General features: G+C 39.1%; 4 protein-coding genes across 4 annotated transcripts in view; all 4 read left to right on the top strand.

The window, feature by feature from the left end:
• Nucleotides 1–815, top strand: part of LOC121382887 (serine-rich adhesin for platelets-like) — a 16,033-nt gene extending 15,218 nt beyond the window's left edge. The window contains exon 11 of the mRNA XM_041512565.1: nucleotides 213–815. Coding sequence (XP_041368499.1) covers nucleotides 213–361 — 149 coding nt within the window. The 3' untranslated portion in view covers nucleotides 362–815. The remainder of the gene's footprint in view (nucleotides 1–212) is intronic.
• A 7,686-nt stretch (nucleotides 816–8,501) lies between these two features.
• On the top strand, nucleotides 8,502–21,555 carry LOC121382884. The gene is made up of 7 exons (XM_041512559.1): nucleotides 8,502–8,553; nucleotides 12,492–12,624; nucleotides 14,647–14,777; nucleotides 16,368–16,482; nucleotides 17,223–17,434; nucleotides 18,981–19,122; nucleotides 21,432–21,555. Exons 1-7 carry the CDS (start codon nucleotides 8,502–8,504, stop codon nucleotides 21,553–21,555), a joined length of 909 nt encoding a protein of 302 aa, XP_041368493.1.
• Nucleotides 21,556–28,791: 7,236 nt separating this feature from the next.
• On the top strand, nucleotides 28,792–34,727 carry LOC121384500. The gene is made up of 5 exons (XM_041514908.1): nucleotides 28,792–29,035; nucleotides 29,347–29,458; nucleotides 31,199–31,392; nucleotides 32,388–32,549; nucleotides 34,381–34,727. The coding sequence occupies exons 1-5, from the start codon at nucleotides 28,882–28,884 to the stop codon at nucleotides 34,530–34,532; spliced, it is 774 nt and encodes a 257-aa protein (XP_041370842.1). The 5' UTR covers nucleotides 28,792–28,881; the 3' UTR covers nucleotides 34,533–34,727.
• Nucleotides 34,728–39,201: 4,474 nt separating this feature from the next.
• On the top strand, nucleotides 39,202–66,022 carry LOC121384268 (sodium/glucose cotransporter 4-like). The gene is made up of 14 exons (XM_041514585.1): nucleotides 39,202–39,706; nucleotides 50,947–51,018; nucleotides 51,452–51,556; nucleotides 54,298–54,357; nucleotides 55,295–55,399; nucleotides 56,296–56,401; nucleotides 56,966–57,046; nucleotides 57,969–58,313; nucleotides 59,005–59,112; nucleotides 60,197–60,347; nucleotides 60,836–61,004; nucleotides 62,224–62,439; nucleotides 63,185–63,317; nucleotides 64,330–66,022. The coding sequence occupies exons 1-14, from the start codon at nucleotides 39,632–39,634 to the stop codon at nucleotides 64,536–64,538; spliced, it is 1,935 nt and encodes a 644-aa protein (XP_041370519.1). The 5' UTR covers nucleotides 39,202–39,631; the 3' UTR covers nucleotides 64,539–66,022.
• The last annotated feature ends 6,067 nt before the right edge of the window (nucleotides 66,023–72,089 follow it).

Genomic DNA, 72,089 nt, shown 5'->3' with positions numbered 1-72,089 from the left:
TTTAAAGTAGGGAGACTATGATTCGGGTACATCCCGCTCTACTGAATGTTTATTGATATAAAGGAAGGCGTGATAACTGTCATGTTTACCGTATTATTTTCTAAATATCACCTGTGGTTGCTAAAGAAACTATCATCTGCTTTTTAATGTAATTGTATATCAAAAACGAAAGGCGAGGAATACTAATGTGTGGTTATGTTTTGTTGCTTCAGATATCTTCCGCGGTTGCTCGAGAAACTATTACCTGTCCGAGCCAGTTCCCCGGTCAGGTTGTGAGGAGATTGGCGGGGAGATGTGGTGTTTCTGCGATACGGACAGATGTAACTCTGACGCAATGGAGGAGTTTGTTGATCGAGACTAGAGCGCAGTCACGTGGTAGTCCGTGTCCAGACAATCTAATGAACACTCAGCAAGAGTAGAATCCATCTTCTATTTATTAAACCACATCCATCATTAATTTTAATGTGTATTATTGTATATTTATATATGATCAGTCATGGTCAAACTAGAAGCAAATAAAAGACTTGAAATTGAACTAGACGTAACTGAAGTGACCAACACTACGAACGGTACACGCGTTGGCGATAAGAAAATTATTTCATCAAATTCACCATGCATATACCTATCCATACATCTACTTAAGGTCCACGCACGGCTATCATAGGCCCAGCTTCTGACATCGCCAGCCACTTGATCCGCGGCGAAGGGACTCATGTACTAGTATAATTTACAGTTCGACAATCAAGAATAAACAGTTTTGTAAATGTTACAAATGTTTAAAACTATAATGTACATATTTCGAAGAACATATTTTGAATATTAAATAATTTTTATAATATTATTTTTGGTTTGTGTTGTTGTTTTCCTCGCTATTGAACGATGTTGTTGTTGGGTGTGGGTTTTTTTTTTTTTTTGGGGGGGGGGTGTGTGGGGGGGATGCGGGAGGGTTTACGCAATGTTACGTAAACAATATCTAAAATTATTATCTATCATGACATACGAGGCATTTTCTGGAGAGTGATGTTAAACTTAAAGGTGATGTATCATGGTTACAAGTGTCATCATTCGCTATTGCTTCCTTTATTTGTCATAAATAATTCCATATCAATGATGGATCCTACCATACTCTTTACATAACTCGGGAATAGTGAAACTGTGCGCCGTGTGGCCAGTCGCGTTCATTACGACAAGATTCTTGTCTTATCAAGTCTTGTCATCTCTTGTTATGGTTTCTGTCGGCAAACAGATAGGGCCGTCAAAATGAGATATGTTTGAAAAACCGCAAACTTGCCAGCAATATAGCTTGGCTTCGCGTTATGAAGTGTTCGCCTTTTACTGAGCGTTACCAAACCCAAAGGTCATCCACAAAATATTATCTTCTGTTTTCTACTAGTAAAATAATTATTTGGTTGTAACTTTATATGGGAATATTGCTGAAATGTTTACATTTTAAAGCGAAACTTAATAAATAATATTGGCGGAAATCCGCCATTATGAAAGTTTGATATATAGCACCTTTACGTGAATATGTTTGCGAACGCTCGCGCTCCTGAACACGCCAATAGTATATAATGTTTAAACTTGTTTCCGACACCATTATTAAAGAACATGGTGTGCCGATTCTGATGATCGCGTGATAATAGTAGAGTAACTGTACGTCCCAAGTAGACCTGTCGAAGAAATAAAGACCGAGTTCGTCTCATATCAGAGGATATCGGAGTCATTTTTTAAATTCCTGTACCGTCTTGAAACCCAGAGTAAGTACAGCATTGGGCTAACAAAAAAGAAGTTTGTTTTGAATAACAACACCACTACTAAAGTACATTGATTTACAATGTATTAATCATCGGATATCGGATGTCAAACGTTTGGTCATTTTGACATTTTTGTTTTTCTATTAGTAGCAAGGGATCTTTTATAGGCACCATTCCACAGACAGGACAGAACATACCACAGCCTTCGGCATACCAGTCGTGGTGAAGTGGTTGTGATGAGAAATAGCCCAGTGGGCACACTCACAGGGATCAATTCCACCCCGACCACGCATCAAGCGAGCGATGTATCGCTGGCCTACGTCCCGCCCCAGATCCAATGTTATAGTCCTGTATCTGAAAGACAAACACTGCGGCTTTACCACTGGCCTACGTCCCGCCCCAGATCCAATGTTATAGTCCTGTGTCTGAAAGACAAACACTGCGGCTTTACGACTGGCCTACGTCCCACCCCAGATCCAATGTTATAGTCCTGTATCTGAAAGACAAACACTGCGGCTTTACGACTGGCCTACGTCCCGCCCCAGATCCAATGTTATAGTCCTGTGTCTGAAAGACAAACACTGCGGCTTTACCACTGGCCTACGTCCCACCCCAGATCCAATGTTATAGTCCTGTGTCTGAAAGACAAACACTGCGGCTTTACCACTGGCCTACGTCCCACCCCAGATCCAATGTTATAGTCCTGTGTCTGAAAGACAAACACTGCGGCTTTACGACTGGCCTACGTCCCACCCCAGATCCAATGTTATAGTCCTGTCTCTGAAAGACAAACACTGCGGCTTTACCACTGGCCTACGTCCCACCCCAGATCCAATGTTATAGTCCTGTGTCTGAAAGACAAACACTGCGGCTTTACCACTGGCCTACGTCCCACCCCAGATCCAATGTTATAGTCCTGTCTCTGAAAGACAAACACTGCGGCTTTACCACTGGCCTACGTCCCACCCCAGATCCAATGTTATAGTCCTGTGTCTGAAAGACAAACACTGCGGCTTTACCACTGGCCTACGTCCCACCCCAGATCCAATGTTATAGTCCTGTCTCTGAAAGACAAACACTGCGGCTTTACCACTGGCCTACGTCCCACCCCAGATCCAATGTTATAGTCCTGTCTCTGAAAGACAAACACTGCGGCTTTACCACTGGCCTACGTCCCACCCCAGATCCAATGTTATAGTCCTGTGTCTGAAAGACAAACACTGCGGCTTTACCACTGGCCTACGTCCCACCCCAGATCCAATGTTATAGTCCTGTCTCTGAAAGACAAACACTGCGGCTTTACCACTGGCCTACGTCCCACCCCAGATCCAATGTTATAGTCCTGTGTCTGAAAGACAAACACTGCGGCTTTACCACTGGCCTACGTCCCACCCCAGATCCAATGTTATAGTCCTGTCTCTGAAAGACAAACACTGCGGCTTTACCACTGGCCTACGTCCCACCCCAGATCCAATGTTATAGTCCTGTGTCTGAAAGACAAACACTGCGGCTTTACGACTGGCCTACGTCCCACCCCAGATCCAATGTTATAGTCCTGTATCTGAAAGACAAACACTGCGGCTTTACGACTGGCCTACGTCCCACCCCAGATCCAATGTTATAGTCCTGTATCTGAAAGACAAACACTGCGGCTTTACGACTGGCCTACGTCCCGCCCCAGATCCAATGTTATAGTCCTGTATCTGAAAGACAAACACTGCGGCTTTACCACTGGCCTACGTCCCACCCCAGATCCAATGTTATAGTCCTGTGTCTGAAAGACAAACACTGCGGCTTTACCACTGGCCTACGTCCCACCCCAGATCCAATGTTATAGTCCTGTGTCTGAAAGACAAACACTGCGGCTTTACCACTGGACTACGTCTCGCCCTACTGCGGCTTTACCATTCACCTCATCATCCTCATGGGGCGGTGTTTAGGTCAGTCCATGGGGTGCTCGCCTGAGGTGCTTGGTCGTAGGATCGAACCCTCTAAGTGGACCCATTATAGGGGATTACCCATCCCAACCAGTGCCATACGACTGGTATATCAAAGGCTGTGGTATGTGCTACCATTTCTGTGGGGAAGGACAACCGATCCCTGGCTGATTATAAATATACTGTATCGAGCTTCTTTTGAAGACTACATGTCAAAATTATCATTTAGTGTTTAGCATCCAGTAGCCAATAATTAATTATTCATTATAGTGGTGTCGTTAAACAAAACATTTTAAAATGAAAACTATATATCAGTATTATAAATGGTTTGACATTCTGTAGCCGATGATTATTTAATGAATGTGTTCTAGTGGTGTCGTTAAACAAAGCAATTTTTAAACTGAAAACTATTATATTCTAAACAAGAAAATATATTTAATATGCAAGTTTAATCGTAGAAATATTTTATTGGTCGGAAAACATCTTACAATGCAGGAAACTCGGGAATGTCCCTTTAAACGTAAAAAAAAGAAGTCTGGATCACGTTTTTCCTTTACTTATATCTTACATAAACACATTAACAATAACCTGGGGGGGGGGGGAGGGAGGTCATTAAATATTCCGTTTATCCGGGTCGATCCTGAGGATCCACCTGTTTGCAAAACACCCGTAATGAGTCACCTCAAACCGACCAGGTAGTGTTTCATCGACAGCCATTATAGGTACTCTATTTTTAAACTTTTAATACAACAACGCCCAGACGAACAACTGAGTTGGGATGTACTTCTCTCAAATTGCCGAATATAAATGACTTATACAGAGTGACACCCGCTGGTGTAATTGTAGGCTGGGTGTCATTAAATTATTTATTATTCATCCTCCACCCTGTTTTAAATCCGGCTTCGGCTGTTTGCACGATATGTACCGGGTATACACAAATATAGAATGTGTTGTACGATGTGCACCGGGTATACACAAATATAGAATGTGTTGTACGATGTGCACCGGGTATACACAAATATAGAATGTGTTGTACGATGTGCACCGGGTATACACAAATATAGAATGTGTTGTACGATGTGCACCGGGTATACACAAATATAGAATGTGTTGTACGATGTGCACCGGGTATACACAAATATAGAATGTGTTGTACGATGTGCACCGGGTATACACAAATATAGAATGTGTTGTACGATGTGTACCGGGTATACACAAATATAGAATGTGCTGTACGATGTGCACCGGGTATACACAAATATAGAATGTGTTGCATACTTCTGTAATGATACACATGTGTATATTCTTCTAAAGCGACTTTAGGCCAAACCTGAATTCTTTTTTTTTTCTTTTTTTTATGTTTATGTTTTTTAACAACACCACATTGATATATTAATCATTGGCTATTGGATGTCAAACATATGGCCATTTTGAGACAGTCTTAGAGAGGAAACCCGCTACATTTTTCCATTTGTAGCAAGGGGTCTTTTATATGCACTATCCCTCAGACACATACCACATATCACGGCCTTTGATATATCAGTCGTGGGTCACTGGCTGTAACGAGAAATAGCTCGAATGAGCCCACCGGCGAGGATCGATCCTAGACAGACCGCGCACCAGGCGTGTGGTTTACCACTGGGTTATAATAATAGAAACAATAATAGTAATAGTAATAAATAAATAAATAAATAAATAAATAATAATAATAATTTTTAAAAATGAATAGTAACAACAATAATAATAACAAAAACAATATCAATAATAATAATATCAATAATAATAATAATAATAACAACAACAACAACAACAACAACCATAATAATAATAATAATAATAACAACAACAATAATAATAATAGGCTACTCCTAAACATAAAACAGCAAGTGATCTATTATATGCACTTTCCATAGACATAATAATAATATATACCTCGGCCTTTGATGTACGAGTCAATAGTTCAACGAGGGGATCGATCCTGCGTTCCATCGCACGTCATCTGAGTGGTCCTCCTTTGAACTACATCCAACCCCTCCACACTGATGAACTACATCCAACCCCTCCACACTGATGAACTACATCCAACCACTCCACACTGATGAACTACATCCAACCCCTCCACACTGATGAACCACATCCAACCACTCCACACTGATGAACTACATCCAACCCCTCCACACTGATGAACCACATCCAACCCCTCCACACTGATGAACTACATCCAACCACTCCACACTGATGAACTACATCCAACCCCTCCACACTGATGAACTACATCCAACCCCTCCACACTGATGAACTACATCCAACCCCTCCACACTGATGAACTACATCCAACCCCTCCACACTGATGAACTACATCCAACCCCTCCACACTGATGAACTACATCCAACCACTCCACACTGATGAACTACATCCAACCCCTCCACACTGATGAACTACATCCAACCCCTCCACACTGATGAACTACATCCAACCCCTCCACACTGATGAACCACATCCAACCCCTCCACACGGATGAACCACATCCAACCCTCCACACTGATGAACCACATCCAACCTCTCCACACTGATGAACTACATCCAACCCCTCCACACTGATGAACTACATCCAACACCTCCACACTGATGAACTACATCCAACCCCTCCACACTGATGAACTACATCCAACCCCTCCACACTGATGAACTACATCCAACCCCTCCACACTGATGAACTACATCCAACCCCTCCACACTGATGAACTACATCCAACCCCTCCACACTGATGAACTACATCCAACCTCTCCACACTGATGAACTACATCCAACCCCTCCACACTGATGAACTACATCCAACCCCTCCACACTGATGAACTACATCCAACCCCTCCACACTGATGAACTACATCCAACCCCTCCACACTGATGAACTACATCCAACCTCTCCACACTGATGAACTACATCCAACCTCTCCACACTGATGAACTACATCCAACCCCTCCACACTGATGAACTACATCCAACCCCTCCACACTGATGAACTACATCCAACCCCTCCACACTGATGAACTACATCCAACCCCTCCACACTGACCTGTTTGAGTTGTATCTGGGATGGAGAACCTCTCCACACTGATGAACTACACCCAACCCCTCCACACTGATGAATTACATCCAACCCCTCCACACTGACCTGTTTGAGTTGTATCTGGGATGGAGAACCTCTCCACACTGATGAACTACACCCAACCCCTCCACACTGACCTGTTTGAGTTGTCTCTGGGTTGGAGAACTCTCCACCACTACATCCAACCCCTCCACACTGACCTGTTTGAGTTGTCTCTGGGATGGAGAACCTCTCCACACTGATGAACTACATCCAACCCCTCCACACTGACCTGTTTGAGTTGTCTCTGGGTTGGAGAACCTCTCCACACTGATGAACTACATCCAACCCCTCCACACTGACCTGTTTGAGTTGTCTCTGGGTTGGAGAACCTCTCCACACTGACCTGTTTGAGTTGTCTCTGGGATGGAGAACCTCTCCACACTGACCTGTTCGAGTTGTCTCTGGGTTGGAGAACCTCTCAGTCTTAAAAAAGTTTTTTTTTTAACGAGACCACTAGAGAACAATGATTAATTATTTATCGGCTATAGGATGTCAAACATTTTGGAAAAAATAAGGTTTTTTGTTTAACGACACCACTAGAGTATATTGATTTATTATTCATCGGCTATTGGATGTCAAACATTTTGTAAAAAAAGAAGTTTGTTTTGTTTAACGACATCACTAGAGTACATTGATTCATTATTCTTCGTCTTTAACCGCCCCCACCCATAGGCCTACGAGCTCCCATTTTGTGTGTGTGTGTGTGGGGGGGGGGGGGGGGGGCAGGCCGAATTAAACGAAAATGCCCAAATCTGGATAACAACATTTATTCACATTACCATTACTATCAAACAGCTACAGAGGGTTGCAACGAATTATTACGCATTTTTACATGGATTATAACTAATTTTGAGGGTAGAATGATGGAAATACATGGTAAAAAGGTCTCAGTTTAACACATTTTGCCCGAATACCTGTAACATTTTTGCCCGAATTTAAGGTTTCGCTCCAGTACTGGGGGAGGGGGGCAGTTGGCCACTGCTTCCCTGTCTCGTACGTATATGCCCCCACCCCCTGCATAAATTTCTAAATACACGTCTGAGTGGCTGGGGTGGCAATCATCGATTATTTGAACTATGATATATACCTGACTGCGGGTAACTAGGAAGTGGCAGTAGTCTGGTTCGGGCATTAAAACGCATTTTGATTTATTTTCGGTAATGTACAAATCCCATTACCATGTTGCGCATTAAAGCAGATCTTATTTATTTCGAAATACTCCTGAATAGTTGCTTTTCTCAGAAAAACGATCACCATCGCTAGAACAGTATGAGGGGCCCAGAGAAGGTGCGGCGACAACACGCATTGTTATTGCGCATAATAACATTTGCTCCCTCACCCTAAACGGACCTAGTCATGGGCGTACATAGGATTTTGAAAAGGGGGGTTCCAAAATAGATTGCAGAGATATTGGGCATATATTTCTATGTTGAGTAAATATAATAATGTCAGATATCAATGTCAGATATATTAAATTATAAAAAAAGCGATTTCAGGGGGGGTTCGGTCGAACCCATCGACCCCCCCCCCCCCCCCCCCCATGTACGCCCATGCTAGTGACTAAGTTATGATATCAACAGGATACATCAGGGAAGGAGCGTCACCTATATAAATACTCATTGAACAGAGCTCTTTTATGACACTTACTTCGTAAACATGATTGCGTACAGATGTATTACGTTTCTTCTCCTTCTTTTTGTAACAAATGGTAAGTTTTTATATTAATATAAAAATTATTTTAAATTTTTTAATTTAGTTTAAATTTGTTTATCAATTAATTCATTCATTCATTCACTCATACATTAATTCATTTATGCATTAATTCATTTATTTATTTAGTTAGTTAGTTAGTTAGTTAGTTAGTTAGTTAGTTAGTTAGTTAGTTAGTTATTTAGTTATAAATTTATTTTATTTATACATTTATTTATTTATTTATTGAAATAAAATATATTATTAAGAAATAAATCTCAAACGAAGATTATGGTAACTAAATATTGCAAGGGACTGCTTTCCACTTAGAACTGGCGTTGTTCTTGGAGTTTTCAATAGTGGGGCTCGTAAAGTTAGTATAATGTAGCTGGGATGTGTCGGTAAACAAGACAAAAGTAAAATTAATCACATGACCAGAAAAATCCTCAATCCGTCAAAGTAAAACTAAACTTTTCTCTTATTTGTAGTTCATAAAAATTTGAAAAAATACATTCATTTATCAAATAATAGCTATCATATTCAATTTAATAAAAACAAAAACATTCAGATCACATACTTTCAGAAAGTGATAACTTTGCAAATTAAATGTAAATTAATCAGCTCACAGCGCTACGTTTAAGCAAGCGTACTACGGCGACACTCCACAATTGATGTATGCATCAACATTCGTACAACAAAAACATGTCAGTAGCAAATTTACACTGAAAGTTGTACAGCGTTCTGAAAAATAACAAATCCGTCATACACTATAGTACTGTCGGCAATAGAATAAAACTGATTTTCATCCATTATTTCTTACATATTAAACTGACAAGTAAATATTTTGTAAATATCTATTTAATGATAGTCTACCTAATTTAGCAGTTACTTGTTTGGGCGCTCACTGATGTTCAAGGTGGTGTTTACTCTTAAAATTAAAAGAAAAAATGTCAGTAAACAGGTGATTTGTGCACTTTATTGGAACAGACTATAACAAATTTTGGTCAATGTGTGTCAATTTCATGGCTGTTACAATATGTGAGGGACTGTTTCTGATGATGGTTTGCCCCCGGTGGCTGGAAAAAAACTCACAGGAAAAAAAGTCACGGAAAAAAAGTCACAATTTAGTATAGGAAAAAAAATCACAGGAAAAAAGTCACAATTTTTATATAACAAAATGTATGGGTTTGTAGAGTAGTGAATGTGGCATCATACTCATAGTATGCATGGGGTAATTGTTAAGTAGGTCAATTAGGCTAGATTAAAGAAAGAGGCCTCATATTGTGCATGGGTGGTGACTAATTGTTACACTTATTAATTAGGGTCAATTAGGCAGGATTAAAGAAAGAGTCTTCATATTGTGCAATGCACCTGGCGTAAGATTCAGGACTTGGGCTTGGGTCCACACTACATGGCCGATGCTGACTTTCGCCTGTTCTGTGGTATGATGGATGCTCTTGCCTTTTTGTCATTAGATGAAGTTGAGGAGGGTATGGAACACCTAAAAGCTGTCATGCCGCAAGATCCACCTGACGTCGAGGACTTACTTACGTACTTTGATCGTACATACGTCAATGGTTCTTTCCGACAGATTCAGCAGCCAACAGACAGGCCCGGTGCTCAGCTCAGGTTGCGCCGTGTTCCACCAATGTTTGCTCCTGTCCTGTGGAACGTTCATGATGCCACCATGAACAATAATCCGCGTACAAACAACTTGTGCGTAGGTTGGAACAACATGTTCCTCAACCTTGTAGTCTACTACCACCCATCAATCTAGCGAGTTATCGAATGGTTTCAACGTGAGCAGGCTACAGTGGGCACCATCATCCAGCAGGATGCGATTGGTAACCCACCTCGACGCCAGGTTCGTCGACGCTACGTCCAACTGCAAGAGCGTCTTCGCAACTTGTGTGTTGATCGCCTTGAGGACCGCAAGAATGTGGCAGAATTTCTTCATGGTATTGGGTGGAACATCCGCCTAAACCACCAACATTAAAATCACAGAACATTTAACAAAAATCTCTTAATTAAAAATTGTGACTTTTTTTCCTGTGACTTTTTTTCCTGTGTTTTGTTTTATGTGACTTTTTTTCCTGTGACTTTTTTTCCTAGATTCTTGCCCCCATCCCTCTCCAAAACAAAATATTTGTAGTCATTTATAAGTAACTTTTGAGCAAAACTGTCAAGAACCATATTATGAGTGATCCATTATACCGGTATTAAAGGTGCTATCTCAGTGTTGCCCAATGACAGCTATTGCAAATCATTATTTTTTTTTTTAAATAAAATTTTGATTTAACATTGAAAGAAGACACCTTTAACAAAATGCCCATAAATGATTACAGGAAATAATTTTATCTACTGGTAGAAAATACATTTTTATTGGAGAATCTTTATCACAGTTCGCATTCTATATATAGCACCTTTAAATTGTTGCAAGATTGTGTAAATTTCTAATGTACTTATATTGAATTTATATTCAATAAATATGCTTGTCATAATTAATAATTTATGCTGCAATTCAAAATAATCAGTTAACTTGCAGTTTTAAATTAAAAGTTTATTTAAGGGTAAATGAAATTGACACATATCAATCAAAATGTGTTATAGTCTGTTCCAATAAAGGTCACAAATCACCTGTTTACTCACATATTTAGTTTAATTTCAAGAGTAAACACTACCTTGTACATCAATGAGAGCCCAAACAAGTAAATGCTAAATTAGGTAAAGTATCATTGAATAGGTATTTGCAAAATATTTACTTGTCAGTTTAATATGAAAGAAATAATCGACGAAAATCATTTTTATTCTATTTCCGACAGTACTTTAGTTTATTTTTGTGTAAGGATATATCCGGCGTCGTTCCCATTCAAAACGACACAGCATCATATCTTCATATTACGTGGTTTGAATATTGATCGATGGCTGACTGGAATTATAGTTGAATACTAGTATACAGTTTACAAAAACACGTTGTATTAAGTTTGAGGTTATATGATAAAGAGATTATTACCATCATGTGTTTCGGTATCGTCAATATCATATATTAGGAATAAAAAATAACGTACGGCTCGCATATTACAACTTTTATTCCTAATACATATGATATTGACGATACGGAAACATACTCTGGTAATAACCTCTGTATATTAATTTTAATTCTTACAGAATACTTAGTCGAATGTATGAAATAATCATTCGTATGTACGATTAAATAACTAGTAAGTCCGACTAAATAACTTCTTATTCAAATGTTATTTATATTATGTATAACTGTTAAAAAGATAATAGTTTTAATGTGTTTTAAAAATTGAAATATTGGACGTATATCTTTCTACAACACCCTCAGTTGTAGTATATTTATGTCCATATTTGCCCATTTCTTTGACGTCCACTAGACGATGACTAGTAAATCAATGTCCGCTAGTGATATCGTTAAACAAACCAAACTTTAACTGGATCTCCATTACACTACATTAAAATTGCAGCTAGAATGTTCTAATTTATTGCTAATAAAAATAATGTTCATTTCACGTTTTAGGTAGTACTGTACAGCGTTTTTATTTACATTATGTATCACTGTAACAAAAGAAAACAAAAACATACAAAAAATGGGTTTATAAAATACAAATATTCGACGTAGATATTTCTGCAACACCCCTGGTAATATTATATTTATATACATGTATACCAGGGCCGTAGCTAGCGGGGGGGGGGGGCAAGGGGGCAATTGCCCCCCCCCCAAGAAAAAAATCCGGATAGCATTATAGAAACTTAAAGAAAATTCTTTTCTTAACTGTTTAAGGAGTTTTAGACTATTAACTACTCAGTCCCCCCCCCCCCCCCCAAACAAAAAATCCTAGCTACGGCCCTGTATACCCATTTCAATACATTTATATAGCAACTAGAATCGGCTATTTCATTGCTAATAAAACAACTGTTATCTCCACGTTTTAGGTAATAGTACTGTCCAGCACGCTGGCTGCGATATTCTTTCTATCGCCAAATGTATGCGAGACAATCTGCTGGAACTATTCAATACTACGGATTTGATCTCGGGGACACCGGAACAGTTTTCAAGAACTTGCAGGTAAATACATGCATTTCATTGGCGGAACGAGGGCGTGTGTGTGGGGGGGGGGGGGGGGTCCCGTGACACACACGCACGTGCGCGCACACACACAACCATCAACAATACACTACTCTCCATTTCCATGATAACGCGTTTCTGTCATCTTTATTTCAGACTTTTCCTGCATGTCTGCCTGAACCCTCTACAGAAATCTCTCTCGTTTGGAGCTCGGTTCATTTGCCTTCAACAATCTCGAATATGATTTTTTTTAAGTTTGTTACTTCGACCAACCCACCCCATACAAAATCTTAGTTCCGCCTAATATCTAAGTTTGAACTAATCTGGTTATTGCGTTTGAAAATGTTAGATAAGTTATTCTGTGGATGTTTGTAAACGATATCCATTAGAACACCATTGTGAAACATTATCTATTTAATATGTGTTAGAAGAAACTGACTTCTTTTCCAAAGACGATATTGCACTATAATATGGCGGTGTTTGTTTATAATATTGTTACACACTCGTTTTATAATACATCGCAGAGTTTGTTTATAATATTGTTACACACTCGTTTTATAATACATCGCAGAGTTTCTTTATAATATTGTTACACACTCGTTTTATAATACATCTCTGAGTTTTTTCATAATGTTGTTACACACTCGTTTTATAATACATCTCTGAGTTTCTTTATAATGTTGTTACACACTCGTTTTATAATACATCGCAGAGTTTCTTTATAATGTTGTTACACACTCGTTTTATAATACATCTCTGAGTTTCTTTATAATATTGTTACACACTCGTTTTATAATATATGCACATACAAGGTTAAAGACTCGTTTTATAAACACTGAGTTTCTTCATAATGTTGTTACACACTCGTTTTATAAGCTGTTTCTTTATAATATTGAACACTCGTTTTATAATACATCGCTGAGTTTCTTTATAATGTTGTTACACACTCGTTTTATAATACATCTCTGAGTTTCTTTATAATATTGTTACACACTCGTTTTATAATACATCTCTGAGTTTCTTTATAATATTGTTACACACTCGTTTTATAATACATCGCAGAGTTTCTTTATAATGTTGTTACACACGTTTTATAATACACGAGTTATAATATTGTTACACACTCGTTTTGGTAATACATCTCTTAAGTTTCTTTATAGAGCTTGTTACACACTCGTTTTATAATACATCACTGAGTTTCTTTATAATGTTGTTACACACTCGTTTTATAATACATCGCAGAGTTTCTTTATAATGTTGTTACACACTCGTTTTATAATACATCTCTGAGTTTCTTTATAATATTGTTACACACTCGTTTTATAATACATCTCTGAGTTTCTTTATAATGTTGTTACACACTCGTTTTATAATACATCTCACATGTTGTTACACACTCGTTTTATAATACATCGCAGAGTTAGAACAACACACTCGTTAAAGAGAATACATCTCTGTTTCTTTATAATATTGTTACACACTCGTTTTATAATACATCTCAGTTTCTTTATAATGTTGTTACACACTCGTTTTATAATACATCGCAGAGTTTCTTTATAATGTTGTTACACACTCGTTTTATAATATATCTCTGATTTTCTTTATAATATTGTTACACACTCGTTTTATAATATATCGCGGGGTTTCTTTATAATATTGTTACACACTCGTTTTATAATATATCGCAGAGTTTCTTTATAATGTTGTTACACACTCGTTTTATAATATATCGCAGGGTTTCTTTATAATGTTGTTACACACTCGTTTTATAATATATCGCGGGGTTTCTTTATAATATTGTTACACACTCGTTTTATAATATATCGCGGAGTTTCTTTATAATATTGTTACACACTCGTTTTATAATATATCGCACAGTTTCTTTATAATATTATATAAATTATTATTATTATGTAGGGTTTTTTTGTTTTTTGTTAGGGGGAGGGTTTGTTTTGTTTTGTTTTGTTTGTCTGTTTGTTGTTTCGGCTTTTAATTATGTTATAATTTATTTTGTAATTACAGGCAGAGTGTTCACGGTTATCAGGCATGTTTTCCAAGTGAAGATATTTCCGGATGTGACAGTTCAGTGAGGGTTTTTGCCAATATCACGTGGACAATGTTCTCGAGCATGTGCAGTGAAGATGTCAATCCAGGTGACTTTATTAATCCAACCACAACACTAGAATGCATTTCATGTATGCTTATTATTGTACTTATATCCAATGGTGGTTAAAGCGCGCTGTCCCGGGTACACAGCTATCTGGACTGTAGGTAGTCGTTAGTTATTAATGGTTGGTGTGAGAAAAGTCGTTGTAGTGGCCTTACACCTACCCACTGAGTTGTTAAACTCGCTTTCGGTGGAAACCGGTACCGGGATGCGAACGCTGTATTTAACAGATTTACGTCAGAGGCCGATCTCTGGAATACAAATAAATGAATCAATTTAACGTGAAGATGGTGGGATAGAAGGAAAGGAATGTTTTATTTAACGACGCACTCAACACATTTTATTTACTGTTATATGGCGTCGGACTTACGGTTGAGGACCACACATAATATATTGAAAAAGGAAACCCGCTGTCGCCACTTCATGGACTACTCTTTTCGATTAGCAGCAAGGGATCTTTTATATGCACCATCCCACAGACAGGATAGTTTATATCATGGCCTTTGTTACACCAGTTGTGGAGCACTGGTTGAAATAGCCCAATGGGCCCACCGACGGGAATTGATCCTAGATCAATCGCGCATCAGGCGAGCGCTGTGCCATTGAGCTACGACCCGTCCCATGCTGGGAGAGTGACGTTGACTATAGGACACACACACACACACACACACACACAAACACACACACACGTACACACACACACACACACACACACAGACACACACACACAGACACACAGACAGACAAACACACACAAACACACACGTACACACACACACACACATACACGCACACACAGGCACACACATACACAGACACGCACATGCACACATGCGTTCAAACTAATACAGATTTATTTACACACTCGCATCAACGCCTCAAGTCATATGTATGTTTCCATTTACATACATACACACATATACACGTACAACACACATTCATACACATACACATTCACGTACAAATACATATACACATACATATACAAATACATATACACATACATATACACATATGCCTACGCATTCGCGTACACATACACGTATACACACATGCACGTAAACAGATTTGAAAAATACGTAAGGCATGTTCATCGCTATCATATTTCACCACATGTAAAGAATTGCATTAACTTGACATGACTTGACTTTGGATTTCACGTGCACGTACAGAACAAGCTGTTGTAGCACACGGCTGTCATGGGCGTAAGTATTGGCTGGCGCCATTTCTTCCACCCATGACAGAAAGAGGGTGGGGTTTGGGAGAAGGCGAGAATGCCCTCACATTCAGGTGCCAGGGACAGGCACGGCGGAAGCAAGTAGACATGGGGGGGGGGCGACTGAGATCGAACGCGCAAAGCAAAGTTTTTAGGGGGTTCGGGATGTGCTTCCCCGTTAACTTTAGAAAACTAGACGTCCTGAAATGCAATTTCCTACATTCTACAAGTAAAATTCATCTCTGCGTTAAGATTTACTACCAACAATATTGAACAGTCCGACCGTAGACGATAATGGGCGGGTTTGAGAGTCACAGTATTGGAAGGGTCTATATATTTGTGTTTGTGTATTTTGGCCAGGATTCCACACGTTCAGATACTGTTGGGTAAGACCCGATGTCCTGGAGTCAGCCCAGGTGTGTCACAAGGAGTTCTACACGTCGCTATTTCTACCATCATCCAGGGATATCTGCAGGTAAACATATCATAGGTTATCATTCTTGCCACTGTTTTCCCATGCAACATTCAATGATATATGTTGGTAAACACGTTATATATCATTAATATTGCTCTCAGTATGTATTCATTATCTTCATGGATAACAGAGATATATTTTTAATATCTTTATAAAATAATATTACAATATGTTGGAAAGCTGTACGTGATGGATATCTTTATCTTTATGAACAGCATCTCTGTACGTGATGGATATATTTATGAATAACATCTCTGTATGTGATGGATATATTTATGAATAGCATCGTTGTGATGAATATATTTATAAATAACATATCTGTACGTAGTGAATATCTATGAATAACATCTCTGTACGTAGTGAATATCTATGAATAATATCTCTGTACGTAGTGAATATCTTTATGAATAACATCTCTGTACGTAGTGAATATCTATGAATAACATCTCTGTACGTGATGAATATCTTTATCAACAGCATATCTGTACGTGATGAATATATTTTATGAATGCTATGTCTGTATGTGATTAATATCTTTATGAATAACATTTCTGTACGTGATGGATATCTTTACGAATAACATATATGTACATGATGCATATCTTTTATGAATAGCATTTCTGTACGTGATGAATACCTTTATGAATAACATCTTTGTTCGATGAATATCTTTATGAATAACATCTCTGTACGTGATGAATATCTCTATGAATAACATATCTATACGTGTTAAACCACAGACTTGCTGACCGGTACTCGACGTGTATCGGGGATGCGGTACAGCAGTGTGACAACCAGTCCATCATCTACACGAACACCTTCCTTGACCAGGCTCTTCGGACAGTGGACGGAATATGTCCTGATCCTGTCACGGAAATCGTTAACCTGACGACGACACTATTCCAGACAACAACCATGCCAACGCCTACAGCAGCGACACCTACCGTTACACGTAAGTGATGTTTGAACTGTTTCCCAATCTCATTACAGCGAGAGGGTGGGATTTACCTGTCGGTTGAGTGCTCACCTGGGGTGCTTGCGTCGCAGAATAGAACCACCTCGGTTGGGTTTTTACTCGTTCCAACCAGTGCACCACAACTGGACAGAGACCGTGGTATGTGCTTTCCTGTCTGTGGAAAAGTGCATGTAAAAGATCCTTTGCTGCATTGGGGAAAATGTAGCGGGTTTCCTCTGATTTACATCCAATAGCCGATCATTAATTAATCAGTTAAACTTTAAACTCTGATTACAGCGAACTCCTGAACACTGAACAATACTACACGGTAGAGAAAGCTAGCAGGTTTTTTAAAGAATAAAACATAATTATTCATAAGTTCCTTGCCAGAAATGTATTTTTTCACGAGTTTTTATTTTATTTGTATATACACGTTGTGATTGCAAATACAAATATGAACCCATAGAAAAACACGTGTTTTACACGTTTGAATACCTGATGCACATCATTATTATGACCGATGTACCACCTCGTCAATGATTTATTAATAGTTATACCTCAAATACCGCAGAATTACGGCCAGAATGAATTAACGAATGAATGAATGAATGAATGAATGAACGAATGAATGAATAAATGAATGAATGAACGAAAGAATGAATGAATGAATGAAAGTTTCATTAAATATCACAATCACTAACATCATGTTATTCGGGTCAACACGTATTATGCATGCGAGCTTATGTATCACACATGTTTAATAAAATATTTTTATTGTACTATAGTAAGATTAAATGGGTGTGTAATAATTGTCTTTATTACTATAGTAAGATTAAATGGGTGTGTAATAATTGTCTTTATTACTATAGTAAGATTAAATGGGTGTGTGATAATTGTCTTTATTACTACAGTAAGATTAAATGGGTGTGTGATAATTGTCTTTATTACTACAGTAAGATTAAATGGGTGTGTGATAATTGTCTTTATTACTACAGTAAGATTAAATGGGTGTGTGATAATTGTCTTTATTACTACAGTAAGATTAAATGGGGGGGTGATAATTGTCTTTATTACTACAGTAAGATTAAATGGGGGGGGGGGGGGTGATAAGTATCTGTATTACTACAGTAAGATTAAAGGCGCATACCCTAGTTTGAGCCCGTGAAAATGGACACTAAGTTTAGTTAATATACACACATGCCACACATCACAATAAGGTTATAACAGAGACAAGCTAAAGTATGTGATGTTTAAACGAGGAAATACTGTCTAAAAATAACTAGAGCTATCTCAAGAACCATTATTTCTCAGACGAACGTGCGTTTTTACAATAATAAAAATGCATTTCGAGGTTTTACCAGAACCTGGATGATCAGAACCACTTCAGGTGTACGAAAATGAATATTCTAAATAATAAACTTTGAATACTTCTAATTTAAATTGTCAAAAACTGCTTTAATGGTGAACAATGCGTCGTAGTGTTTAAAAACTAGGGTCTGTCACTTTAAATGGGTATGTGATAAAAGTGTTTTTCGTCTTTCAGACCTCGTGGATGAGTGTGAACCCAACAGAATCACCAAGTGTTTCCAGTCATTAGCCCTTCGTCTCCAGGGTCTGTTGAAGTTTGTGGTCAAACAGAAACAGTCCACGTCCGTGGCTGTGCTAATACTTAACCAAATATGCAAGTACGTATTTGCATATACCTCTTATATAAAGGCCTGCCCGGTAAGTGGCAGTCCTCCGTCAGCAAAAGTAAAAACTGCTTACAAAGTGGCAGTCCTCCTACAGGCAAACGCCAAAATATCCGTTTGTCTCTGTCTTGTGCATTGATAGGAGTTTAAAAATGTAAATATGGTTTGATCGATCAAGCAGCTATTAATATTTTAATAGATGACCTAGAATGCATATTATATGACGTGGCCATATTATATATGTGTTTTGCGTTACGTGTAAATGCAGTTCACCATATTGATCTAAGAACGTCATGTGGATGGCGGTAAACACGATGGCTCACGAGTTACATACACTGAATAATGGAGAAATAAAACAGTTTGTTTTGTTTTAACGACACCACTATTGGTGTCAAACATTTCGTAATCTTGACACATAGTCTTAGAGTGGAACCCCGTAAAAATTTTCAATTAATATCAAGGAATCTTTTATATGCACCATCCCACTGGCAGGATAGCACATACCACGGCTTTGATGTACCAGTCGGGTACACTGGCAAGAACTTGAAATATTTCAATAGGCCCGAGCGTACATCAAGCGAACGCTTTACCACTGAGCTACGTTACGCACAGTATGAAGAAATAAGGCATATCTTAAGTGCTACACAGCGGGGGTTTATAACGTACATCAAGCGAACGCTTTACCACTGAGCTACGTGACGCACAGTATGAAGAAATAAGGCATATCTTAAGTGCTACACAGCGGGGGTTTATAACGTACATCAAGCGAACGCTTTACCACTGAGCTACATCCCGCACAGTATGAAGAAATAAGGCATATCTTAAGTGCTACACAGCGGGGGTTTATAACGTACATCAAGCGAATGCTTTACCACTGAGCTACGTGACGCACAGTATGAAGAAATAAGGCATATCTTAAGTGCTACACATTGGGGGTTTATAACGTGCATCAAGCGAACGCTTTACCACTGAGCTACGTGACGCACAGTATGAAGAAATAAGGCATATCTTAAGTGCTACACAGCGGGGGTTTATAACGTACATCAAGCGAACGCTTTACCACTGAGCTACGTGACGCACAGTATGAAGAAATAAGGCATATCTTAAGTGCTACACAGCGGGGGTTTATAACGTGCATCAAGCGAACGCTTTACCACTGAGCTACGTGACGCACAGTATGAAGAAATAAGGCATATCTTAAGTGCTACACAGCGGGGGTTTATAACGTACATCAAGCGAACGCTTTACCACTGAGCAATACGTGACGCACAGTATGAAGAAATAAGGCATATATTTAAGTGCTACACAGCGGGCTTTTATAACGTACATCAAGCGAACGCTTTACCACTGAGCTACGTGACGCACAGTATGAACTGCTTTAATGGGCATATCTTAAGTGTTTACACAGCGGGGTTTATAACTTTACATCAAGCGAACGCTTTACCACTGAGCTATATCCCGCACAGTATGAAGAACTAAGGCATACTTTAAGTGCTACACAGCGGGGGTTTATAACGTACATCAAGCGAACGTATACCACTGAGCTAATTTACCACTGGGTTTCGTACATCTGTCACTATCAATTGCAAAAACACCCCACAATGGTGAAGAAATACGGCATATCTTAAGTGCTACACAGCGGGGGTTTATAACGTACATCAAGCGAACGCTTTACCACTGAGCTACGTGACGCACAGTATGAGAAATAAGGCATAATTTAAGTGCTACACAAAACTGGTTTATAACGTGAACATCAAGCGTACGCTTTACCACTGAGCTACGTCCCGCACAGTATGAAGAAATAAGGCATATCTTAAGTGCTACACAGCGGGGGTTTATAACGCACTGAACTACGTCGATCAAGAAGAAATGCAGGCATGTTTAAATGCTCAACACTGCATTTTTATAAGTACATTACGCGAGTCGCTTTACCACTGACGTGAACACATTATGAAGAAATAACGGCATATCTTAAGTGCTACACAGCGGGGGTTTATAACGTACATCAAGCAACTGCTTTACCACTGAGCTACGTGACGCACAGTATGAAGAAATAAGGTCATCATCTTAAGTGCTACACAGCTGGTTTATAACGTACATCAATACGAACGCTTTACCACTAGCTCTGTCAATGCACAGTATGAAGAAATAAGTGCATATCTTAATTGCTACACAGCGGGGAGTTTATAACGTACATCAAGCACCACGTGTTACCACTGAGCTACACGCACAGTATGAAGAAATAAGGCATATCTTAAGTGCTACACAGCGGGGGCTCTGTATCTGCCTTTCCATTACCCCAGATACCAGTGTGATGAGCACCCAACCGACTTGGCAGCTGTATCTGCCTTTCCATTACCCCTGATACCAGTGTCACTGAGCACCCAACCGACTAGGCAGCTGTATCTGCCTTTCCATTACCCCTGATACCAGTGTGCTGAGCACCCAAACGACTTGGCAGCTGTATCTGCCTTTCCATTACCCCTGATACCAGTGTGATGAGCACCCAACCGACGCTTTGTATCTGCCTTTCCATTACCCCTGATACCAGTGTGATGAGCACCCAACCGACTTGGCAGCTGTATCTGCCTTTCCATTACCCCTGATGCCAGTGTTTATGACGTACCCAACCGACTTGGCAGCTGTATCTGCCTTTCCATTACCCCTGATACCAGTGTGATGAGCACCCAAACGACTTGGCAGCTGTATCTGCCTTTCCATTACCCCTGATACCAGTGTCATGAGCACCCAAACGACTTGGCAGCTGTATCTGCCTTTCCATTACCCCTGATACCAGTGTGATGAGCACCCAGCCGACTTGGCAGCTGTATCTGCCTTTCCATTACCCCTGATACCAGTGTGATGAGCACCCAACCGACTTGGCAGCTGTATCTGCCTTTCCATTACCCCTGATACCAGTGTGATGAGCACCCAAACGACTTGGCAGCTGTATCTGCCTTTCCATTACCCCTGATACCAGTGTGATGAGCACCCAACCGACTTGGCAGCTGTATCTGCCTTTCCATTACCCCTGATACCAGTGTGATGAGCACCCAGCCGACTTGGCAGCTGTATCTGCCTTTCCATTACCCCTGATACCAGTGTGATGAGCACCCAAACGACTTGGCAGCTGTATCTGCCTTTCCATTACCCCTGATACCAGTGTGATGAGCACCCAAACGACTTGGCAGCTGTATCTGCCTTTCCATTACCCCTGATACCAGTGTGATGAGCACCCAAACGACTTGGCAGCTGTATCTGCCTTTCCATTACCCCTGATACCAGTGTGATGAGCACCAAGGCACTTGGCAGCTGTATCTGCCTTTCCATTACCCCTGATACCAGTGTGATGAGCACCCAAACGACTTGGCAGCTGTATCTGCCTTTCCATTACCCCTGATACCAGTGTGATGAGCACCCAAACGACTTGGCAGCTGTATCTGCTTCCATTACCCCTGATACCAGTGTCATGAGCACCCGAATACAGCTGTATCTGCCTTTCCATTACCCCTGATACCAGTGTGATGAGCACCCAAACGACTAGGCAGCTGTATCTGCCTTTCCATTACCCCTGATACCAGTGTCATGAGCACCCAGTCCGACTTGGCAGCTGTATCTGCCTTTCCATTACCCAACCGACTGCAGCTGTATCTGCCTTTCTGGACGGCATCAGTTTGATGATTTTGACTTTTTGTTTTGTTTTTGCCTTTGAGTGTGCCTTTCCATTACCCCTGATTAAATTGTGATGAGCACCCAAACGACTTGGCAGCTGTATCTGCCTTTCCATTACCCCTGATACCAGTGTGATGAGCACCCTCACGACTTGGCAGCTGTATCTGCCTTTCCATTACCCCTGATACCAGTGTGATGAGCACCCAAACGACTTGGCAGCTGTATCTGCCTTTCCATTACCCCTGATACCAGTGTGATGAGCACCCAACCGACTTGGCAGCTGTATCTGCCTTTCCATTACCCCTGATACCAGTGTGATGAGCACCCAGCCGACTTGGCAGCTGTATCTGCCTTTCCATTACCCCTGATACCAGTGTGATGAGCACCCAAACGACTTGGCAGCTGTATCTGCCTTTCCATTACCCCTGATACCAGTGTGATGAGCACCCAAACGACTTGGCAGCTGTATCTGCCTTTCCATTACCCCTGATACCAGTGTGATGAGCACCCAAACGACTTGGCAGCTGTATCTGCCTTTCCATTACCCCTTACCTGGAACACGAGTGACCGTGTAGCATGTCTCGAATTCGGAACTGCCAAACCGGCAGCTGTATCTTACTTTCCATTACCCCTGTTCGAGACCAGTGGATGAGAGCGACTTGGCAGCTGTATCTGCCTTTCCATTACCCCTGATACCAGTGTGATGAGCACCCAACCGACTTGGCAGCTGTATCTGCCTTTCCATTACCCCTGATACCAGTGTGATGAGCACCCAAACGACTTGGCAGCTGTATCTGCCTTTCCATTACCCCTGATACCAGTGTGATGAGCACCCAACCGACTTGGCAGCTGTATCTGCAGTCCATTATCTGATACCTTTCCACTTGGCAGCTGTATCTGCCTTTCCATTACCCCTGATACCAGTGTGATGAGCACCCAACCGACTTGGCAGCTGTATCTGCCTTTCCATTACCCCTGATACCAGTGTCACTGAGCACCCAACCGACTTGCAGCTGTATCTGCCTTTCCATTACCCCTGATACCAGTGTGATGAGCACCCAACCGACTTGGCAGCTGTATCTGCCTTTCCAGCTGTATCTGCCTTTCCATTACCCCTGATACCAGTGTGATGAGCACCCAAACGACTTGGCAGCTGTATCTGCCTTTCCATTACCCCTGATACCAGTGTGATGAGCACCCTTGGCAACGACTTGGCAGCTGTATCTGCCTTTCCATTACCCCTGATACCAGTGTGATGAGCACCCAAACGACTTGGCAGCTGTATCTGCCTTTCCATTACCCCTGATACCAGTGTGATGAGCACCCAAACGACTTGGCAGCTGTATCTGCCTTTCCATTACCCCTGATACCAGTGTGATGAGCACCCAAACGACTTGGCAGCTGTATCTGCCTTTCCATTACCCCTGATACCAGTGTGATGAGCACCCAAACGACTTGGCAGCTGTATCTGCCTTTCCATTACCCCTGATACCAGTGTGATGAGCACCCAAACGACTTGGCAGCTGTATCTGCCTTTCCATTACCCCTGATACCAGTGTGATGAGCACCCAAACGACTTGGCAGCTGTATCTGCCTTTCCATTACCCCTGATACCAGTGTGATGAGCACCCAAACGACTTGGCAGCTGTATCTGCCTTTCCATTACCCCTGATACCAGTGTGATGAGCACCCAAACGACTTGGCAGCTGTATCTGCCTTTCCATTACCCCTGATACCAGTGTGATGAGCACCCAACCGACTTGGCAGCTGTATCTGCCTTTCCATTACCCCTGATACCAGTGTGATGAGCACCCAAACGACTTGGCAGCTGTATCTGCCTTTCCATTACCCCTGATACCAGTGTGATGAGCACCCAAACGACTTGGCAGCTGTATCTGCCTTTCCATTACCCCTGATACCAGTGTCACTGAGCACCCAGCCGACTTGGCAGCTGTATCTGCCTTTCCATTACCCCTGATACCAGTGTGATGAGCACCCAAACGACTTGGCAGCTGTATCTGCCTTTCCATTACCCCTGATACCAGTGTGATGAGCTTGTCCGACTTGGCAGCTGTATCTGCCTTTCCATTACCCCTGATACCAGTGTGATGAGCACCCAAACGACTTGGCAGCTGTATCTGCCTTTCCATTACCCCTGATACCAGTGTGATGAGCACCCAAACGACTTGGCAGCTGTATCTGCCTTTCCATTACCCCTGATACCAGTGTGATGAGCACCCAAACGACTTGGCAGCTGTATCTGCCTTTCCATTACCCCTGATACCAGTGTGATGAGCACCCAGCCGACTTGGCAGCTGTATCTGCCTTTCCATTACCCCTGATACCAGTGTGATGAGCACCCATTTAATTATGATTATCCGTAGCAGTAATAATGATGTTGCGAACCCTCTCTGTTCTTGTAATGACAGAACACTGACAAAGTCGTTTTAATTATGATTATCCGTAGCAGTAATAATGATGTTGCGAACCCTCTCTGTTCTTGCAATGACAGAACACTGACAAAGTCGTTTTAATTATGATTATCCGTAGCAGTAATAATGATGTTGCGAACCCTCTCTGTTCTTGTAATGACAGAACACTGACAAAGTCGTTTTAATTATGATTATCCGTAGCAGTAATAATGATGTTGCGAACCCTTTCTGTTCTTGTAATGGCAGAACACTGACAAAGTCGTTTTAATTATGATTATCCGTAGCAGTAATAATGATGTTGCGAACCCTCTCTATTCTTGTAATGGCAGAACACGGAGAAAGTTGTTTTAATTATTGTAACTTTGACTCAAAGTGAACGTTGACTGTTTTTTCTCTTTTTCAGATATTAAAACCAGTTTCGACTGTATGCGTAACGCCCAAGTGGTATCTAATCTCCAGGCGTGTGTTCAGCAGATGTCAAGTAGCGGCTTTTCCAATATTTGCAGGTACGAGAAGTTAAAGTTTGTTTAACGACACCACTAGAGAACATTGATTATTTAATCATTGGCTGTTGGACGCTATGCATTTTCAGAGGAAACCCGCTACATCTTTTCATAGGAGTAAGGATTCTTTTATATACCCTTTCCCACAGACATGACAGCACATACCACTGCATTGGATATACCATTCGTGGGCCACACAATGGTACAAGAAAGTCTACATCACAATGTTTTCTTCCTTAGAATACTGAGAGACATAGGTGTGTGTGTGTGTGTGTGTGTGTGTGTGTGTGTGTGTGTGTGTCTGTGTGTCTGTGTGCCCGTGCGCGCACGCGCGCAACAGGGACATAATAATACAATAATATTGGCAAAGCCTATTGCAGAGGCTAGTTATATAAGTATGCATTTTACTAAACATGTATTTGTAAAAATTCGCATTAATATATCTAGTTTATGGCTCAAAACTGATTTTGTGTTTTTCTGTCCAACCTCGACAAAGGCATTTGTTTATGGATATTGTAGCTCTCTACCAAGTTTCAACAACTGCGTGCTCGGTAAAATCGGAACTGGTTGTTCTGCTTCTGCTACGTTGTACATCACAGGACTGTACACCGCCATGCTGGAACCAGTCCACGTGTTCTTCAAGTGCAGCCATGAAACGACTAACACTACCACCACCCCCATTACAACTACTACTACTACTACTACAACTACGCCCACCACAACGCCATATGTCATTACCTCAACCATGGTAACCGATAGTGGACAAACATCAAGTACTATATTATGTTTTATTTTGTTTTTCTGTAATGTAACAGTGATATTTAATGTGATACTAGTAATGTGATTGTCAGTATGTTTAACAAACGACTGGTTACATTATCTTCAGCGAAATTAAACCAAAACCAGTTGTTCAAATTATTTAATGCAAAATAAGTTAAAACCTTTCATTTACTGCTGCCAAGACAGACATTTAAATAATTAAGCATTAAACATACAATTGTTCCGATGACGCGTCATCCTTCGATTTAAAAAGACTACTGTCAACATGTATTGAAATAATGGCGACAAACTTTGTCTGTTGCATTAAACCAGCCTCAGACTACTAGCAGGTGCGAGTGCATAGCTGGGTTTTAGGGGTCCAACCACATTTTCTCTTCTTTTGTTTTCAATACATTTACCGGAGAAGTATGTCTCGACCCCCGATACTCTTTGCTCTCCCGTCTAGACACTTCCCTCCTAAAATTTCTGCACACGCGCCTAAACTACACGGCAGTAAAAAAGGAAATTAGGCTACATAACTCTATTTACAGACGGGTACGAGGGTAGTATAGCCTTATAAGGAACCTTTGTCACCCACCTGGTGAACGTATAGCGGTGTCGTACAAATACGGTACGCACCACGAGGGTCGTACCTTCATATAACTCCGATGTACGTCTTTTCATTGGTTGACAACTGATAATTAAGGCATTTATGATTGGTTGGATAAGGAAAGTCTACCGGGACTTTTTTTTCATTCATTACGGGAAAAATTACGTTGTATAAGGAACCACATCTATTACTATATAATTACAGACATTATCGGATGTAATATGGTCTTTTAAGGAAAAAATAATCATATAACTGTAAAATTATAGACATACGGGTGTATTATTTCTTATAAGGAAGCTATATATAACTCTATAATTACAGATGCACAAATAAATGGTATCGTAAACATGTATCGTCTGCTCATATAACTCTATAATTACAGACTCGAAATGGCTACATTTCCCATAAGGAACATGTATCATAAAACTTAATTACATTTATTAGAAGAAATGTTCAGTCTTATAAAAACTTACATTAACTTATAATTACAGACATATACGGGTGTAATATGGTCTTATAAGGAACCTCTATCATATAACTCTGTAATTACAGACATTACGGGTGTAATATGGTCTTATAAGGAACCTCTATCATATAACTCTATAATTACAGAGACGTACGGGTGTAATATGGTCTTATAAGGAACCTATATCATATAACTTTATAATTACAGAAATCATATAACTCTATAATTACAGAGAAGTACGGGTGTAATATGGTCTTATAAGGAACCTCTATCATATAACTCTATAATTACAGACAGTACGGGTGTAATATGGTCTTATAAGGAACCTCTATCATATAACTCTATAATTACAGACATTACGGGTGTAATATGGTCTTATAAGGAACCTCTATCATATAACTCTATAATTACAGAGAAGTACGGGTGTAATATGGTCTTATAAGGAACCTCTATCATATAACTCTATAATTACAGACAGTACGGGTGTAATATGGTCTTATAAGGAACCTCTATCATATAACTCTATAATTACAGACAAGTACGGGTGTAATATGGTCTTATAAGGAACCTCTATCATATAACTCTATAATTACAGAGAAGTACGGGTGTAATATGGTCTTATAAGGAACCTCTATCATATAACTCTATAATTACAGAAATCATATAACTCTATAATTACAGAGACGTACGGGTGTCATATAACTCTATAATTACAGACATTACGGGTGTAATATGGTCTTATAAGGAACCTCTATCATATAACTCTATAATTACAGACAGTACGGGTGTAATATGGTCTTATAAGGAACCTCTATCATATAACTCTATAATTACAGACAAGTACGGGTGTAATATGGTCTTATAAGGAACCTCTATCATATAACTCTATAATTACAGACAGTACGGGTGTAATATGGTCTTATAAGGAACCTCTATCATATAACTCTATAATTACAGACAAGTACGGGTGTAATATGGTCTTATAAGGAACCTCTATCATATAACTCTATAATTACAGACATTACGGGTGTAATATGGTCTTATAAGGAACCTCTATCATATAACTCTATAATTACAGACACGTACGGGTGTAATATGGTCTTATAAGGAACCTCTATCATATAACTCTATAATTACAGACATTACGGGTGTAATATGGTCTTATAAGGAACCTCTATCATATAACTCTATAATTACAGAGAAGTACGGGTGTAATCGCCTCTCAACGGACTGGGGGTGAGGGTTATATATTATTTTTATAATTCCCTCCCCTCCCCCGGTGTCGTACACAGTGTCTATACATGAATTAATATGTCTTTTTTCTTCTTCTTTTTTCCATGTAGCAAGTTTTTCGAGTTCCAAGACTGCGTTGTGCCCGACTACAGGCGGTGTTCTGCCGCCAGTTTGAAGCCGTACACCAACACGCTGAATATCTACACCTTCGTCTGTCTGACCGGATATCGAGGTGAGAGTCTCGCTAAGGCAACAGAACATACAGAGAGAGTGAGTGAGAGAGAGAGTGAGTGAGTGAGTGAGAGAGAGAGAGAGAGAGAGAGAGAGAGAGAGAGAGAGAGAGAGAGAGAGAGAGAGAGAGAGAGAGAGAGAGAGAGAGAGAGAGAGAGAGAGAGGGAGGGAGGGAGGGAGGGATGATAGCTGTTAAAACGGTATTCTTTTCGCCGATATAAAATAGTTTTAAGATATTTTACGAAGTCAATGTCGTTACCTTTGTATGTTCTCTCCCGATCTGATGTCATTAAATAACGTGTGTATTTGTAGACATCCTGAAACACGAGGCCTGTTGGAAACAGCCGGTCGTCAAGACACAGTTCAAGCTATGTGCAGAACAGCAACAGAACAATTCCCAATTCCGGAGTCAGGATATCTGCAGGTACATTTTGTAAACCCTGTTCCTTTTCAAATTACTGCTGCTTCTGATACTACTATTTCTATTACTCGGAGGCGGAACCAAGGAGGGGGCGGGGTAATAGGGTATCCACTCCCATTAAAGGTAGTACTAAACCAAATAACTTCCGGCTGGGTCAAAGTTCGAGGTGCACCCAGCTTTTGATAGAGAAGTGAACACCACAAGTCCTGTGATTGGTTATAAATGTGAGTGTGTTGGTTGTAAAAAATAATAGTTTCATCTGGGTAAAAAAAATGTGCAATTTTATTTCATCTAGTACCAATGTGTCAAGTAGCCTTGTGCTTGAAACATGTATGGGGTACCTGTAAAAAAAGGTACTCGAATTTTGTGCGAAACTAGGGTAGTCATAGACGCTACCCGTTATCTCAGAAACGAGCAGCTTGACCCCCATTTTTTTCTGATTCACTTTAAGTGTAAGGGGTGGTAGTATTTATATCCGTGGCGTTTATGTCGGTTGATACGTTGCAGGTAGGAGTTTTAGCCACATATGTTACTATTGTCGTCTATGGGATTTGATTTGGTAGTATACACCCTATAAATATTCAAGTTCTCTTTCCACTTTTATTATTATTTCACGAGATGCCTTTTTGACTAGTTGGTTCATATCCCCGTTTCCCGTTTGTCCACTCCCGCAAAATATTCCCTATCGGCCCCTACGACTGCAACTCCTATTTTACTACAACGACTACCGTGTTTATTACACTAGTTTGTTTGTTTCTTTTGTTTAACGACATCACTAGAACACGTTGATTTATTAATCAAATGGATGTCAAACATTTGGTAATTTTGACATATAGTCTTAGAGATGAAACCGGCTACATTTTTCCATTAGTTGCAAGGGATCGTTTATATGCACAATCCCAATAGACAGGATAACACATACCACGGTGTTTGATATTAGTAATGTGTTTACTAAATGCAGAGTTCTATCTAGCAGGGTTGAGGCAGTTGTCTTCCGAATATAAGAAAGAAAAATGTCCTCTTTTAAGTTTTAGTGAGTCCTTTTTTTTTTACTAGCAGTAGAAGGTGCTATACTACTGCGATCTGATTCGTTTTGACTAATCTGCCCACTAGTCATTTTAGGGTAGGTACACACTTCAAATAAGCATTTTCACTATCTCGCCTACTAGTTCTTTTAGGGCACACACCTCAAATTAAGCATTTTCACTATCTCGCCTACTAGTTCTTTTAGGGCAGGTACACACCTCAAATTAAGCATTTTCACTATCTCGCCTACTAGTTCTTTTAGGGCAGGTACACACCTCAAATTAAGCATTTTCACTATCTCGCCTACTAGTTCTTTTAGGGCGGGTACACACTTCAAATTAAATATTGTTTTATTGATATATAAAATCAGACCTTACAATGTCAAAACGTTTCTTTTGTTTAACGACACCACTAGAGGATATTGATTTATTAGTCATCGGCTATTGTATGACAAATATTTGGTAGTTTTGACATACCGTGTAGTCTTAGTTTTTTTTCCATTAGTAGCAAGGGATATTTTATATGTACCATCCCACAGGCAGGATAGCACATACCATGACCTTTGATATATCAGTCGTGGTGCACTGGCTACTATGAGAAATAGCCCGATGGGCAGCGATCCTAGCCCGACCGCGCATCAAGTGAGCGCTTTACAACTGGGCTACGTCACACCCTGTGCCTGTGTAGGTCATTTGTATTCTGTTTTTTCTCTACTAGTATCATCGAACACTTTGAGGATTGTATGATTTCTGTCGTGAACGGCGTCTGTGATGTGGGTGCTGTCAACGTTCTTCATTCGTACTTTGACCGAATAGGAATGGAGCCATGCAGCAACCCGACAAGTACTGAGTCTACTCAACCAACGTCCACGACGACAACGTCGACCACAACAACAACTACTGTCACACCAGGTACATTTCTGTGATATCTTGGTGATTTTTGGTACTTAACGTTATGAGGTTATCAAACACGAAATAGTGTCAACCAGATACATTTGTGTGACAAGTTGGTGATTTTGGTACTAAACGTTATGAGGTTATCACACAACAAATACTGTCAACCAGGTACATTTGTGTGATCATTTGGTGATTCTGGTACTTACCGTTAAGAGGTTATCACACAACAAATATTGTCACACCAGATACATTTGTGTGATAAGTAGGTGATTTTGGTACTTACCGTTGTGAGACGATGACAACAAATACAATCAGACCTAGTATTTTTCTGTAAGTCGTGACGTTATGTGAGGACACAATTTCAACTGACTCGCCTTCAACGACTATTGGAATCATTCTATACGGTCCATGTTTCTTTACCCGAAACTGGTGACATATTCTGTAATTCAGGCATGACCAATAGCACATACACTTTCAGTTAGATCTTTCTTTCTGGCGATGACAAAGTAAACGGTTTGGAACAAAAATGATAAAACGTTATACAAATATTTAAAAACAATATTTTAAGCATTGACGTTTTGTTTTCAAAAATAATAATAATAATAATAATTTCTTTTGGTTCATGTGTACACGTGATACGTCTATTGTGTAAGGGGTTTTTTCAGAGCCCTTTTTATTACTGTGGCATTTCTATGGAGATGCTTCATGCAGTTTTTGTCGCACCAACATAAAGACGAAGATGAAGGTTGACCGTAACGAAATGTCACCTCCGGTGTAAAGGGAATATGTTCCTCGTAGGCCTATATTTAGGTCAGGTCATATGGCTTTACGTGCACATTCAGAGCAAGCTGTTGTAGCGCACGCCAAACTGCAGACTTTATAGACCATATTTTCACATATCCTGTACCTTTTGAATCAAATTAACGTGTACTAGTTAACTCTGTAGTATTTTGATACGCTAACGTACGACCCGAATATAACCTTCATGTAACTTTCTTCCATATAAACAGAAACGACTGGTTCCATCCATTGCTACTCTTGTAACAGTGGCTACTACCCGAGTTACCGGAACGCCCAGTGTCCGGTCGATGGAGAACTCCAAACGTCAGCAGTGGCTAAAGTGAAATGTGATGGACCATGCGTTTCCAAAACAAACAAGTGGAACAAGGGAGGTAAGTGATGACTTCTTTTTTAAATACTGTTGCACTTGGGTTATATATGGGTGTGTTGGGTTGAGAAGTGACCTAAGATTATATTGTACCTGAACTAATTGTATAAATATCAGAAAAGGATGTTCGTGAAAAGTTAAAAACTCGATTAATATTAATAACATTGATGATGTCCTTATGCAAGAATCAACCAGTGCTTGTATATTGGAAAAACATTGTTTTGTATAACGATACCACTAGAGCACATTGGTTTAGTAAACATCGGCTATTGCATGTCAGACTTTTGCTAATTTTAACATATAGTCTCGAAGAGGAAAGCCGCTACATTGTTCCATTAGCAGCAAGGGATCTTTTATATGCACCATCCCACAGACAGGACAGTACATACCACAGCCTTTGATATACCAGCCGTATTGCACTGGCTGGAACGAGAAATAGCCCAGTGCGGGTCGATTCCAGACCAACCGCGCATCAAGCGAACGCTTTACTACTGCCCCTGTATTGGAATTACAATTCATTATTATACAAATTAATTAATGAATGAATGAATGAATGGATGAATGATTATTTCATTTCAACTTATTTTCGTGTTTATATCAAGTTAAGGTTCAAGCACGCTGTCTTGGGCACACACCTCAGGTATCTGGGCTGTCTGTCCAGGATAGTGGGTTAGTTGCTAGTTGTTGGTTGTTACTGAGAGAGAAGAGGGTGTAGTGGTCTTACCCATTGAGTCGTTAAAACTCGTTCTGGATGGAAGCCGGTACAGGGCTGCGAACTCAGTACCTATCAGCCTTATCTCCGATGGCTTAACCACGACACCACCGATGCTAAATAATTAACGACACCCCTGCACAAAAATACACATCAGCTATTGGGTATCACAAAAGGTCCATTGTTATACTGTTCGGGTTTGTTTTTTATTGTCGTTTTTCTGGTGTGTGTGTGTGTGTGTGTGTGTGTGTGTGTGTATGTGTGTGTGTGTTTTGTGTGTTTTAGTTGTTTGTTTTTTGTTGGGGGGGGGTTGGCGGGAGGGGGGTAGGTGGGAGGGTTTCCGTGCTTCTTGTTTTAGTAATGATGATGTTGTAGCTAATGTTAATATTATATGACTTGAGTGTAGATATTAGTTTTTATTATATAATATTTAGTGAAATATCTTAAAATATCAGTGAAATAAAAGTGTTATCAGTCACTCAGTGACGATAACACATTTTAGAGTGAAAATGTCACTATTTTACTCAGAAATGTGTTATCGTCACTGTAGAAAGTGTTATCTTCAGTGTAAGAAAACCGGAACTATTTTGCTGCTGGCATTTTAAAAATAAAGGTAAATTGTCAAAAGTTGTATAATAAATAGAAAATTTGATAGTTTTTTGTCAAATATGATTTATATGCCATCTCTTGAAATTTGCAACCATAACACATTGCAAACTTCACTCGATGAGATTGAGATATAAATCATATTTGACAAAAACCCATGAAATATCCTCTATGCAATGGCTATCTTTGTTTTCTTCGTTTTGCTTTCTTGTCCTCATTCTATTCCTCCTCTTCTTATTTACAAAAAAAACAAACAAACAAACAAACAAACAAACAAACCCATTTCTGGTAGTTTGTCCATTATTCCTATTCTGTTGAACGGACACTGTTTTATAATGTTAGTCTTTACTTTGTGTTTTAGACATATTCCGCTTTTATTTATTTATTATTATTTATTTTTTTATTATATTTTTTTTTTTGTCTTCTTCTTTGTTCACATACATGTAGTTTACCCATTATTTCTATTGTGTTGTAAGGACAGTGTTTTATAACGTTACTCGTTGTTTGGCTGTTTCAGACATATTCCGCGAGTGTTCGAGCGCTTACTGGCAACCTGAACCGTTTCCCCGATCTGGCTGCCACAAGATACGAGGAGAAGTGTACTGCTTCTGCGACACCGACCTCTGTAACACTCAGTCCATGGAGGACTTTGTCGAGCGTCATCACTAGACATGACGTCACATCAGTGACATAAGAATTCCGCCCGATCGTGCAATCATGTTGAAGATGAAATCCATGTTTTAATCGAGTGTGCAGCGTGTACACCGACTTTTAAACTTTTAATTTAGCCTCTTTAGCATTATTTTTTCATCAACGAATATGGGGTTTAAAATAACGTTGTTTTTGTTTTGGGTTGGGGGTTTTTGTGTGGGTTTTTTTTTTTTTGGGGGGGGGGGGGGGGGGATTGTGGGGTCTTTTTTCTTTTTCTTTCTGGGTTTTTTTTTTTTTTTTTTTTTTTTGAGTGGGGGTGTGTGTGTGTGTCTTGTAACAATCCTATTTTTACGTTTAACCCGTTGTCGGGCACTTTCATACTGTAAACCTAGATATGTCTATTTTTATTTGTTTATGTATTCTTTTATATGTGGGTTTTTTTTATATTATATGTTCGTTTATTATTTAATTATTTTACAATTACCGATAATCTTTCACAATTCCTTTAAGGAATAGCTTACCGTATATCTTCGCCTGTAAGTCGATCTCGGCTATAAGTCGAGTCCCTAATTTCAAGCCCTGAAAACGTATTTTTTTATTGACCCGTTTATAAGTCGACCCATGAAAAACAACTTATAAATATTGAAATATTTCTTATTTTCTGCACATGAGAACAATAATGTACAATATTTGAACAAAAGAAAATTATTTTACAAACTTCGGTTTTCACGTTTTGTACATCGCAATATAATCAGACTATTCCAATCAAACTATCATTATTACATAGCATCAAAACGAAATATTCCCTTAGTAGAGAGTGAAAGCTGTTTGACTGTTACTGTATGGTACTGTACAGATGGTTTTGTGCACAGACAACAACTTTATTTATAAACACTGCCAACAGATCACTACGATAAAACTGAAAGTATCACGTTTTACCGCCATATTAATACATGTAAGGAGGATAACTCTGGAAAGTACACTGGTTTTTGTACCAAATGATGTGTGTCCCTATTGCTCTAGATAGTGAACTGCAGAGATCAGTCTAGTTTAAGGGAAATCTCAGTAATATTCATGAAGTTAATCACCGCCAAAACATTGTTTGAACAACCATTAATGCCAGTGACCAGATTTCAAAATAAACTCAGGCAACAGGTAGTTAGTATTGTTTACATTTTTACTATTAGTGATGACTGTTAATTTAACTAAGTGGACTGTTGTCTTGGCATGTGAGTGAGATCGTACGCCTTTTTCGCATAACGAAAACCGTTCTAATGCCAAAAAAAATAGGTTATAAAAAATAAATGTCAAATTAATATATTTGAGTATAAATACATGGCATACTTCAACAATAAAACTTGTAAAATAATCCCCAAAACAGTAATATTTTTTGGTGAAATTTTTTTACCCTCTTATAAGTCGACCCCCCAAGTTATAAAATAATTTTTGGGTGAAAAAAATTCGACTTATAGGTTAAGATATACGGTATGTACTTTTATATTTTATTTTAAATTGCATTTTACTTCGTGCCGAAGATGAGACTTAAATAAAAAAAATATGTCTGACTGGTTGTCTGTCTGTCTGTGTCTGTTTCTGTTTCTGTTTGTCCTAGAATATTCTTAGACCCGAGAACACCAGAGTACACATTAGATTAGAAACCCATAGTGTAACACATCAAAACTTACTTGGTTGTTGTTGGGTTGGGGGGTTTTAATTTATGAAACAGTCAGGAGTTTTTGTAATCGTGTTTTACAAACTGCCGGTTACGTCAGTAAAATGTTAAAAATACTAGGCACAGTCCCCTCCATGATGTGATTTGTAATATTTATCTTAGCAAACTGTTTGTACTTGCATAACACCGTGATGCATGCGTTTTAAGTTATCACAGATGTATATTTAAGTTATATAATACACCGACATGAAACTCCGTTGTTTTTGAAAATAGAATTTAAAGGTCCTTGACAGGTGGATGGGATAAAGTATTCTATAATATATATTGTTTGACGAAAATAAGGGGGCTGGGCCCCTTGGGCCACTGTCTGAATCCGCGCCTGGGATTTCTGTTGTTACACACATCTGGCATTAAGAAATGATGGCGCACTGGGTGAAATCCACACTATGTGAAACAAATGGAGAGACGTTGAATATGTATGAGCACGCCACGTCGCCATACATCATCAGCTAACACCACCGCTCTGACTGATCTTACATTTCTTATTACCGGTGTGACCCTCGACAAGTTCATAACTAACTGACCCGTATTCCATAGTAAAGGGGTCGGACCGTCCTCAGTTTGCAGTCATCATAGACGTACGAGCTCCCATTTTTATACGGGGTTGGGGGAGGGATGCTGATTTTTGCCCTAATTAAATGAAAATGCCCGAATCTGAACAATAACATTCATTCGTATTAGCATTACTTCCAAACAGCTATAATGGATTGCAAATGAATCACTACGCATTTTTTACATGGATTGTGGGTAGAATGTAAAAAAATTCATGTATGGTGAAAAGGTTTCAGGTCGGCTCATTTCGCTCGAATATATCCATCGTTTTTGCCTGAATTTGAGGATTATTGGGAGGTAAAATCCGGTTTGGGCTACCAGATATATCATGACAACAATAAACACCTTATTTATACAGAAACTGATATTCTAAACAACAAAATATATTTAAGGTGTAATTTTAGTGATCAAAAAGGATATGTTAGTCGAAGAAGTCTTACAGTGGCTGAAAGAAATGTTTTATTTAACGACGCACTCCACACATTTTATTTACGGTTATATGGCGTCAGACATATGGTTAAGGACCACACAGATTTTGAGAGGAAACCCGCTGTCGTCACTACATGAGCTACTCTTTCCGATTAGCAGCAAGGAATCTTTTATTTGCGCTTCCCACAGGCAGGATAGCACAAACCATGGCCTTTGTTGAACCAGTGGTCGGTGCAAGTGGTTTACACCTACCCATTGAGCCTTGCGGAACACTCACTCAAGGTCTGGAGTCGGTATCTGGATTTTAAAAAAACCATGCCTCAAATGGGATCCGAACCCAGTACCTACCAGCCTGTAGACCGATGGCCTAACCACTACGCCACCGAGGTCGGTTACAGTGGTTGAAAACACAGGACTGTCACTTTAAACTGTATAACAGTTGAAAACGAAAGAATTATTGGTTACGACATCTCGTTACAAAATGTTTGTTTTGTTTAACGACACCACTATAGCACATTGATTTATTAATCGTCGGCTATTGTCATCTCGGTACATTTAAAAGCATAGCTATTAGGCGACGATCATATGGCAAAGGCGGCGTTTCGTCTGAATAACGCAATAAGAACACTATCATCACCAAGGCTACTCTTAGCACAGATCACCAGATTGGTGAATAGTGTAGGCGTATTAGTCACGTGACACTGCTTGGGACATCTGTCCACTGACGAGGCTCGATCTCACGACTTGTCGCTCTTCAAATGAGTGTTATATCTTTGAGACATAACTCGTTGGCGTAGCCAGCATGTTTTATTGGAGGGCACCCAAACCCACATTGGGGGTGGGGGCAATACACGTTTTAACATATGTTTGGGGCAATAGGCAAATACAAACGGTGGTGGGCAAAAAATGTATGTGCTTGGTGGGGGGGGGGGGGGGGACATGGCCCCATGCTCCCCGCCTCTTCTGTTATTCAAACATGGAACGGAAAACATTGTTTCACATATGGTCTTTCTGACATTTGGTCTTATGTATTTTGCGCATGCTGTATACCATTAACCAAATACCAGCATTACCACAACTTAACATAAGTTAATGGCCACGACTCGGTGACATCTGGCCACAGACCACAATTAATTTCGCTATATGTTTCTATATAGCCTTAGTGGCTGTAACATTTTTATTAATATCAGCAGGCCCATGGATTTTTGTTTGTACCTTTGCCTGCCTGGGGGAAACATACCCTGAAAAGGACTACCCCTGTTGTCCAGCTCTTTCTCCCAGGATATTGGTTTAAACAAACACACCCACTAAACCTGGCCGGAGTACACCCATTTTACACAAACAGTACTACTTTTGCATGGGCCGGAATTACCACAAACAAGTCTTCAATGTCAACAAGTTGCACATGTTTACAAACTACATGATCTCCCCTGTCACTTCAGTCAAATAGTTGCCACTTCATAGCTGTCTGCCATGAAATAATCACAGTCAAACAGCAGACAACCAAATGGGAAAATAACTGTAATCTGAGGCCACCTGGCGACGCTCTGACACTTAACTGTATCCTTATTATCCAAAACAAACATTAAACAATACGACGAGAGCAAAACACATGGCATTTGATTTGTTTAACGACACCACTAGAGCACATTTATTAATAATCGGCTATTGGATATCAAACATTTGGTAATTTCAACATATAGTCTTAGAGAGGAAACCCATTACATTTTTCCATTAATAGCATGGGATATTTTATATAGACCGTCCATGACAGCACATACCACGGACTTTGATTTACCAATCGTGGTGCACTGGATGGAGCGAGAAATGGCCCAAGGGGCCCATCGACGGGACGACGAGAGCAAAACACACGAAGTTGTGTAACTTGGCAGACCACTCGTCTACACCCTCGACTCAATCCGTCAACAAAAGGTAGAGGCGGTGTTTTCCTAGTCGGGTATTACCGGCAGAGTAAAGTTTCGGGGTAGCCGATGAACCCACTATCTATGACCCCGCGGCCGTCTCCAAGCCATGGAAATGCAAATATTTGACGTTCAGTTTATTGTTACACATACAGGTCCCAAAGATGTCGTTTGTGTTGTCAGGTACTATAGTGCATTGATAATCGAGTGATAACCACACGACCGCCTCTCTCACCTGGATTCGTTAACACCTGACTGCTAATTAGCATGGAAGTACCTGTAGGTATCTCACCTGCGTTCAGGACATTCATGTCTTACTAACGTCAACACACGGCCAGTTTTCAGGAGATTCCGCACTTACTAACGTCAACACGGCCAACACTCAACACCACAGCATCTTTAATTTACTGTTTTTGTCAACGCATGTCTTTGAAGTGACAGAAATCTAGTTTCCTTGACCTCTGGTTGAACTGACGAGAACCATGGCTGAGCTACATATCGGAGATCTACTGGTCATACTCGGCTATTTCGTTCTAGTTCTAGCCGTTGGATTATGGGTAAGTGAAGATGTTAAATGCTAGTTTAAATAATATTACTTTACCAAGTTATTGTTTATAACGCTTGTGTATTGACTTGTATACAATATGTAGCATGCCATTATAAGGGAGCACAGGTTCGCTGTATATAGTATGGTGACTTTGTCTATCGAGGTACGTGAACCGTGACGAACAAAACATCATTCGCTGTGTGCACTTTCTTGTGTAAAATAACACAACGTAATGTGAAAAATATTTTAAGTATACTACACCGAGTCATGTCAACAAATAGTTACACAAATGTGTAATTTCTAAGTACAAATGGTACAAACAACGCTATGTAGAAAACAGCATACACTAAAGAGCTATGTAACAACAGTACGAGTCATGTAAATTGCTATGTAAAAATTTACTGTTATATAATTTAAATAAATATGTTCACATTGATTGAACATTTCTTTTTCCATAGAAACATGAGAGAGAGAGAGAGAGAGAGAGAGAGAGAGAGAGAGAGAGAGAGAGAGAGAGAGAGAGAGAGAGAGAGAGAGAGACGGATATATATATATATATATATAGAGAGAGAGAGAGAGAGAGAGACGGATATATATATATATAGAGAGAGAGAGAGAGAGAGAGAGAGAGAGAGAGAGAGAGAGAGAGAGAGAGAGAGAGAGAGAGAGAGAGAGAGAGAGAGAGAGAGAGAGAGAGAGAGAGAGAGAGAGAGAGAGAGAGGGATGAAGTAAAGCAGGACAGCATATAAATTGCTATATAAAACATTTACTGTTCTATAAATTGCTACATTAAAATGATACGGAATAACGATAAAGCAAAAATTATACAAAACAACCGGGGGTGGGGAGAGGAGAAAACCCAACATGTAAAATGCAACGCTATGTAAAACAAAAACAATTAAGTAAATTACTATTAAATATTGCACAACACAATGCTGTGTAAATAATTATAAATGATATGACACAACGCGATGTAAAATATGTAAAAAAAACAACAACAAAAAACAGTTATATTTATTGTTATTTAAAAATAATTGCCTATCTTGACAAGTCTGTTCATCATATCATCGAAAGCTTGGACTTCAATGCCTCTTCAATGCCTCGTCTATTTGCTGCTTTCTCTAAATATATTTTCCATACGTCCCAACGTTATATCTCTCAGAAATGTAATTTGGGTGTATTTGGTTTCTTCATTGCTTTCCAACTTTTTACCGATCTTCATAGATGACTCCAGCTTTACTGCCACCTTTCACAGAAGCATTATTCAGCTCATGTTCCTGGTCAATAGCAAAAGCAGAGAATGGTTATCATAGGGGTTTTTTCTTCACTGTGAAGTACCATGCCAAAAATCAGCATTACGTGTCGCCAAATCTTGCAACTGGACCGAAAGTCACTTAGTTTGTGTTGTTTCAAGAAACTAATAATGATAAAATACTTATAAACCAAAAGAAGTTTGCTTTTCAAATGTTCAGAGAAAGAGAATTACTTGTATTTGTAACTGCAGAACTGGAAAACAAAACTGGAACGGGGTTGATGATTTACCTCTGTGATTGCATCAGTCATTGGAATACATTTGGTAGTGGCATCAGACTGCCGATTAAGTGCCAATTTCACCACACACATTAAGTGATGAATACGCTGCGTCGTTCCTGTTTATCCAATCTGATTAAAATTAGCTCTACTGGTCTACCAGTAGATCTAACAGCATTGCGTAGACTCCCATGTCCAGGCGACATTTCGTCGGTAAATAATAATTTAAATATCTACCAATCATACTTGGCCTTTTATAACGTTATTTGGGAGCATACAAATTCTAAAAATATCGAGCGAGACTATTTATGCGGCCACCGTACCGCGGACCATACCAATATGTACGGCCCGGGTTATACGACTGCTCAGCTGCAATATATATAACTTCAGGTGTTCAATTTATTGTTTAAAGAACCAAATCAATCTTCAATTTTACATTACAAATTATTTAATATAAAATAAAACATGTTTTAATGCATTTAATGCGAGATCAGTCTGGTGAGATACAAGATTGTTTTTGTTAGGTTTTTTTGTTTAACAACACCACTAGAGCACATTGGTTGTCAAACATGTGGTAATTCTGACACGTAGTCATCAGAGGAAACCCGGTAATTTTTTTCTAATGCAGCAAGGGATCTTTTATATATGCACTTTCCCACAGACAGGAAAGCACATACCATGGCATATAACCAGTGTGTGTATGTTGGTGTGTGTGTGTGTGTGTGTGTGTGTGTGTGTGTGTGTGTGTGTGTGTGTTGTTTTGGATGTGGGTTTTTTGTTTGTTTGTTGTTGTTGTGGGGGGTTGGGGGTTGGGGGGGGATAAAAAAAATTAACGTACTACCAATAACGACAGTGGTATATTTAGGACACAAAGTTATATTTTTCTTACTTTAAAGATCTCGAACTCTCGACTTATTATCTTGATTTCGACATTATATCTCAAGGGAGTGGGATCTAGATGTGGGTAGAGTGCTCACCTGATGTTCTTTGGTTATAGGAATGAATCTCCTCAGTGGATTAGTTTGTGAGTGGGATCTAGATGTCGGTAGAGTGCTCACCTGAGGTTCTTTGGTTATAGGAATGAATCTCCTCAGTGGATTAGTTTGTGAGTGGGATCTAGATGTGGGTAGAGTGCTCACCTGATGTTCTTTAGTTATAGGAATGAATCTCCTCAGTGGATTAGTTTGTGAGTGTGATCTAGATGTGGGTAGAGTGCTCACCTGAGGTTCTTTGGTTATAGGAATGAATCTCCTCAGTGGATTAGTTTGTGAGTGGGATCTAGATGTGGGTAGAGTGCTCACCTGAGGTTCTTTGGTTATAGGAATGAATCTCCTGAGTGGATTAGTTTGTGAGTGGGATCTAGATGTGGGTAGAGTGCTCACCTGAGGTTCTTTGGTTATAGGAATGAATCTCCTGAGTGGATTAGTTTGTGAGTGGGATCTAGATGTGGGTAGAGTGCTCACCTGAGGTTCTTTGGTTATAGGAATGAATCTCCTCAGTGGATTAGTTTGTGAGTGGGATCTAGATGTCGGTAGAGTGCTCACCTGAGGTTCTTTGGTTATAGGAATGAATCTCCTCAGTGGATTAGTTTGTGAGTGGGATCTAGATGTGGGTAGAGTGCTCACCTGATGTTCTTTGGTTATAGGAATGAATCTTCTCAGTGGATTAGTTTGTGAGTGTGATCTAGATGTCGGTAGAGTGCTCACCTGAGGTTCTGTGGTTATAGGAATGAATCTCCTCAGTGGATTAGTTTGTGAGTGGGATCTAGATGTGGGTAGAGTGCTCACCTGAGGTTCTTTGGTTATAGGAATGAATCTCCTCAGTGGATTAGTTTGTGAGTGGGATCTAGATGTCGGTAGAGTGCTCACCTGAGGTTCTTTGGTTATAGGAATGAATCTCCTCGGTGGATTAGTTTGTGAGTTGGATCTAGATGTGGGTAGAGTGCTCACCTGAGGTTCTTTGGTTATAGGAATGAATCTCCTCAGTGGATTAGTTTGTGAGTGGGATCTAGATGTCGGTAGAGTGCTCACCTGAGGTTCTTTGGTTATAGGAATGAATCTCCTCCGTGGATTAGTTTGTGAGTTGGATCTAGATGTGGGTAGAGTGCTCACCTGAGGTTCTTTAGTTATAGGAATGAATCTCCTCAGTGGATTAGTTTGTGAGTGGGATCTAGATGTCGGTAGAGTGCTCACCTGAGGTTCTTTGGTTATAGGAATGAATCTCCTCAGTGGATTAGTTTGTGAGTGGGATCTAGATGTGGGTAGAGTGCTCACCTGAGGTTCTTTGGTTATAGGAATGAATCTCCTCAGTGGATTAGTTTGTGAGTGGGATCTAGATGTCGGTAGAGTGCTCACCTGAGGTTCTGTGGTTATAGGAATGAATCTCCTCAGTGGATTAGTTTGTGAGTGGGATCTAGATGTGGGTAGAGTGCTCACCTGAGGTTCTTTGGTTATAGGAATGAATCTCCTCAGTGGATTAGTTTGTGAGTGGGATCTAGATGTGGGTAGAGTGCTCACCTGAGGTTCTTTAGTTATAGGAATGAATCTCCTCAGTGGATTAGTTTGTGAGTGGGATCTAGATGTCGGTAGAGTGCTCACCTGAGGTTCTTTGGTTATAGGAATGAATCTCCTCAGTGGATTAGTTTGTGAGTGGGATCTAGATGTGGGTAGAGTGCTCACCTGAGGTTCTTTGGTTATAGGAATGAATCTCCTGTGGATTAGTTTGTGAGTGGGATCTAGATGTGGGTAGAGTGCTCACCTGAGGTTCTCTGGTTATAGGAATGAATCTCCTGTGGATTAGTTTGTGAGTGGGATCTAGATGTCGGTAGAGTGCTCACCTGATGTTCTTTGGTTATAGGAATGAATCTCCTCAGTGGATTAGTTTGTGAGTTGGATCTAGATGTGGGTAGAGTGCTCACCTGAGGTTCTTTGGTTATAGGAATGAATCTTCTCAGTGGATTAGTTTGTGAGTGGGATCTAGATGTCGGTAGAGTGCTCACCTGAGGTTCTCTGGTTATAGGAATGAATCTCCTGTGGATTAGTTTGTGAGTGGGATCTAGATGTCGGTAGAGTGCTCACCTGAGGTTCTTTGGTTATAGGAATGAATCTTCTCAGTGGATTAGTTTGTGAGTGGGATCTAGATGTCGGTAGAGTGCTCACCTGATGTTCTTTAGTTATAGGAATGAATCTCCTCAGTGGATTAGTTTGTGAGTGGGATCTAGATGTCGGTAGAGTGCTCACCTGAGGTTCTCTGGTTATAGGAATGAATCTCCTGTGGATTAGTTTGTGAGTGGGATCTAGATGTCGGTAGAGTGCTCACCTGAGGTTCTTTGGTTATAGGAATGAATCTTCTGAGTGGATTAGTTTGTGAGTGGGATCTAGATGTCGGTAGAGTGCTCACCTGATGTTCTTTAGTTATAGGAATGAATCTTCTCAGTGGATTAGTTTGTGAGTGGGATCTAGATGTGGGTAGAGTGCTCACCTGAGGTTCTTTGGTTACAGGAATGAATCTCCTCCGTGGATTAGTTTGTGAGTGTGATCTAGATGTCGGTAGAGTGCTCACCTGAGGTTCTTTGGTTATAGGAATGAATCTCCTGAGTGGATTAGTTTGTGAGTGGGATCTAGATGTCGGTAGAGTGCTCACCTGAGGTTCTCTGGTTATAGGAATGAATCTCCTGTGGATTAGTTTGTGAGTGGGATCTAGATGTCGGTAGAGTGCTCACCTGAGGTTCTTTGGTTATAGGAATGAATCTTCTCAGTGGATTAGTTTGTGAGTGGGATCTAGATGTCGGTAGAGTGCTCACCTGATGTTCTTTAGTTATAGGAATGAATCTTCTCAGTGGATTAGTTTGTGAGTGGGATCTAGATGTCGGTAGAGTGCTCACCTGAGGTTCTCTGGTTATAGGAATGAATCTCCTGTGGATTAGTTTGTGAGTGGGATCTAGATGTCGGTAGAGTGCTCACCTGAGGTTCTTTGGTTATAGGAATGAATCTTCTCAGTGGATTAGTTTGTGAGTGGGATCTAGATGTCGGTAGAGTGCTCACCTGATGTTCTGTAGTTATAGGAATGAATCTTCTCAGTGGATTAGTTTGTGAGTGGGATCTAGATGTGGGTAGAGTGCTCACCTGAGGTTCTTTGGTTATAGGAATGAATCTCCTCCGTGGATTAGTTTGTGAGTGTGATCTAGATGTCGGTAGAGTGCTCACCTGAGGTTCTTTGGTTATAGGAATGAATCTCCTGAGTGGATTAGTTTGTGAGTGGGATCTAGATGTCGGTCGAGTGCTCACCTGAGGTTCTTTAGTTATAGGAATGAATCTTCTCAGAGGATTAGTTTGTGAGTGGGATCTAGATGTCGGTAGAGTGCTCACCTGAGGTTCTTTGGTTATAGAAATGAATCTTCTCAGTGGATTTTTTTGTGAATGTTTTTTTCCGTCCCAACAAGTGTCTCATGACTGGTATATCCAAGGCCCATCAAAGTGCATATAAAAGATCTCTTGCTGCTAGTGGAAATATTAGCTCGTGCAATTGATTTATTATGTCGAGCGCTCAACATTTTACCTCTCATCATCAAGTATGTCTATCTTTTGCAATTCTCTTTTTGGCTGGGCGCGGACGGGGTTTAGCTCAGTCGGTTGAGTAAGTCAGTGTGCATTCAGCATGCGCAGAAAAAACCCAGTCGATCAATGTTTATTTGTAACTTAAAAGTACTTTGATGACGTTAAATTACGAAAATGTAGATATGAAAATGCACGTTTCCGCGCGCAGATAATGTTAATGTTCAAATATCCACTTATGATAGTGATGTTGAGGGCTGAACATATTATCTTGAGCTTTCAAATTATATTGTCGAATGCTATACGTATGTCTTGTCATTGCGTACGTACCTTCAGTGGCATATAGTCATGATAAAAGGTCGAGAGCTTGAAATTATAATCGAAAATCTTGAGATAATATGCTGACATTTCAAGATAATAAGCACTTGACAAAACAAGGCCAGATTTCGAGATATTAGTTGAAGTTTATATTTTTATAAGTAAGAAAAAAAATGTGTGTCCTAAATATACCACCATATTATTTATTTTAATGGGTGGTGTTTTTAGATTGTATGAAAAGAAACTTTGAGACCTTAGTACATCTTAAATTACTAGTGTTCAACATGATAGTTATTTTAACACTGAATGGCCGAACGTTGATTTATTTCTATGGCAACGGGATTAAATAATAATCGTAACCGGGGGTAAAAGTGCAGTAATAAACTCTGAATTGTGTACTAGAATAAATACATTTTTTGGCTATACTATTACGGGGTTTTTTTCGTCTTGAAACGAAAGAGTTCAACATTAACATTTTATATCAAGTTAGTGAAATTAGTTTTCGGCATACTTCGTAATTCACCCGAATCATTTTGTATACCCTCGACATAATTCCGAATGTTTTTCACGTCACTGGCATGATTCTGCAAGTAAGGTTTTGATTGGTCGAATGAAAGGTCAACTGGACATGAACTCCAACGGGTTGCTGGTAGATCCACATGTAATAGTGGAGCTAATTTTAATTAGATTGCTTTTTATCCAGCCAGTGCACCACGACTGGTATATCAAAGGCCACTGTGTGTGCTATTTTGTCTGCATATAACATATTCTTTGCTACTCATGGAAAAATGTAGCGGGTTTCCTTTCTAATACAATACGATATAGGGTCACCTTTTCCTCCTCTATGTATATAATGACAATGAGTCATTTCGCATTTGGATGCAGTTTGAGAGAGGGGTAGCTTAGACTTTAAAATGAAAAAAATATTTTTTTTTTTTTTTTTTTTTTTGGGGGGGGGGGGGGGTCGCTCGAACCCCGCCGCCCCTATTCTACGGGCATGTTAAACAGGTAAGTATGAAAGTTATTGTCCAGTATCGGGAACACCACCACCGATTACCGATTAACATGTATCTAGATATAAAACTTCAGAGTGCGAAGCAGTGTAATTATGTTTTCCAAATTTATTTACCGGCCTCGGTGGAGTCATGGTTAGGCCATCGGTCTACAGGCTGGTAGGTACTGGGTTCGGATCCCAGTCGAGGCAAGGCTCAATGGGTAGGTGTAAACCACTTGCACCGACCAGTGATCCATAACTGATTCAACAAAGACCATGGTTTGTGCTATCCTGCCTGTGGGAAGCGCAAATAAAAGATCCCTTGCTGCTAATCGGAAAGAGTAGCCCATGTAGTGGCGACAGCGGGTTTCCTCTCAAAATCTGTGTGGTCCTTAACCATATGTCTGACGCCATATAACCGTAAATAAAATGTGTTGAGTGCGTCGTTAAATAAAACATTTCTTTCTCAGGCGCGGATTTAGTGGGGGGCCCAAGGGGCACGGGCCCCCCCCCCCCTATTTTTGGGGTCAAGTTATTATTATTTTTTAACTATAGCATACACTAAGAGTGGAATTACACAAAAATGCACTTATTTCCCAAGAGTCTTTAAATTACATTTTGTTCATGAAAATCGTCTTAAAGGGACATTCCTGAGTTTGCTGCAATTTTTAAGATGGTATCGACCAACAGAGACTTTTTAATGATTGTAATTACATAACAAATATATGTTTCTGCATAAAATGTTACTGACTGTATATTAAACATGTTTCTGACTGCTTTAATATTTGTACTAACAATATACTCAACACATTTTATTTACGTTTATATAGCGTCAGAAATATGGTTATGGACCACAAAACAATGAGAAAGGAAACTCGCTGCCGCGACTCCAGGGGCTACTCTTTCAGATTAGCAGCAAGATATTACATACCATAGCTGTTGATACACATTGGCCCAGTTGTTCAAAGCAATGTATATTACTGAAACAACTGTTTCGATATTTCTTCCCATTTACCGGCAGCCGCAGTCAACGGAAAACCAGCCTAATATGGGAAGGAGAGATGACCACTTTAACTTTAAAAAAAAGAAGAGACCAGAGTTTATGAAATTTTGAAGATAACAAAAACAGTATGACAATACCAAAAACATACGTTAATATAGCTATTTTGTTACTCAGATGCGAGGAAATCGCGTTTCAGGCCACTTAAATTTCAAAATTTCGCGGGGGAGCATGCCCCCGGACCCCCCCCCCCCCCCTATTTAAAAATCCTGGATCCGCGCCTGTTTCTTTCTTTCTTTCCAAATTTATTTGTTGTTAAGTGCCAAACGCTGTATTCGCAAACAATAAAAAAGGTAGACGTTAAAAGAATTGTTTCACGGTAGAGCAAGTATTAATATCTAGATATTATTGCAGAAGTTAACTTCAGTTATGGTGCGAATCGACTAAGACTACTTTTGTACATTCGAGGAGTGGTTTCAAGTCACGTGTCAAGGCTAAAATAGGTCACGCTTTTATAAAAATTTGTTTATATAGAATACAATTACACGCCAAAAGGTTTTCGGATGCTTTGCGACAAAATAAACAATGCGAGAGTTTGGCACACTGTAGAGTGAAGTACTTAATGTTTAGTTAGGATCGTTTGACAGTCCGTGGGGAATATTTCAGATGTATATTAATATACTGTGGATACAGAACACGAAATAGGTCAATGATCTAGAACAAGTTCAGAGGAGGATCCACGTTTTTTCAATGGATTTTAATCCTTTGGTTAAAACTATCAAAAAAGTGTGAAATATTATTTGAAAGTCCGGGTTCATTCTCAATCCAAGCGTGGCGATTTGTCAACCTTTTTAAATCCCTGTATCCACCATAAGTCATGCTGTTGTGGAATTTGGTGAACATTTTATATAGATTTTTTAAAAACATTATTTTTTGTGTAATTTGAGTGCCAAATAGTAAAACAATTGATGTTTCCATTTTTTTTATCTGCCATCTTGAATATCTGACAGCCATTTTTTTGGAAGAAAACAAATGGAAACCGATTTTTGTGTTCTTTGTACTCTAATATACTAATAAAGTTATGTTTCCAAACATCTATATAAAATTTTCACGAAATTGAAATTTCGGACACATCAGCACATACTACTATAGTATAGCATTGTTCTTCGCCACCTATTATTGCACGTGTGCTTCGTATGATTATTATTAACTCGGTTATGTTGAACTATATGGCCATATGGATAATATTTAGAGAATAACTAACGAGCTACGAGGAATTACGGATTATCTGTCCCGAGTGAATTAATGTTGTAAACCCGAGCCTCTGGCGAGGGTTTTACAGCATTAATTCACGAGGGACAGATAATCCGTAATTCCTCGTAGTGAGTTGGTTATTCTCTTTATTACCCATTGTCAGTCTTTAACGATTTTAAAATATATTTACGTTCTCGCTGATGTAACAACTAACAAGCTCTACCAGCCATAACAATATACTCATACGCGCCGTTACCGGTGCACACCCAACAGTATCCACCAAAGAATAGTTCCAAAAAAAACCCAGTCAAAATAATAAAATAAAAATATTTTTAAAAATTTGTACATATATTTTGATTTTTAATTCCGTAAATGTTCGTATCGTATAAAAATATTTGAAGTTCGTAGTAATAGTTTGACCGATAAATGGAATCATGAACGAAGTCCCGGCAGTATGTAATTGCCAATCAAATCTTGTCTTTTTAAAGCCAGCCAATCAGTGACTGTAGAAGCAATCTGCACACTGTGCAGAGATCGAAAAAATATTACCCCGTATATTTGAGCCCATATGGGTAATAAATATATATATATATATATATATATATATATATATATATATATATATATATAAGTGATTTCTTCGTCGTCATTAAGATTCATTAAGAAATAACAGTCATAACGTTTAAAGGGGCATTCCTGACTTTATTAGACATTTAAACATGCCATCTGCTAACAAGGCGTTTTTATTGAGTGAAACTGGATATTAATTACTTTTTTAGAATATTAATGTTTGTACATCATGTGTTTCTGGTATTCCTAATGCTTATAGTAGCTTAAAGATAATATTTTTTTTGTGTGTATGTGTGTGTGTGTGTGGGGGGGGGGGGGGTACATGCAACGAATTACTGAAGACAACATTTTTTTTGAACTGCTAATTTGATTTTTGATTTTTTTTTTTTTTTTTTTTTTGGGGGGGGGGGGGGGGTGCCTGATGTTGACCACTTATGAAATATTCCCAACAGGTATGTATGCCAAAACTCAACTTTACTATTTGCATGTTAAAGGGACATTCCTGAGTTTGCTGCATTGTTAAATGTTTCAGACTACGATTAAACTTACATATTAAATATATTTTCTTGTTTAGAATATCAGTCTCTGTATATTCAATGTGTTTCTGGTCGTCTTACTATTTGTAAGAAGCCCAAACTGGATTTTGTCTTCAAATAATTTCGTACGTACGAAAAAATATATTTTAGGAAATAAAATGAAATTTAACCTAGTCCAAAATATTTTAGGAAATAAAATGAAATTTAACCTATTACTAATATTACAACGATCAGAAACACCTTTAATATACAGCCACTAATATTTTATGCAGAAAAATATATTTGATATGTAATTACAATCGTTAAAAAGTCTCGGTTAGTCGATAACGTCTTAAAAATTGCAGCAAACTCAGGAACGTCCCTTTAAGGGTGTGGCTGTGTTACGGTTGCCTCGTCGTAGTTTGATTGTTGGTAAAGTGATTCACCGGTTCCTATGTTTTCACAGTGTAACTGACTATATTGCCATCCTTATTTTAAAATTGTATTTATTTGTAGTCATCATGCACGACCAACACCGGAAGTGTCAAGGGGTATTTCATGGCTGGCAGAGACATGTGGTGGCTTCCGGTAAGTTAACGAGACATCCCTAACTTTCATAGGCGTACTAGTCGGGGTCTTCGGGGAGGGGGGCTGCCACCCCTATGACTATTGGACTGAACTTCTTTGAGGGTCAAACGCAATATAATTTTCCATACGCAGATACTGATTTTGCAATAATAATAATAATAATAATAATAACTAGGTATTCTGTTTAGTAGTATAAATATAATGCAGCTATCACACATTTCAATGTTTGATTTACTACATCTGTTATTCATTTACAAAAACTAACTAAATGGCATAATTAACTGTTTGACAGAATATATATTTTGTTTAATTCGGGTATATGTCATTGACAGTCGCCCAATGCAATACATGTATACATTATATTTTGTTTAATTCGGGTATATGTCATTGACAATCGCCCAATGCAATACATGTATACATTATATTTTGACAGATTGGGGCTTCTGTTTTTGCCACCAATTTCGGCAGCCATTTTTTCGTGGGTATGTCTGGATCTGCGGCTGCTGGGGGACTGGCGGTCGTTATTTACGAGTGGCACGTAAGTTGCACCTAATTTATTATCTATATTTGTTTACAAACCTAAAACTTGAATGGAATCCAAAAATATTTAAGATTCTTGGAATAAAGTTCACAACAAATATTAAAGAAAGTACCAACATTAATTTTGAAAATAAATTATTTGAAATTAAATAAATTATTAATAGATGGATGAAACGTTTTATTACCCACACCACCAGTAGCTTGCCGTCCTGTTAGTGACGGAGGACTTGGTATGGTTGATATATATTCATATGTAAAAGCACTGAAACTCATATGGACTAGAAGGATTCTCGATGTTACTCAAAGTTTCAAATGGAAGGATGTTCTCTTATCGGTATATCCCGATTTTATCAATATTGATAATTTTGGAAATTCATACCCTGCTAACTTATTGGACAAAATAAATAACTTATTGTGGAAAGACTGTTTGAATGCCTTCAAATGTTTTGCTGATAACATTTCATGTTCATCCTTTGAAGAATTTTTAACAGAACCAGTATTTACAATCCTAATATCTGTATTGACAAAAAGCCTTTTTATAACTTGAAATGGTATCAAAAAGGTATCTCACAAATTACAGACTTTTTTAATAGAAAGGGTACAATTTGCGAGACTGAAATATCGTTTGTGACTTATTATGGTGTTGTTCAAGCAATTAGAAAATATTTCTCAAGTTTAAAAATTGTACAACCAGACACCTTCTCTTTACTGGATGACACTAATGTTATAAGGAAACTCTTCTCAATTAAAAAGGGCTCTAAACAATACTATTATATATTAACAAATAAAAATAACATTATAAAGGCTGAATCAAAATGGGAAGAATTATTTCATTCGGATATCAACTGGACAAAAATATATTCCAAACCGTTTAAGACAAGCCCAGATACAAAGTTACGGTGGTTTCAGTGCAGGTTACTACATATAATTATTACAACTAATCTGGGGAGTTTTAATTAAAAATCAATAAAACTGATAATAATCTTTGTACATTTTGTAAAGGCACTCCAGAAACTATAGTTCATCTCTTTTGGGAGTGTATTCCAGTCAAAAGATTGTGGAATGCTTTTGTCCAGCTGATACACGATAACTGTCCACACATTTATAACTTGTCTCTTGATGCCGAATGCTTTTGTCCAGCTGATACACGATAACTGTCCAAACATGTATAACTTTCTCTTGATGCCGAATGTTTTTTGTCCAGCTAATACACGATAACTGTCCGCACATTTATAACTTGTCTCTTGATGCCGAATTGATTCTTCTTGGTGAAAATAATAAAACAATAACAGATGATATTTTTATCTCTTTTTATTACTTTCTAAGTTCTTTATTTACAAATGTAAAGTAAGGGATACATTACCAAATATTAAACATTTCAAATATGTTCTAAAATCAAGATATATAATTGAACGAAGCATCCATCATAGTAAACATTTACACCATAATTTTCAAACAATGTGGACTATGTATCATAATTTATGTAATATGTAGCCATTGGACAGAATTTTATAGTAATATTTTGTTTTTGTGTGTGTTTGTATTTCGATTGTCATATACATGTTAGATATACAACCCAATTATAATGGTGTATGTTTTTGTGGGGGTTTTATAATGAAATGTTGTATGTGTATATATCAGTGTATGTATGTATGTATGTATGTGTGGATGGATGTATGAGTCTGAACATGTATGTGTATGTCGGTGTTCATAATAATAATAATAATAATAATAATAAGGAAGAAAGTAAAATTGGGAATTTTCCGTTTTAATTTATTAACATCTTAAGTCAAATTAGATTTTAAGAGTAATAACATACATAAATTGGTATTTAGTCAAATTAATATATCTATTTTGAGTTATGAAATGCTCTGGGTGAAGGAAGTGGTGTTAGTCAATCGGTACGTATGGATTTTAAAATATATCTGATTATAATAATAACCAAAAGGAATATCTACATTGATCCCTATTATTGGAATGAATGAATGAATGAATGTTTAACGACACCCCAGCACGAAAAATACATCGGCTATTGAGTGTCAAACTATGATAATGCAAATAAATAAAGTGATGATCAACATCAATATAAAAATTCAAGACTTAAACAAAAACAGTGTAAAGAACTGTGAAAAAACACAAATATCACAGAATTTTACTCAAAACTTCAATTTTGTGCTGTATTGGCCATTCTCAAAGAGAATGTTACACCCCTGCACCACGGTGAGGTTACAGCACACGCATGGGCCCTATTATCGGAGTCTACAAACATAGGTGGTTAAATCCTGGGAGATAAATCAAATATCATCTTAGTATTACCCCCCCCCCCCCCCCTCCCTCTCTCTCTCTCTCTCTCTCTCTCTCTCTCTCTCTCTCTCTCTCTCTCTCTCTCTCTCTCTCTCTCTCTCTCTCTCTCTCTATTTCCCTTTGTGTATCTCTGTCTACCTTTCTCTATATATATAGAGATATATATCTGCATCGCTGTTTCTCTCTCCGCGTGTGGTCATGTTTGTATTTTTGTAAAAACAATTAATATTAATCAAGAAAGAAAGGAACAAATTACATATTTACACAAATAATTCATGAATACCTAGCTGATTTTTCTATGATAAAAGTGATCCTAGTTTGTAATATTTGTTTTGAATTATTAATATTATGGCTTTTTGCACCAACAATAGAAGATACTAATAATTGTGTTGTGTTTGATGTTCCAAGCTGTAATTAAACTGTTATTTGTTTCAGGCTGTTTTTATTTTGATGTTGCTTGGATGGTTCTTCATCCCAGTGTACGTCTCTTCAGGGGTACGTATCCACATGTGTCATCGTTACTTTGTTTAGTATGTATGCTTTGTAGTTGGGTAACTAACAAGAAATGTGTTTATTCCAAAAGCCACAAGCATTGCCTGGTATGCAATAGGTCTTAGCACTTGCCCGTCCCGCCACCTTCCCCACACTTGGTGTAATTGTTATATAGACAAAGCTCATGGCAATTATTCATAAGAGCATTCAAATCTTTCTTTAGACTCTGCCTTGTACACAGATATGATTTTGAATACGTTAATGCTTTTGTCGTTCATATTTGCAACAGATTTCGAGGGTGGGGGGAGATTCGCGATAACATATTGTCCAAGTCCTAACGTCTTTCATAAACTGATAGGGGCGGAACGTAGCCCAGTGGTTAAGTGTTCGCTTGATGCGCGGTTTATTTGGGATCGATCCCCGTCGGTGGGCCCATTGGGTTAATTTTCGTTCCAACCAGGGCACCACGACTGGTATATCAAAGGCTATTCTGTCTGTGGAATGGTGCATATAAAAGATCCCTTGCTATTAATGGGAAAATGTAGCAGGTTTCCTTTCTACATGTAAATATTACCAACATTTTAACATCCAATAGCCGATGATTAATAAATCAATGTGCTCCAGCGGTGTCATTAAACAAAACAAATTTAAATTTTCAAAGGAAACTCGTTACATTTTGTTTCTATTTGCAGCAAGGGATCTTTTGCATGTATTTTCCCCACATCATGGACTTTAATATATCGTAGTACCAAATGTTTGACATCCAATAGCCGATGATTAATAAATCAATCTGCTCTAGTGGTGACATTAAACAAAAACAAACTTTACCTTTCCTCGACTGACAGTCCGTAAGGCACAGCATCAATGAACTTCAGTTGGGTGTGATATGTTTCAAACCAAATGATACCATCGTGATGTCCATTTGTCCGTTCACTTGCAGGCGTATACCATGCCGACCTACTTGAAGCGGCGATTTGGCGGACGAAGACTTCAAATCTATCTCTCCATCCTCGCCATCTTCCTCCTCATCATTCAGAAGATTTCGGTAAGCGTCGCCCAGTTACCCATCAACGTATATCAAGTGTTACTTGTGTCGTAGGATGAATCACGTTAGGTAGACACGTTGGATTATTTAATATTTCAAATAATATCCAATAACAAACAGGCAGTGTCACAAAGATTTATTATTATTATATCAAGAGAAGAAATATGGAGGGGCACTGAAACTGTTTCCCTGTTTATGTAAACGTGAGACAAGTCCGTTAACACGAACACTAAATTGGCTATTTCGCTTATGCTAGATCAGACTGCCAACTGTCACGACGCTGTTGACCAACTCGCCGATACCTCGACTTTTACGACTGTCCAGTTGCTAGTCTGACCACGCTTATAGCTCGTTGTTGGTTGTTTACAACGATTAGTTGTTAATCTGAGAGCACCAGTCATAAGTCGGGAGTTGCAGAACTTACATCGCAACCGTCTAGTTGGCCTACTCCGTCGTGACAGTTGGTAATCTCAACCTAGCATAACAAAATGAAATGCATTTCTGTACCGATTTGCTCAATGTTAAAATGTTTTATACATTGTGAATACATTTCTGTACCGATTTGCTCAATGTTAAAATGTTTTATACATTGTGAATACAATTCTGTACCGATTTGCTCACTGTTAAAATGTTTTATACATTGTGAATACATTTCTGTACCGATTTGCTCAATGTTAAAATATTTTATACATTGTGAATACAATTCTGGGCCCCGTTCCACGACGCGATCTTAGCCCTAACATTACCTTAAGCGCATAGCTACCCTATGCACTTAAGTTGATCTTAGGCTAAGATCGCTTCGTGGGACGGGGCCCTTGTAAGCGGTGTAAACAGCGCTGTGAGTTTCAGTTGCAGTCGTGCTGGTATGTCGTTAAACATTGTGTTCTTACTTTCAGGTAAGCATGTACGCAGGCGCTGTCTTCATACAGCAGTCCCTTGGATGGAACATGTATGTGTCAATCATTAGCGTTACCGTGGTAACCGCCGTCTACACAATTATTGGTGAGTTGCGATTGGTAAGATAGTATACTAGTATATCAAATGTATTTTTATAGTAATATCAGTAAATATGGTAACCCAACTAATAAATAATTTTTTAAATGTCAGTGATTAATTTGATATTTACTAATGACTAGAGAATACACCGTATGCTAGGTTAATCACTAGGATTTGTCAATGTGAGTATTAGTTATTTTCGTGTGGTATCAGTCATTACTATATTAAATGCAGGTTCTAACCAAAATATTCAGAATAATTGTATTTATGTTTGAACCCATAACTGCAATGGCACTCGGGTTACATTTGTTCAAATAAAACACACAAATTGAGAGACCGATATACTTGTATGTCTTTTTTAACATTTATATATGTTTCATTTAAACAAAATTTTCAAATATCCACAAACAATTTTTTCAAGGTTATGTATTTGAATTAGTCAAAATAAACAATTGTATGTAAATATAAAAATATTTTTTTAATATCTTCGACAGAGTAATGGTATAGTCACCGTGATTTAGATCTGTAGTCAATCTATACAATGTGATACAAGTTCGCTGACTCTTGCAGGGGGATTGTCAGCAGTGATTTGGACGGACACCCTACAGACAGTCATCATGCTGTTTGGGGCGATCTGGTTGTGTGCAAAAGGTGAGAAGTAATGCAGGGCCATTCGACAAGTTGAGCTTTATAGTTTAAAGATATAGCTTTCCGCTGATTCGGTTATTTTTAGACCAGGTACGCCCTCGGTGGCGTCGTGGCAGGCTACAGGCTGGTAGGTACTGGGTTCGGATCCCAGTCGAGGCATGGGATTTTTAATCCAGATACCGACTCCAAACCCTGAGTGAGTGCTCCGCAAGGCTCAATGGGTAGGTGTAAACCACTTGCACCGACCAGTGATCCATAACTGGTTCAACAAAGGCCATGGTTTGTGCTATCCTGCCTGTGGGAAGCGCAAATAAAAGATCCCTTGCTGCCTGTCGTAAAGAAGAGTAGCCTATGTGGCGACAGCGGGTTTCCTCTAAAAACAGTGTCAGAATGACCATATGTTTGACGTCCAATAGCCGATGATAAGATTAAAAATCAATGTGCTCTAGTGGCGTCGTTAAATAAAACAAACTTTACTTTTTAGGTACGCCCTGTAGTGTCACTAAATGTATTACTAAATGTAGTGTCACTAGTGTTAAAATACACAGAAAGGTGAAAATAATCCTGATTAGAAAGATTTTCGAATTAAGACCTGTTTGGGGAATTGTGGTATTTGACAGTCTATTCTAATTACGTGAACCAATTAAATTAATTTAATGTTTTTATCACTTGCATTATTGTGGATATAATAATAAAGTCCAACGTTTCACATTATAAATTTGGAATTGTTTGGGTGCATGGAGGTGTTGTTGTTGTTGTTGGGTTTTGTTACTGATGTTGTTTTGTTTTGTTTTTGGGGTTGTTTTTTTGGTGGGGGTTTCACATAATGCCATTTCTTTTGTTGTTATAGTCTACATGCTGTTCTACGTGTCTGTATGTTGTTATTTCATCAATAATGTTTTCATCATCGTTTGTTTTGCGACAGGTCTGATCAAGACTGGTGGTATTGAGGGACTGTTTGAGCAATACATGCACGCGGTGCCTAACGTCACCACGTGCGGAAACACCACAGCAGGTTTTCCTCGCGCTGATTCCCTCCACATTTTCCGCGATCCGGTGACGGGCGACATCCCGTGGCCCGGCGCTATATTCGGCCTGACTCCGCTCGCCATCCTGGCGTGGTGCACGGACCAGGTGATGGTACAGAGGGTGCTGTCGGCGAAAACCCATTCACACGCCAAGGGCGGAGTGATTTTCGCGTCCTGGCTCAAAATCACGCCCTTCTTCCTCGTCATCCTGCCGGGAATGATCGGCAGGACGTTGTTTCCAAGTACGGAACTACTTTATATATATATACAAATTACCTTAAAAGTATGTTTTGTCGTAATAGACGAGTAAGAGACACGGGCATTTGATACAGATTAGTATACATAAATAAAAGTATACGTTAAATGGCTGTAAACAGGACGTAAGAAGAAATAATAAAGTATTTAACTGATTTCGGATTTACAACTGGATGTAGTCCGTTAGGCAATAAATAACCAAACAATTTGTATACATTAGTTAGTGTTATTGTGTGTCTTTAGCAACCTCACAAATGCGATATCAATAACTATAAATTGGGTGTTGCTTTTTTAGTGGAGTTCAGTATATTTGTTAGCGTCTAGAACAAGCGGTGTTCGCAACTGACCAACGGCTAAAGCCTATATATGTTAAGGCCTCTTTTAGCATCAGTACCCCGTTCCACGAAGCGATCTTAGCGCTAATATCACCTTGAGTACGTAAGATATTATACATCTACAGTGATCTTAGCGCTAAGATCGCTTCGCGGAACGGGACCCTGGTCATAATAGTAACTTGTCTAGTGGGAGTCAAAGAAGGTGAAAATCACTGTATAGAACGATTTAAATATGTACCAAAAAACAAACGCTTATGGCCTATACTAATTAATTAATTAAATTATTTGTGCCTGTGTGATGTTGTTCACTGTTGTCATTCATGTGTTCGCCATTTTTATCCAGACGAGGTTGCGTGTGTGGACCCTGACATCTGCGAGAGAGTGTGTGGAAATCGCAACGGCTGCTCCAACATCGCATATCCAAAACTGGTCGTGGAAATATTACCACCAGGTGCGTTTGTATTCTTATTCTTGTGTTCCTTGCTCGCGGTGGTCCAGTATATTCTACTTTCGGTTGAGGTAGTTGCGCATTACTTGGCTCCTATTCAGAATATACTACTGAATATAACACTGATCTACGTATCATCCAGAGAAGTGGCAGTCAATCTATATAAAGCAGTGATTCGTGATAGTAGTCACGGTATTGCCAATACGTCGCTTTGATTGTTTAGTAAGAATGAATGAATGTATAACGACACCCCAGCACAAAAAATACACATCGGCTATTGGGTGTCACAAATGGTAAGGTTTAATAAGAAATATGAATTTTGATTCTGGTATCAATTCTGTCCTTAAGATTTTTAATATCACTTCTATTGTGTTAGATTTGAGAACTGGCTGTACTGTGTACTGAGTTTCTGTGTTAATGATGAGACTGTCTGTACTGAGTTTCTGTGTTAAAGATGAGACTGCCTGTACTGAGTTTCTGTGTTAATGATGAGACTGCCTGTACTGAGTTTCTGTGTTAATGATGAGATTGTCTGTACTGAGTTTCTGTGTTAATGATGAGACTGCCTGTACTGAGTTTCTGTGTAAATGATGAGATTGTCTGTACTGAGTTTCTGTGTTAATGATGAGACTGTCTGTACTGTGTTTCTGTGTTAATGATGAGACTGCTTGTACGGAGTTTCTGTGTTAATGATGAGACTGCCTGTACTGAGTTTCTGTGTTAATGATGAGACTGCCTGTACTGAGTTTCTGTGTTAATGATGAGACTGCCTGTACTGAGTTTCTGTGTTAATGATGAGACTGCCTGTACTGAGTTTCTCTGTTAATGATGAGACTGTCTGTACTGTTGTACTGCGTTCCTGTGTTAATGATGAGACTACCTGTACTGTGTACTGAGTTTCTGTGTTAATGATGAGACTGCCTGTACTGTGGTTCTGTGTTAATGGTGAGACTGTCTGTACTGAGTTTCTGTGTTAATGATGAAACTGCATGTACTGAGTTTCTGTGTTAATGGTGAGACTGCCTGTACTGTACTGTACTGTACTGTACTGTGTTTCTGTGTTAATGTGAGACTGTTTGTGTTTCAGGTGTTCGTGGTCTGATGCTGGCCTGCATGTTGTCGGCGCTGATGAGTACGCTGACGTCGGTGTTCAACAGCTCCAGCAGCATGTTCACGCTCGACCTGTGGACCAAGTTCAGGAAGAAGGCCACGGAGAGAGAACTCATGATCGTTGGCAGGTAATCCTGGTTATACCAGAGATGGGGTGTGCGATAGACGTGCCTGAATCTTACATTTATGGAAAGAGGCACGAGTTTAGGATTAGGATTAGGTAGGTAACCATTTTGAAAAACCTATTTACTATTCCACGACGTGAGCTTGTCGTTTTCTTCTGTACGATTTCAAATACGGGATTTCGAATACGGGTTCGAGACTTAAATTACAACCAATGCCAAAATGTAGACGTTTTAACTATTAGAAACATTAATTTTGATTAGCACTTCCACTGGGCTATGAACAGTGTCAATAGTACAAATAAAAAGCCGCGTTGTTTTATTACAATACAGGAATAAATATTTTAATGACAGCATTTGGACTTCGGTTATTGCAAAGTATTTACTAATTCAAGAAAAGTGGGGATGGGGAGAAGGGGGAACTTCCCAGCTACCCTGAAGATAATACTCCTGTATTTCCAGGGTACTACAGCTGATGTAATTTCTCTTTGCAGGATATTTATTTTAGTTCTGGTTGCCATCAGTATCGCGTGGATTCCTATTTTAATGGCTGCTCAAGGGGGAAAACTCTGGGATTACCTGCAGGCTGTTCAGGCGTACGTGTCGCCTCCCTGGGTAGTCGTCTTTATTCTGGGAATTGTCTGGAAGGGAACCACAGAGCAGGTATGCATTTGGATTTAAGAATTAAAAGTTTAACTAGAAGTATGCTCCTTGTCACTGTTCAGTTTAATATGTTCAGCAGTCTTAAGTAAGCAACGTGTCAGTCATTTTTACCAAGCAACAGCAAACTGCGGTATTGATATATTAATTAATATTGTATTGTTGATATACTGATATATCTTAATAATGTTTTTCTAGGGAGTGTCTACCAAACACCTCTTGGCCACTAAAGCAATATACGACTTTGTCTGAACGTCACTTTGACTGCCCTGAGCAGTGATATGATTTAGAAAGAGTTAATGTTAGGTTTGGGTTTTGGTTTATATTAAATACTGATTTACATGTGTTTTTCACAGGTAAAAGATAGCATTTAATTGTAAAATTGTTAAAGTATTATCTCGGACTCTTACGATACGTTACCACGTGCATTTTAAGTCTGGGTTCAAAGTTTGAACATCATACCTAGACTTAAAACATTTGTACAAAAATAAGCCCTGGTAAAGTTAAACAATCGGTATTACATTTCAGTTTTTGTCACTAACTTATTCATATAAGAATTGTTTCTCATTTTTTAGGAATTTATCGATGTATAAAAGTCACAAATGGTATAAAATCGCGTAGCGTAGCGAAGCGATTTTATACTACATTTGTGACTTTTATACATCGATAAATTCCTAAAAAATTAGAAACAATTCTTATAATTACAAACAGTACAAGAAGTGTACCTTAAAACACTCAAAAATAATTTCTTTCGTTCTTACCGTCAACCATGTTCTGTAAATAAGCGTAGGAATACATGTATACATACTATTGGATGTTTTGGGGTTTTTTTAACAAAATAAAAACAAATAAAAAATATATTGTAAATTTTTTTTATTTATAACATGAATATTTCATCCAGTTTCCCTTATTTTTTTAATCGAGAAAACAGGTCATTTCCTTGTTCTATTTTTAAAACGATCACGGAACTGGGTCACTGGGCTTCTCGCCCATCCAGCTAAAAATAGTTCCAATCGATCTTGGTCTTCCGTGATGACGTATTTTTATGAGGTTTATGGAAGGATAACGCTTGGTGTTTTAGTGACGTCAGCCAATCAGAATACAGTAAATCGTATAAATTCGGAAAGTTTGTAATTATACATAATTACACTGGCCTGCTTTGTTTTCAACAACACAATCGTTGAAAATATATCCTTTTAGATGTGAGCTTTGTTTTCCTCAGGGCGCCTTCTGGGGTCTGATGGCTGGCCTGGCTGTGGGGCTGACAAGGATGATCATGGATTTCGCCTACCCAAAACCTGCGTGCGGTGAGGACGAGACCAGACCGAAAGTGCTGTATAAAGTCCACTTCCTGTACTTCTCCCTCATTCTGACGTTCGTCGTTCTGGTCGTCTGTGTCGTCGTCAGCCTTTTCACTCAGAAACGTCCAGAGGAGAAGGTTTGTTCATAGGTTGCATACCACCGTTAATTACTCCATACAATTAAATCAATACAGTTTCTGTGTCCAAATATATCTGTGAAAAATACAACGAGGCGGAGAGGGCTGCGTGATTGCTAGTTTTAGTACTCTTTCTTGATAAAGTATTTTGCAAAAAAATCAACAGGATGGCCAAGAACATTTTCAGTTAGTTACTGGCTTTAGTTTGACACAGCACCTCGTTATTTTTCTGTTATACAAGTGACGTTGTTCCACTTGCACAGTTAACTGTTATACAAGTGACGGTGTTCCACTTGCATAGTTGTCATTAGTAGTTAAAATAACTAGTGCATTCAAACCAATAGTCAACATACTTGTAATTATCAGAAACAATTAGAGAAAGATTTGAAAATGCATTTCAGTACTTTATTGTGTATTGAACTATTTTCTAAACCGGAATAACACAACAAATGGTGCCTTGATGTTTGCGTTAACTCATGAAAAGACAATCGTAGCTAGTTCTGGGGGTTTTGTATCTAGATAAAGGGCAACATTTTGATTAAAGATTTAGAATTATTTTCCTCCGCAATTTTCTGAACTGTTAGTTTTGAAGGCGCAGTGAGCAACAAGCTCAGACTAGAATGTTTTGTGTATGATTTTAGCTATGTTTGCGAATACATGTGGTGATAGCTGTAGTGCAGTTGATACTTGGGTTGTGTCCAGTCGTACGTTGTCAACTGAAGTCGTTTTATGTCTGTCTGTGTAGTTACGTCGCTGCACGTGGTGGACACGCTACTCTCGTGAACCGCGAGAAGACACTGATGACGAAGAAGATTTTGATAACGAGGCTGGGCGTCAGGAGCATGAAGGACAAGATGCATCCAAGCATGCTATTGAAGGCAAGTCAACCATAACAGGCTTTTCCCATTGTAATACACATTTCCTATGTTAACACTCATTTTGAAGGCAAGTCAACCATAACAGGCTTTTCCCATTGTAATACACATTTCCTATGTTAACACTCATTTTGAAGGCAAGTCAACCATAACAAGCTGTGCCCCTTGTAATACACATTTCCTATGTTAACACTTATTTTGAAGGCAAGTCAACCATAACAGGCTTTTCCCATTGTAATACACATCCCCTATGTTAACACTCATTTTGAAGGCAAGTCAACCATAACACTCATTTTTAACCTTGTCCTTCGTATGTTAATATACATAACACAAGTCGCCCGCATTAAAACGTATTTCCATTGTCCTTTGCATGCTAATGTATACCTTTTTAACGGAGTACATATTGTCCTAATTTTGCTGTCACTGTAGCATTTTGCCAACAGAGCCCCATAATGGCTAAAATAAAGTATTAAATATATCTTCTTGTCTGTATAATCAACGCATTTCTGATGGTCTTAATGTTAGTAGTAGCATCAACTCCATGCTGTTTTCTAATGTACCTTTACGTTGTACGAAATTATTGGGACTTAAAATCCATGTGCAGTATATGTTAGGCCTATATTATGACACAGTATATAATTATGAAATGTTTTGACATATTATATGTTTGGGGCAGGACGTAGCCTAGTGGTAAAGCGCTCACTTGATGCGCGGTCGGTCTAGGATCGATCCCCGTTGGTGGACCCATTTGGGCTATTTCTCGTTCCAGCCAGGGCACGTCGACTGGTATATCAAAGGTTGTGATATGTGCTATCATATATGTATGGGATGTTGCATACAAAAGATCCTTTGCTACTAATGGAGAAATGTAGCGGGTTTCCTCTCTAAGACTATATGTCAAAATTACCAAATCTTTGATATCTTATAGCCGATGATTAATAAATTAATGTGATCTAGTGGTGTCGTTAAACTAAAAAACACTATAACTTTATTACACGTTTAATCTCACACACAGATGGCAAGATCTCAATCAAGCAACGAGTGTACAACATCGTCTGCTGCTACTCCTCTATGAAGCCCAGGGTGATGACAAAGGCTATGGAAGAGGAGCAGGCCTTACGCTACAGAGGCAAAGGCGAGAAGAAGTGGATCAAGCGACTTCTAGACTTTAACTGTATTTTTGTGATGGCTTTCACAGTCTTCCTTATCGCCTTCTTTTACTAAGGAGGCTCGCTGCGAACCGAGGATATAACATGTGTTACTACGTGTATTTCAGCATCAAGTTGTGTCTTCAATGAAAGCATTTTTGTTTTCCGTGAGATGAAAAAAAAAAGACTTTTTGTCATGAGACACATACAAATTTAATACACCGTAGCGAGCTTCAACAGTTTATTTTATTACTCCAGACGCTGAATTGTGCTAGTCATAAAACGTTGGTTGGGTAATGCTAGTTTTCCATACGTACGTTTTTCCTGTCCAGTTTTCCGTGAATTGTTGAAATAATGTGTCTGCCATGGCCATGAAGCGTGCGTGCCAAGTGTACATACATTTGCGATCGCCTTCCAAGCGATTTTTCACGCCTTCCCAGACCACACATTGATTTTACAACATTTACAAGCTTACTATTTAATCCTAATTTATACATTTTTAGCCACAATTCCTTATGCTCAACTGTATCAAATGCTTTACTAAAGTCAATGGAAGCACAACGGAGTCTTTTCTTACTGCCAAGCGTAATAGTTATAAGACTCTGCAGAGCAAAAGTAGCGTCAACTGTGCTAAAACCGGGCTTAAACCCAAACTGTGCATCAGATATAATATTGTAGGTTGAACTCACATTCAGTAATCTATTGTTTAAAGTTGTTGTGAACAATTTTGATAAGTGGCTCATGAGAGTGATACCTCTATAATTCTTTACATCGTTTTTATCACCCATTTTAAACACAGGAATAATTGTGCCATTGCACCAATTGTCTGGAAAGATGCCAGAGTCTAAAATAACATTAAAAAGTTTACACAGTATAGGTAGCATTATATCTTTACATTCAGTGAAAAACTCATATAATAGGCCATCAATGCCGGGGCTTTTGTTACGCTTAGCTTTACTTAACACATATAGGATCTCATGTTCGGTAATACGCTTATCTAATTCTTCGTACAAGGCTTGGTTATCTTGATTAGTGCAATCGTTAGTCCCTTGTGTATCATCGTTTTGTGTAGAGCAAGCGAGGTTTTTAAAGTGATTCATAAATGTGTCTATTGTTATATCACAGTTATGGGCTTTTTAGATTTACTAAACTTTTGGTAAAATGCTTTAGGGTTATTTTTCCAAAGAGTACCAATCATATTTCCTTCCTGCATTTGGTAAGATGAACGCAGTTTCTCTTGCAACACTTTGTACTTAATTTTAGCATCTGATACTAGTAGTTTGAATCTATTTAAATGGCTACGGTTGTAATTGAATTGTCGGAGAGCGCACATATACCTGTTGTATAGCTTTGTGCATTCCTCATTGAACCAAGGCTTGTGTTCACGGACGATACCGAGTTTATTAGTGTCAGGGTTCGTACGCGCCTGGAAAACCCTTGAAAACCCTTGAAAATAAACTAATGTATTCCAGTGCTTGAATACCCTTGATAATCATCTTGCGGTCTGGAAAACCCTTGAAAATTATAATTTGATGTCAAATAAAATATAAACGCCTAAAACGGAGGCTGTATTTACTTTATTTAACATTCGCGGCACAATCAAATGCCAATCATCCGGCCAATCGATGTTTACTGGCTCAGTTGACGTGTGAATGTTTGTTGTTGTTTTTTATCTCGCGATGCGAGAATCACGCGGCCACGAGATCCAAGCGACAGCGTTGCCATATTGAAAAAGAAAGTTGGGTATTTAGTAAGTTCAGGGAGCGTGTCAAGTTAATGAATCTATTGTAAACTCACAAAGATGGTTGGCACTTGCGTGTTTAATGACCTGTGGAAACTCGGTAAGGTCCTGGAATTTTGGTAAAGTTGACCTGGAAAGTGCTTGAAAAACCCTTGAATTTTGACTTCTGTCACGGGGATTCTATAATTCCCGTAACTGAATAAAACACGATTATCAAAATATCTCTCCTAACTGTATATCTATTAGATCTCTCTGTAACAGGCTGTTAAACCCTAGTATGGCTCGTCTCTAGGTATGATCAGAGATACGATCTTATATAAAGTATATATTATTATAGCACGTTTGTTCTCTAGAAACACAACAAAAACACAATACACTTTGGAATCTGTATTAATCTACGCTGACAAATGTACAGCCGTAGTAGTTAATTAATAACAACAATAATAACAACCCAGAACTGATCACTTAATTAGTTAATCTCTAGGTGTCTAGTTACACAATATGCGAATCACTTCACCGTTACACCACACCCACACGTGTGATAATTGAGAAACGCTTCCAGGAGAAGTTAATTAATAAAGGAATTACAACACCATTCCTAACTGGTTAATTTTTAATTAACCCTACTACTCGTTCAGTAACGTGTGGTAATTTAGGAACTCTTCCAGGGGAACTTAATTAATAAAGGAATTACAGCTCTATTCCTAACGGGTTAATTTTTAATTACCCCTAACTACTCATTCAGTAACCTTGTAACACAGAATTAATACTGGTACCGATCACAATAAAGACAATAACCTACAGTGTACCTAGGTCCGCTAGGATGACTGGCTAAGCTTTATATTACCAAATACTCATATAATGTTAGAACAAAAAGTCTACGATTTACTTCGTCAGATGACCGAAGACACTGTCTAAAGAATATTGGTATAATACAGTATCAAAATATTTAAAGTCACATCAATCACATCAAGGTTATACACAGAGCAGAAATAATATATTTACCAAAGTCCAAACGGACTAACGTTCCCTCGGAGCCTTCCTATTCGTTCTCCTCGATATCTCTAAAACACTAGCTATTTATTATAAACCAGGATTTTGCCTGGGGGTACAAGGCGGTACCTCACGTATCATCTCATATTCTACATCTACTAGAGTCGGTATATTTCTCTCTGATCGTCAGTCTGGCTGTCGCCAACCGCGAGCAATCTCCTGGCCATAAACAGCACTACCGGAGATATTACGTAACTACTCGCCACATGGCCTCCACAGCTGGACTAAGTGCATATTAGAATGCCCGATCGCGCGAAGTATTACGTAACAAGTTGCCCACCTGGGCTACGGGCAATGAAACTGCACACGGCCCTCTAACACAATTAAAATCGCCACAGGCGAAACAAATTTAAGAGTATGTACCGTCACAACTTCCTTTAAGTGTATGAACCCTGTAGTGTGTATTGAGCAGTTGTTACCTATTCGAGTTTCGCGCTTACATGTCTCGTCAAATATATCATGTATAGTATAGTATAGTATAGTTTATTAGCTTTAAGCCTTAAGGCCCATAGGCATATACATATACATTCAATACACAATGATACAAACAAATAATATTGGGTGATTTTGTAATTGGAGGATGGACAGTTATATATGCTTAGAACGTAAAAAGGTTGCATGTTTGAGAAATTTACCGAGATTACATAGTTCTTTTCTGTTTTGAACTGATAATAATTGTACAATTTTAAACATAGATGGTTTGAACCAATAATATTTTTTTATGTAAGTAATTCGTAAACCTGTATACAATGGACATATCAGAATAAAATGATATTCGTCTTCTATATCGTCCTTATTGCATAATTTACATTTTCTTTCAGATCTTTCTATACCATAATATCTTCCTTGTTCAATGTAACACCCGTTAGATTATTTACACACTCATTAACAGAAGTATTTTAAAAATAAGGTCGTCAATTACAAGCACTTAGTGTTGTTTCGTTTTTTATCATCATTCCACTCATATACATATGTTTTGCTTGCCTTTTCACAAGTACATGTACATTAATTTATACCATATGGTTTTCTTAATAACATGAATATAGGCGCGTGATCAGAGTGAATATTAAAATCTCTAACATAAAAATCGTGTGTAACATCTAGAGAATATTTATCTATAATACACTAGTGCCGTTTTTGTTATAGAATGTGATTTTCCCAACTGGTGCAATAATCACTAGCTGACCGGCCGTAATAGAGAGGATTATTCCTGCTGTTGGAGGTTGCATTGTATTTATGAAATATAAGATTTTCAGTTCTGTGGCAGCCATTTTTTTAGATTCCCCAATAATGATAATATCACACCTATTGGACTATTGATATAAATGCATAAATGCTAAAGATACGAATACGGAGGACTTAAAAATGTGGGGAGCTGACCCTACCTAGAAACAAAATGGTTGACCCAAATCGTTTTTGGATTTTAAAACAATAATATGTAAGTTAAAAGAGAACACATATCATATTTTATCTGGACACGCAGGGGTGATTGTAGAGGAGGTACGGCGACCTACCCTACTTAAAAACAATTCGGCATATTCCTGAAACATCACATTTGTTTAGGCCTAGATACAAAAGTTATATTTGGGATTGCGGGTATACCAATGCTGATATACCTGGCATACTGTTTGAACTGTCTACGAGTTAACAATATATTCAGAGTATTTATGTTTCAGAATTAAACGTGTTCTTTCTAAATATTATTCTTTGTTGTTAGCTGCAGAAAGATACTTAAGTCATCCCACTTCACTATCCTTAGTTTTGCGTTATATGAGGTGAAGAGTCTCATTGCCAAAGCCATGAAACTACCTTGCGAGGTCCCCACCCCATCAAACAATTAGATGCCGCCTGCAGCTTATCCTTCCTAAAATGTAAAGATGGATCCAAAGCGTCTTTCGTTGTGCAGGAGACGCTCATTTTAAAACTTTTATTTTCCGGTTCCCCTTTTGATTTACCAAGACATTACCTAGTGGACCTGAGAAACACTTTCATCTGCTTTGTCTACAAGATGACTGCCACTCCACATGTCTATACATCATTCCTGACACGTCTGTAGAGGACTGTCACTCCACATGTCTATACATCATTCCTGACACGTCTGTAGAGGACTGTCACTCCACATGTCTATACATCATTCTTGACACGTCTGTAGAGGACTGTCATTCCACTTGTCTATACATCATTCCTGACACGTCTGTAGAGGACTGTCACTCCATATGTATATACATCATTCCTGACACGTCTGTACAGGACTGTCACTCCACATGTCTATACATCATTCCTGACACATATGTAGAGGACTGTCACTCCACATGTCTATACATCATTCCTGACACGTCTGTACAGGACTGTCACTCCACATGTCTATACATCATTCCTGACACATATGTAGAGGACTGTCACTCCACATGTCTATACATCATTCCTGACACGTCTGTAGAGGACTGTCACTCCACATGTCTATACATCATTCCTGACACGTCTGTACAGGACTGTCACTCCACATGTCTATACATCATTCCTGACACATATGTAGAGGACTGTCACTCCACATGTCTATCCACATACATCATTCCTGACACAGGACTGTCACTCCACATGTATACAGGACTGTCACTCCACATGTCTATACATCATTCCTGACACGTCTGTACAGGACTGTCACTCCACATGTCATATACATCATTCCCTGACACATTCCTGACACGTCTGTAGAGGACTGTCACTCCACATGTCTATGTCTATACATCATTCCTGACACATATGTAGAGGACTGTCACTCCACATGTCTATACATCATTTCTGACACGTCTGTAGAGGACTGTCACTCCACATGTCTATACATCATTCCTGACACGTCTGTAGAGGACTGTCACTCCACATGTCTATACATCATTCCTGACACGTCTGTAGAGGACTGTCACTCCACATGTCTATACATCATTCCTGACACGTCTGTAGAGGACCCCTGCGTGTGCTGTAACCTCACCGTGGTGCAGGGGTGTAACATTCTCTTTGAGAATGGCCAATACAGCACAAATTGAAGTTTAGAGTAAAATTCGGTGTCCGTAAAATTCGGTGATATTTGTATTTGTATTTTTGCACAGTTCTTTACACTGTTTTTGTTTAAACCTTGAATTTTTATATTGATGTTGATCATCACTTTATTTATTTGCATTACCATAGTTTCACACCCAATAGCCGATGTATTTTTCGTGCTGGGGTGTCGTTAAACATTCATTCATTCATTCATTCATTCATTCTGTAGAGGACTGTCACTCCACATGTCTATACATCATTCCTGACACGTCTGTACAGGACTGTCACTCCACATGTCTATACATCATTCATTCCTAACACATCTGTAGAGGACTGTCACTCTACATGTTGATACATCATTCCTGACACGTCTGCAGAGGACTGACACTCCACATGTATATATCATTCCTGACACATCTGTAATGATTTGTCACTCCACATCAATATATCATTCCTGACACATGTAGAGGACTGCCACTATACTTGTCGACGCATCATTCCTGACATATGTAGAGGACTGCCATTATATATGTCGACGCATCATTATTGACACATTTGTAGAGCACTGCCACTCCACATGTCAATACGTCATTCATGGCATAGCTGTAGAGGACTGCCACTCCACATGCCGGTACATGATTCCTGACACGTAGACAGAGGACCGCCAATCCACATGTCGACACGTCATTCATGGCATGGCTGTAGAGGACTGCCACTCCACATTTCGACACATGATTCCTGACACGTAGACAGAGGACCACCAATCCACATGTCGATACATCATTTATGGCATGGCTGTAGAGGACTGCCACTCCACATGTCGACACATCATGCATGGCATGGCTGTAGAGGACTGCCACTCCACATGTTGACACATGATTCCTGACATGTAGACAGAGGACCGCCAATCCACATGTCGACACATCATTCATGGCACGGCTGTAGAGGACTGCCACTCCACATGTCGACACATCATTCATGGCATGGCTGTAGAGGACTGTCACTCCACATGTCGGCACATGATTCCTGACACGTAGACAGAGGACCACCAATCCACATGTCGATACATCATTTATGGCCTGGCTGTAGAGGACTGCCACTCCACATGTCGACACATCATGCATGGCATGGCTGCAGAGGACTGCCACTCCACATGTTGACACATGATTCCTGACACGTAGACAGAGGACCGCCAATCCACATGTCGACACATCATTCATGGGACGGCTGTAGAGGACTGCCACTCCACATGTCGACACATCATTCATGGCATGGCTGTAGAGGAATGTCACTCCATATGTCGACACATGATTCCTGACACGTAGACAGAGGACCGCCAATCCACATGTCGACACATCATTCGTGGCACGGCTGTAGAGGACTGCCACTGCACATGTCGACATCACTCATGGCATGGTTGTAGAGGACTGCCACTCCACATGTCGACTCATCATTCATGGCATGGTTGTAGAGGACTTCCACTCCACATGTCGACATATCATTCATGGCATGGCTGTAGAGGACTGTCACTCCACATGTCGACACATCATTCATGGCACGGCTGTAGAGGACTGCCACTCCACATGACATCATTCATGGCATGGTTGTAGAGGACTTCCACTCCACATCATTCACGGCCTGGTTGTAGAGGACTGTCACTCCACATGCCGACACATCATTCACGGCCTGGTTGTAGAGGACTGCCACTCCACGTGTCGGCACATCATTCATGGCCTGGTTGTAGAAGAAGACTGTCACTCCATGTGTCGGCACATCATTCACGGCCTGGTTGTA

The sequence above is a fragment of the Gigantopelta aegis genome, chromosome 10 (genome assembly GCF_016097555.1).
Source record: "Gigantopelta aegis isolate Gae_Host chromosome 10, Gae_host_genome, whole genome shotgun sequence".
NCBI lineage: Eukaryota > Metazoa > Mollusca > Gastropoda > Neomphalida > Peltospiridae > Gigantopelta > Gigantopelta aegis.
Note: the sequence above shows the minus strand (reverse complement) of the source record. Positions and strands in the feature narration are given on the sequence as shown.

Coding starts and splice junctions, on each gene's coding strand:
- LOC121384268 (XM_041514585.1), top strand. CDS start 39,632: ATGGCTGAGCTACATATCGGAGATCTACTGGTCATACTCGGCTATTTC. Junction 51,557..54,297: donor TCGTTATTTACGAGTGGCAC/GTAAGTTGCACC, acceptor TATTTGTTTCAG/GCTGTTTTTATTTTGATGTT. Junction 60,348..60,835: donor GAACTCATGATCGTTGGCAG/GTAATCCTGGTT, acceptor TTCTCTTTGCAG/GATATTTATTTTAGTTCTGG.
- LOC121384500 (XM_041514908.1), top strand. CDS start 28,882: ATGTCTTTTTTCTTCTTCTTTTTTCCATGTAGCAAGTTTTTCGAGTTC. Junction 29,459..31,198: donor CGGAGTCAGGATATCTGCAG/GTACATTTTGTA, acceptor TTTCTCTACTAG/TATCATCGAACACTTTGAGG. Junction 32,550..34,380: donor AAACAAGTGGAACAAGGGAG/GTAAGTGATGAC, acceptor TGGCTGTTTCAG/ACATATTCCGCGAGTGTTCG.
- LOC121382884 (XM_041512559.1), top strand. CDS start 8,502: ATGATTGCGTACAGATGTATTACGTTTCTTCTCCTTCTTTTTGTAACA. Junction 14,778..16,367: donor CAGTGAAGATGTCAATCCAG/GTGACTTTATTA, acceptor TATTTTGGCCAG/GATTCCACACGTTCAGATAC. Junction 19,123..21,431: donor ATACTTAACCAAATATGCAA/GTACGTATTTGC, acceptor CCATTACCCCAG/ATACCAGTGTGATGAGCACC.